At 39.1% G+C, this 72,089-nt stretch overlaps 1 protein-coding gene, 1 long non-coding RNA gene and 1 other non-coding gene across 3 annotated transcripts; 2 read left to right on the top strand and 1 right to left on the bottom strand.

The window, feature by feature from the left end:
* Positions 1-433: 433 nt before the first annotated feature.
* Positions 434-7,765, top strand: LOC138891079 (uncharacterized). The gene is made up of 3 exons (XR_011407390.1): positions 434-638; positions 6,991-7,058; positions 7,630-7,765. It is a non-coding gene; the product is annotated as an uncharacterized lncRNA (long non-coding RNA).
* A 31,739-nt stretch (positions 7,766-39,504) lies between these two features.
* Positions 39,505-39,609, bottom strand: LOC138869841 (small nucleolar RNA R71). The gene has a single exon (XR_011400092.1). It is a non-coding gene; the product is annotated as a small nucleolar RNA R71 (small nucleolar RNA).
* Positions 39,610-40,177: 568 nt separating this feature from the next.
* LOC104214669 (uncharacterized) lies at positions 40,178-41,185 on the top strand. The gene has a single exon (XM_070145776.1). The coding sequence runs from the start codon at positions 40,178-40,180 to the stop codon at positions 41,183-41,185; it is 1,008 nt and encodes a 335-aa protein (XP_070001877.1).
* The last annotated feature ends 30,904 nt before the right edge of the window (positions 41,186-72,089 follow it).

Here is a 72,089-nt window from a genome sequence, read left to right as displayed (position 1 = left end):
AAATTGCCACGGCCTTACCACGAGAATCACGAGCCTAAGATTTGGTCTAAGGCAAACCCTTTTTTCCGCGTAATATTTTTTGTATATAAATATCTGCTTTCGAGTTTTTGCCCTCCACTCTTTTTCTTCTTCTTGTTTTTCTTTTTTTCCTTAAATAAAATACTATATTACAAAATATCAGAACATAATATCCACAAGGACCACACCTTCCTTAGTAAAACTTCTCCCCATCCGTCAATGAAATCTTCGGCTTTAGTTTTATTTGGTGAATAATTTGTGTGGTTGGTAAATTTCGCCACACGTGTCTCATTAAAATTTTAATGGTCGGGATAGAATCCAGATTACCCCCCCCCCCTAATTTTGGTCGTTCTCCCGATCTATAATATATTGAACCAATAAACGGAGCAAGAAACGTGAAGGCAAGGAACCAGAATCGAGGCAAGGAGCCCCTCAACCCGGGGTCCGGGTAAAATACCTGCCCTCGGGAGTATCGGGGTCATGGTCCCCAGGTCCGGTTCAAACCCCAAATGCCTCGGGGAGCATTATTAGACGATCGAGCACGACCAACAAAAGGTCGTGATATCCGCGACCAGCCGGATACCACGACGTGAATCTCGGCACGTATCGGCAGAAAACAGGTGATTAGTTAAACAGAATATTTTTACCTTTTATGAAATTATATTTAGGGTAAAATTCCTCTACTATATAAAAGGGAGTCTGATTATTCATTAGACATATTGTAACACGCATATCAAGGCAATATACTCTTATTTTCTCTCTTATTAAAAGCACTCACTTTTGTTCATCAGTGCTTTGTTATTGTGAGTCCGGGATCGAAGACAGGCATCTCATTAAGGTTGTTATTGAGTCCGGAATCACCCCTCTTAAGCGGTTTGGCAATTCATTACGTCCTTTATCTGTTTAATCTAATGCAGTCTATCATTTGTATTGAATTAATCCGCATATTCTTAAAACCACATATAAATTCAACTGTTATCCGTTTTTTAGGATAAACAGTTTGGCGCCCACCGTGGGGCTAAGGATAATAGTTGCAATTTGATACACGTTTTCATAACATACTCTATTTTACACTTGTTCTTTGAGCTTTTAATTTTAGGACAAGAAAAATATCAAACTCCCAATCTGCCCCTTTGAACATTGATGCCGAGTCTGGCCACCACGGAGAGAACAACAATATAGCGCCCAGCAACGAGGTTCACCCTGCTGACCCTAACGGGCCCCCAGTCACAGACTCAATCGATGCCAGCTCCCACGTGGCCATCGACACTAACTTGACCACCAATCTGGAGATCAATGTTCGCGGGGAAGCCAGGTCGATAACCAGGGATACACACGACAGTAAGCGCGATGGGATCAACTTGCGGGTGATCTTCGAAATGTTACATGCTCAACAGGCAGTGATAGCCCAGCTACATGCTCTGAGGAACTAACAAAAAAGTAAAAACCTACAACTCCAGGGTTGATCAAATCCCAGGAGCGCTACCGATTCTGAAGGTCCTGGATTCCAAGAAATTTGTTTAGAAGCCTTTCCCTCCGACCGCAGCCTCAAAAGTAATCCCAAAGAAGTTCCACATGCCCAAAATTCTGAAGTACAACGGAACAACCGATCCAAATAATCATGTAACCTCTTACACGTGCGCCATCAAGGAAAACGACTTGGAAGATGATGAAATCGAATTCGTTCTGCTGAAAAAGTTCTGAGAGACCCTATCGAAAGTAGCCATGATATGCTATCATAACTTACCCCTTAATTTTATTGGCTTATTTGCTATGCAATGCCTCTGTAAAAGCGCACGCCAGGGCCATCAAAGTCGAGACTAGGAAATTGGACATTTTCAAGGTAAAGCAAAGAGATAACGAGATGCTTAGGGAATTCGTATCGAGGTTTCAAATGGAATGGATGGATCTGCCGCCAGTCGCAGACGACTGGGCTGTTCAAGCCTTCACCCAAGGACTCAATACTTGAAGCTCATTGGCTTCACAGTAGCTGAAGCAAAAGCTGATAGAATACCAGACGATAACTTGGGTCAACATCCATAACTGATACCAATCAAAAATTAGGTTCGAAGATGATCAGCTCGGGGCCCCTTCCGAGCCCGTTTATCCTATCAGGGCTAGTGATAAATCCAAAAGAGACATTGATCATGAACCAAGATCGAATAAAGACCGATATCAACCATACAATGGAGATTGAAGGGGTAATGGGTTTGGACGAAACTTGTGAGAAGTGAAAGAAGAAGCGACCGGGGTCATAATAACTGGGGACTCATGAGAAAAAGCGGTTTTGATAGACCCATCAAGCCTAAGGAAGCGCCAAGGTTATCGGAGTACAAATTCAACGTCGATGTTGCTGCCATTGTATCAGCTATTGGACGCATCAAAGACACCAAGTGGCCTCAACCTTTACAATCCGACCCCGTTAAAAGCGACCCCAACCTAATGTGTAAGTACCATAGCACTCACGGCCACATAACTGAAGACTGCCGACAACTGAGAGAGGAAGTAGCCCGATTATTCAACAACATACACCTCCGAGAGTTTTTGAGTGGTCGGGCCAAAAATCATTTCAGGAATAGGGACTCCAACAAGCAGATACACGTTATTAACATGATCATTGGTGGGGTTAACGTCCCCAGAGGTGGATTTTAAAGCGAACCAAAGTGTCCATCACAAGGGAAAAACAGACTCGAGATTATGTGCTAGAAGGAACCGTATCTTTCAACGACGATGGTGCTGAAGGCATCGTGCAGCCACATAATGATGCACTGGTAATATCTATACTCATAAATAAATCTCGATTTAAGCATGTGTTAATTGATCCAGGTAGCTCGGTCAATATTATCAGCTTGAGGGTCGTAGAACAACTTGGTCTACAAGACAAAATTGCGCTTGCAGTCCGAGTTCTAAATGGATTTAACATGGCATGTGAGACTACTAAAGGGGAGATAACCCTACCGATGAACACCGTCGGAACCGTTTAGAAAACAAAGTTCTATTTGATCGAAGGAGATATGAGATACAATGCTCTATTAGGGAGGCCATTTATTCAAAACATGAGGGCAGTACCCTCGACACTAACCAGACGTTGAAATTCCCCACACTAGGAGGAATTAAAACAGTCTACGGAGAGCAACCGGCCGTAAAAGAGATATTCGTGGTCGACGAGGTGGTCCCAATATCCACACCCTAGACATCAAATAATCTGAATTCGATCACCAAGGAAGAAACCAAATAGCAATCACCGACCCCGACCCCGACCAAACCAGAAAAGTAGGGGACGCGCGAGGATGATGACTAAGGAGTTCCCGGGTCTTTCATAGCCCCTGACGATTCCAATGCCACCAAGTCAATGGTCGAGGAGCTGGAGCAAGTCATATTGATTAAGCATCTGCCCGTTTACAAGGTATACCTGAGCACGGGGTTAAGTCCCGAGCTCAGGAAAAAACTCATTGAATTCCTTATAGATAACGTAGATTGTTTCACTTGGTCCATCTTGACATGACAGGGATCCTGCCGGAATTAACTACTCACAAGCTAAGCTTGGATCCGAAGTTTTACCCAGTTAAACAAAAGAGGAGGCCTCGATCCGAAGCCAAGCATGCATTCATCAAAGATGAGGTATCCAAACTTCTTAAAATAGGTTCCATTCGGGAAGTTAAGTACCCGGATTGGTTAACAAACGTAGTAGTATTCCCTAAAAAGGGAAATAAACTAAGAATGTGTGTAGACAGTAAAGACCTGAACAAAGCTCAAGGACTCTTTTCCTCTGCCCTACATCGATAGCATGATCGATGCGACAACCGACCACGAGATCCTCAGCTTTCTCGATGCCTATTCGGGGTACAACTAAATCTGAATGGACCCGGGCTGTCAGGAAAAAACTTCCTTCATCACTAAATACGGCACCTATTGTTATAATGTAATGCCGTTCGGATTAAAGAACGCATGTGCCACTTACCAACGCCTAGTAAAATCGGATGTTCGAAGAACAAATAGGAAAATCAATGGAGGTTTACATTGACGGCATGTTAGTAAAGACCCTACGAGCATAACTTCAAGGTCCTCTTATAAGAACCATAGGGTCTTCTCATTATTAAAAAAGAAGAATAACTTCTTGTGGATCTCCGAGTGCCAATAAGCTTTGGAAGAACTCAAGCGGTACCTTTCGAGCCCGCCTTTGCTCCATACTCCGATGGCAGAAGAGCAACTGTACCTGTACTTAGCGGTATCAGAGATAGTGGTAAGTGGAGTCCTAGTCCCAGAAGAGGAAAGTACGTAATTTACTATCTATTATGTTAGTAGGACTCTAGGCGAGGCCGAAACTAAGTATCCTCACCTGGAAAAATTGGCGCTCGCTTTGCTAAGCGCCTCCCGGAAGTTAAAACCATATTTCAATGCCATCCTATATGTGTCATAACTACTTACCCATTAATAAACATAATTCATAAACCCGAGCTCTCCAGACAATTGGCCAAATAGGCCGTGGAAATTAACGAGTACGATATCGAATATTGACCCCGAACCGCCATCAAATCCCAAATTTTGGTAGACTTCATGCGGGCCCTGATGCCCGAAGTCAAAAGGAAATTGTTGTTGAACTCGGGGACTTCCTCGAGGATATAGACCCTCTTTACGGATAGTGCCTCGAATGCAAAAGGGTCTGGACTTAGAATCGTGTTAAAGCCACCCACGGGTAATGTAGTTAGACTGTGATAACCCAAAAGGTCATCACTTGTGTTGCAATGAAATTCTATGTTCTGAGACCTTAAAAACCTCCCTTAACACCACCTCAATTTGCGTGCGCAGTCCGAGCGCGAAGCCGGAAAGCTTAAATGTGCAAATTTATGAAAAATGATAAGTTTTGACTGTAAAATGAATAAATTTAACTTCGGTCAACGTTTTGGGTAAACGGATTCAGACCCGTGATTTGACGGTCCCGGAGGGTCCGTAGGAAAATATGGGACTTGGGCGTATGCCCGGAATCGGATTCTGAAGTCCCAAGCCCGAGAAATAAATTTTTTTAAAGAAAATTATTTTCTAAAATTGTTTAAAGAAATTTGAAATGAAATTTGCTTAGAACATGATGGTATGTGGCCCGTATTTTAGTTCCGGCGCCTGGTACAGGTCTTATATATGATTTAAGATATTTCTGTGGAATTTGGTGAAAAACGGATGTCATTTGACGTGTTTAGGTCTTAAATTGCAAAATTGATGTTTAAATAAATTTTAAGAAATTTCATTGATCTCGAGGTTTAATTTGATGTTCATGATGTTATTTTGGTGATTTAATTACACGAATAAGTCCGTAGGATGTTTTTGAGGTTTTGTGTGTACTTGGTTTGGAGTTCCGAGGGCTCGGGTGAGTTTTGGGTAGGTTCCGGAATGTTTTAGGCTTTAAACCAGAAGTTGTAGGCCTCTGAACCCGCCAATGCAGTCCGCGGTCGGCCTTGTGCGGTGCGCGGTGTAGGGCTGTGTGACCACAATCGACTTTGTGTGGTCCGTACAGGGGCGCTGCTGTGCGACCGCAGTCGACTTTGTGCGGTCCGCACAGGGCACTGGACCGCAATACCCTCAGCAAGGCCTGTGCGACCGCAGTCCATTTTGTGCGGACCGCACAGAGGGTCTGAGAGGGGTATAAATAGATGGGATTTTCAGTCATTGTGCATTTTTCAAATCCCAAAAAACATAAGAGACGATTTTTCAAACAACTTTTCTTCTCAAAATCAATTGTAAGTCGTTTTTAACTAGTTTTCTTCAATCATTAACATCTTTTAACATGATTTAAACTTCAAATCAATGATTTTCATGGGGGAAATTGAGTGTTTTGGGTAGAACCTAGGTTTTTCAAAAATTAGGGATTTGGACCTCGATTTGAGGTCCGATTTCAAAACAAATTACATATTTGAGCTCGTAGGGGAATGGGTAATTGGGTTTTGGTTTGAACCTCGGGTTTTGACCATGTGGGCCCGAGGGCGATTTTGACTTTTTGGGTAAAACTTTGGAAAACTCATTTTCATGCATTCAAATTGATTCATTTAGCGTTTATTGATGTAATTAAGTAACTTATGGCTAGATACGAGCGAATTGGTGGAAGAATCAAGGAATAAAGCTATAATTGAAACTTGAGTTGTGTTCGAGGCATCGAGGTAAGTGTTCGGTCTAACCTTAGCTTGAGGGATTAGGACTTGTGTCTTATTTGCTACATGTTAATTGTGGAGTACGACGTATAGGCAGTATTCCACAATTGTGGAATACTGCCACAATTGTGGAGGTAATTGTGGAGTACATGTTTTGATAGTATTGTTTTCTTACCGGGATGTTGTTGAAATATCATTGTTCCCTTGCCGGAAAGTTGTTATATTGCTTTTGTTCCCTTGCCGGGATTCCTTGTGATTATCATTGGCTTTTAATTAGGAGCAGGTGGTAAGCCTACTACAAGATATGATGAAATGGGAGCGGGTGGTACGCCTACCACAAGATATGATGAAATGGGAGCGGGTGGTACGCCTACCATAAGATATGATGAAATGGGAGCGGGAGGTACGCCTACCACAAGATATAATGAAATGGGAGCGGGTGGTACGCCTACCATGAGATACAATGAAATGGGAGCGTGTGGCATGCCTGCCACGAGAAACAGGAATCGGGATCGGGTTGCACGCTTGGAACAAGATGTGAAAAGAAAGTGAAATCTGTCTTTGTTTTTCCTCATTCTTGTTAGTGGTTGATTTTGATTCCTTTATAATTCTCTTGATATTCTGTTTTACCTGTTATTCCCCGAAGCATGTTTCCCCCTCCTATCTTTATTTGTTTATTTTTGTATTTATTTTCCGCTGTATATATATATAATTACACAGGTTTATATGGAGTCTGGTCCTAGCCTTGTCACTACCTCGCCGGGGTTAGGCCCAGCACTTACCAGCACATGGGGCCGGTTGTGCTGATGCTATACTCTGTACTTATATGCAGATACCGGAGCAGCACTGGGTCAGCAACAGTATCTTGGGAGCCAGCCTTCAGTCCACCGAGATTCCGAGGTAGTCCTGCAGGCGTTCGCAGGCCCGGCGTCTCTTCTATTAGTTATTTTGTTCTGTTATCATTGTATCTGAGACAGACAATGTTCCTTCTTTCAAACGTTTGTATGTAGTAATCATAGATAGTCCGTGAAAGGTTTGACACCAGTTTCTAGGTAGTGGCATATGTTGATTTCCGAATTATTTTGGTTTATTTTGTTTAAGTCTTCCGCTTAATCTCATATTCCGCTATTGTTTAAATGTTTATCACCTGTTAAAGCAAGTTGTTAAAAGGATTAAAACAAAAAAGTAAAGAATTTCCTAAATTTCGTGGCTTGCCTAGCTTCTACGAGTAGGCTCCATCACGACTCCCGAGGGTGGGAAATCCGGGTCGTGACAAGTTGGTATCAGAGCTCTAGGTTACATAGGTCTCACAATTCACGGACAAGCTCAGTAGAGTTGGAGGGATCGGTATAGAGACGTCTGTATTTATCCCTCAGAGGCGATAGGGTTAGGAAAAACTTTACATTCATTCCTTCTTCTCGTGCGGTTTGTTTCTCAATGCTAATTGAATTTCTACTCTGATCTTTCGTAGATGGCGAGAACACGCGCTTCCTTATCCACCGCTCAGCAGCCCGAGCCCCCAGTAGCAGCTTCCATGAGGGGTAGAGGGCAAGGCCGAGGCCGTGCTAGAGGTCGAGGTAGGGGCAGAGCTCAGCCCGGGCAGCAGCACCAGTGACGGAGTATCAGGTTGATTTTGATGAGGAGGTTCCAGCCCCAGCAGTTCTGGTAGGCCAGCTCAGGTCCTAGAGGGGTTTATTACTACCCCAGTTCTTCAGGATGCTCTGGTCCGATTAGTGGGCCTCATGGAGAGTGTCACATGGGCAGTCTTGCTTCCTGTAGCACCAGCCGTCTCTCAGGCTGGAGGAGGGGCCCAAACTCCTGCTACTCGCACTCCAGAGCAGGTAGCTCCCCAGATTCAGACTCCAGCGGTTCAGCCAGTTGGAGCAGTTCAGCCGGGGTGTGGTTGCTCAGACCAGCGATGGAGCGGCTATGTCTGCCGATGCTTTGTGGAGGCTAGATAGGTTCACCAAGCTCTTCACTTCTAATTTTAGCGGTGCATCTGCTGAGGATCCCCAGGATTTCCTAGACGGTTGCCATGAGGTTCTCAGGAACATGGGTATTGTTGAGACCAATGTGGTCGATTTTGCTACGTTTCGCTTGTCTAGATCCGCCAAGACTTGGTGGAGGGATTATTGCTTAGCTAGACCAGACGGATCGCCAGCCTTGACTTGGGAGCAGTTCACACAGCTATTTTTGGAGAAGTTTATCCCCATTACTCAGAGAGAGGCCTATCAGAGGCAGTTTGAGCGCCTATAACAGGGTTCCATGATTGTTACCCAGTATGAGACCAGGTTCATCAACTTAGCTCGCCATGCTCTTTTCATACTTCCTACCGAGAGAGAGAGAGAGGGGGTGAGGAGGTTTATTGATGGTCTTATTCAGCCGATTCATCTTCAGATGGCTATGGATGCTGGGAGTGAGATATCTTTCCAGGAGGCTGCCAATGTGGCTAGGAGAGTGGAGATGGTTTTGTCACAGGGAGGTAGTCATGGGTCGGATAAGATGCCCCGTCATTCAGGTAGATTCAGTGGTACCTCGTCTGGAGGTAGAGATTCATATGGTAGATGCCATCCCCCTAGGCCTTTCCAGTCAGCACTTCAGGTTTCTCACGGTGCTTCAGGTAGCCGTGGTCCTCAGATGCAGTATTCTGATCAGCAGTCCTACGGTGCACCACCAGCACCAATCAGTGCACCACCACTTCAGAGTTTCCAGGGTAGTCAGCCCCAGTAGCCGAGGGCTTATTTTACTTGTGGCAACACGAGGCACATTGTTAGGTATTGCCCTCGAGCTTTGAGCAGTTCTCCGCATCAGGGTTCCCGTGTTATGGTTCCGGCACCAGGTGTCCCCCAGGCCGCCCATCCAGCTAGAGGTCGGGGTAGAGGTGTTAGAGGTGGAGGTAGAGGTGCTAAAGGTGGAGGCCAGCCAGTTGCAGGCCATCCTAGATATGTAGTTCATGGTGGCGGGGCCTAGCCCCGATGTTATGCTCTCCCAGCCAGGTTTGAGGCTGAGGCTTCAGATGTAGTTATTACAGGTATGGTTCTGGTTTGTGATAGAGATGCTTCAGTGTTGTTTGATCTAGGGTCTACATACTCGTATGTGTCATCTTATTTTGCACCGTATTTGATCACGCCTAGAGATTTATTGAGTGTTCCTGTTTATGTGTCTACACCGGTAGGTGATTCTATTGTGGTCGATCGAGTCCATCGTTCTTGTGTTGTGGTGATTAGGGGTCTTGAGACTCGGGTAGATTTGTTGCTTTTAGATATGGTCGATTTCGATATTATATTGGGAATGGACTGGTTAGCACCTTACCACGCTATCTTGGACTGTCATGCCAAGACTGTGACCTTACTTTACCAGGTATGCCTCGTTTAGAGTGGAGAGGGACTCCTGGTCATTCTACCCGCAGTGTTATCTCGTATGTGAAGGCTCGACGTATGGTCGAGAAGGGGTGTTTGGCCTATTTGGCATATGTTCGCGATTCCAGTGCTGAGGTTTCATCTATTGATTCTATGCCTGTCGTTCATGAGTTCCCTGAGGTATTCCTTTCAGACCTGCTGGGTATGCCACCCGACAGGGATATTGATTTCTATATTGATTTGGCTCTGGGCACTCAGCCTATTTCTATCCCGCCGTATCGTATGGCCCCGCCTGAGTTGAAAGAGTTGAAGGAACATTTGCAAGACTTGTTTGAGAAGGGTTTCATTAGACCTAGTGTTTCGCCTTGGGGAGCTCCGGTGTTGTTTGTTAAGAAGAAGGATGGGTCGATGAGAATGTGTATTGATTACCAACAGTTGAACAAGGTTACGATCAAGAATAAGTATGCATTGCCGATGATTGATGATTTGTTTGATCAGCTTCAGGGTGCCAAGGTATTTTCAAAGATTTACTTGAGATCTGGCTACAATCAGTTGAGGATTAGGGCATCCGATGTCCCTAAAATAGCTTTTCGCACTCGGTACGAGCATTATAAGTTCTTGGTTATGTCAATCGGTTGACAAATGCCCCGGCAGCTTTTATAGATTTGATGAACCGAGTGTTCAAACCTTATTTGGATTCGATCGTGATAGTCTTCATTGATGATATTTTGATATATTCTCGCAGCCGGGAGGGGCACGGGCAGCATCTCAGAGTGGTTCTTCAGGCTCTGAGGGATAGTCAGCTATATGCTAAGTTCTCGAAGTGTGAGTTTTGGCTGTGTTCAGTTGCATTCCTGGGTCATGTTGTGTCAGCAGAGGGTATTCAGGTTGATCCGAAGAAGATTGAGGCAGTCAAGAACTAGCCTAGACCAGCATCAGCTACAGAGATTTGGTGTTTCTTGGGATTGGCAGGCTACTATCGTCGGTTCGTGGAGGGGTTTTCATCCGTTGCAGCCTTGATGACCAGGTTGACCCAGAAGGGTGCCAGTTCAGATGGTCGGACGAGTTTGAGGTGAGCTTTCAGAAGCTCAAGACAGCTCTGACTATGACACCGGTGTTGGTTTTGCCCGCAGGTTCAAGACCTTATACAGTTTATTGTGATGCATCACGTATTGGAATTGGGGCAGTGTTGATGCAGGAGAGCAGGGTCATTGCCTATGCTTCGCGGCAGTTAAAGATTCATGAGAAGAACTATCTGGTTTATGATTTGGAGTTGGCACCCATTGTTCATGCATTGAAGATTTGGAGGCATTATCTGTATGGCGTGGCATGTGAGGTGTTCACGGATCATAAGAGTTTTCAGTATTTGTTCAAGCAAAAGGAGTTGGATTTGAGGTAGAGGAGCTAGTTGGAGTTGTTGAAGGATTATGATATCACCATCTTATATCACCCGGGAAAGGCCAATGTGGTGGCCGATGCCTTGAGTAGGAAATCAGCCAATATGGGTAGTCTTGCTTATATTCCGGTCGGTGAGAGGCTGCTTGCTTTGGATGTTCAGGCCTTGGCCAATCGGTTCGTGAGGTTGGATGTTTCTGAGCCTAGTCGGGTATTAGCTTGCATGGTCGCTCGTTCCTCTTTATTGGAGTGTATCCGTGATCGATAGTATGATGATCCCCATTTGTGTGTCCTTAGAGACACGGTGCAGTGCAGAGGTGCCAAGCAGGTTACCTTAGATGAGGATTGAGTTTTGAGATTGCAGGGTCGAGTGTGTGTGCCAAATGTGGATGAGCTTCAGGAGGTTATTTTAGAGGAGGCCCACAGCTCCCGGTACTCTATTCATCCGGGCGCCGCGAAGATGTATCAGGATTTACGGCAGCATTATTGGTGGTATAGAATGAAGAAGGATATTGTTGCCTATGTGGCTCGGTGTTTGAATGGTCAGCAAGTTAAGTACGAGCATCAGAAGCCTGGTGGTTTATTTCAGAGGATTGAGCTTCCCGAGTGGAAGTGAGAGCAGATCACTATGGACTTTGTTGTTGGACTCCCACAGCCTCGGAGGAAGTTTGACGCAGTATGGGTCATTTTTGATTGGCTGACCAAGTCAGCGCATTTCATTCCTATGGCAGTCTCCTATTCATCTGAGAGGTTAGCTGAGATCTATATCTGGGAGATTGTTCGTCTTCATGGTGTACCTGTGTCTATCATTTCAGACCGAGGTACGCAGTTTACCTTGCGTTTCTAGAGAGTAGTTCAGCGAGAGTTGGCACACAGGTTGAGTTGAGTACAATATTTCAGTCTCAGACGGACGGACAGTCCGAGCGGACTATTCAGATTTTGGAGGATATGCTTCGAGCCTGTTGTCGCACCTCCTTTTCACCGCGCCCGCGGGGCGCGTGGGGAGTTTTCTCCAATTGAAGGACAATCGAAACGAGATTTATTTAATTATTTCAGAGTCGCCACCTGGGAATTTTAAGGCGTCCCAAGTCACCAGTTTTAATCCCTGAATCGAGGAGAATATGACTCTGTTTATTATTCTGCGAACCAGAAATCCTGAGTAAGGAATTCTGTTAATCCGGAAGAAGGTGTTAGGCATTTCCGAATTCCGTGGTTCTAGCACGGTCGCTCAACTGTTTTTATTATTGGCTTAATTATCTTGATTTTTACTAAATACGTTTTTATTGCATGATTTTACTACCACTTTTACTTATTGTTTACAATTATATAAACGAATTACGCGTACGTATATTCGTATTATATACCTTTCATAATTACGGGGATCATGTCACGCATACGTGTACACAATATAATTGATCATATTATATCCTTTATTACAAATTCATATGTTCGTGATTTAAAATAGAATTAAGAACGTCACCACCCTTATATTTAAACAGTGAACTGCACATCCCGGGTTATATGAAATTATTTTTACATCCTCGAAGAAATCCCTTTTATTAAATATTCGCTCGAAATTGCGCGTACTCATAATTCGAATTGCTTTTATCAATATAATCAGGGTACGCGAACGCATCCCTAATTGTGCAAAATCTTTGTAATAATATTATGGATTTTTCACCAAATTGTTTATTATATCTACACATTTTATATGAAATTCCTGAGAAATTCACATTTAAGGGATGCCTTTAAATTCTTTTAAAAGAATTCACAATTTATTAAATGTTGCCCGTCGATTATAATTTCCGAGTATAAATTATATTCATCCCAACTATTCAAATTCAAAGAAAAGAATAAGAATTTGATTTTTTAAGCAAATATAACATATATATATGCCAAAGAATGAATTGTATATGAAACTAACAAAAATGATTTATGAAGGGAAGAAGTATTTTTGAACAATTTTTCATTATTTATTTAGTGCAAATTCTATTTCTAATTACCATTGATATAAAGTGTTGCAATTTGTGCTTGTACATCTCATCTTATTCTCATATACTTGCTTTTAATCTAATAGGCGAAATTAAATTAATTAATTATGCTTATGATTGAGTTGGGATAGATATATATATAATCAAACCAATTTGATTCTCAATCTATATGAATTATTGCTAAACATTAACTTTCACATTGTATAAGTTCCTAAGCCCTTTATTATTAAGAAAGAGAACAAGTCTAGTTGACTTAATAAAATGATATTGCATACAATATTACTCACCATATTTGACATTGTGAACATAGCGGAGGATACTAATGCAACTTCCGACTATTGATGTTAACCATGATCACTATTATGCCATATATGAATAAAATGCAACCAATCATCATCTAGCCTTAATCCACAACCAAACAATCGAAATACACTAACCACGCATTTTCTTGATATTCCCAGAATACTTTATACCTGCCTAACTATGTCGTAAGACTTAATTAATAGCCAACTTCATGCCATATTCCCTATCTTAACAATTCAACCATAACTATACTTTAATGAAATTCTGGAATAGGTAATGTTATTACAACACTTATATGAATTTCAAAGAGAATGATCAACTGATAATTAACATGTCAAGCATACTTCTATATTAAACAACATGAAACAAAAAAACTGAAATTTATAATAACAAAAAAAAATGGAAAAATAGAATTGCAATTCAAGCTTCATTGATTTGTCATGCTGAATCTCTTTCCAACATAGAATTTAAAAGATAAGTACCTGGAAATGAAGGTAGAAGAAGTAAGTTTCAGCAGTTGCAGCAGTAACAAAATACTGGCAGAAATATCGGTATTTCCACAGATTTGAGCAATAATAAGACCCGAGAAACCCAGATGCACAGTAACAGTATTTTTAAAGAAACTTCAGATTTTAACAGAACAATGGAATCAGATAAATCCGAACAGATTCAACGAAAAGACAATATTTCAGATTTTCAGTTTCTTTTCTGTTTCAAATTCCTATTTCTGATTTTCTGCTTAATTCTCTTTCTTTCTATATCACTCTAGGTGTATTCTTTCTCTTCAAAATCTGTATTCAAAATCTGACCTTTCTCCTAATCTCTCCTTATTTTTTCTTCTGATTTTTCCTCTCTTCAGTTTTAAAATCTGTCCTCCAGATCAGATTTTTTTCTTTCTCTCTTTCCTTTCTGTCTGAAAAGCTCCTCTCAAGTCAGTCCCAATCCCCCTCTGTTATACAGGCCTGCCCCATCTTTTTTAAGTGTTGCCTGGACCCTTTTCTCTTTTTAAAAATCAGAAAGTTCCATTAAAAACTGCTTTTGAATACTTTAAATGATCTTATCCTGATTTTAAGCAGCCCCATTACCCTTTGTTCCCCATTATTATCTTAAACTATAGCCACTAACATTCCACTTTCAGCTCACTATTATTATCAGATTACCTTCACTGTTTTACCCCAGATATGCCCCAGATTTCTTACTGTAATTACTGCCTTAAATTCAGCATCTAACACTACAGAGTTTAAAATCTGTTTAAGCAGCTATAACCAATCCTAGGATTAACCTCCTAATATAATTGTATTTAACAAACTTTTTGTAAACTTGAATTCAAAACTAACATCACAATACTATTATACTGAATTCAGCCTAATAATTCAACTGCATTTCAACATTGGACTAAAATCAAACAAACACAGGAGCATTGTCAATATACTGACAATGCCCTGTTCAGAAAACAATATACACACAACATTCATTTGAATTTACTGATTTGCAAACAAACATGATTTAATTGACGAGTATTAATCAGTTGACTATTTACAACATTTGTCAATAATCAGTCTAAAAAAAATAGAAACAGACTGTTTCAATCAGCATTTTCAGAAACAGGATTTATAACACAACTAATCGACGAACTTAATCGAGTCGATTACACATATTATAAACAATCATAAACAAACATAAACAATTATAATTCTGATCAAATAGACGAGTATGAGACAGTATAACAGAATTGACTAGAAAATTATGAAAAATTAAACAGACTAATGAAACAAACATAGAATACATGTAGAATACACATAAGAAATAGACAAGTACCTCTAAACCTTCAAATTTATTCAGACTAGAACTCCTCTTGGATTCGGATTTTTTGTTTGAAATCAAACAGACCTTAGTCGAAGTATTTTCAACTGAAAATACTTTGACTAAGGTCGATTAAACCTCAATCTTCTATTTAATTTGGGCAGAATCCAAAAATTGGTGTTTCTAGGGTTCTTGAAGGTTTGATTTCGGACTTAACCATTTCTGGTCAGATTCGAGGGGAACCAACAATGACACAAGGGTGAGGGAAACCTAGGGGTGATTTGGTGTTAGTTTAGAACAAATCTGGGTAAGTTCTTGTTTGGTTCGAACCTTCAAAAGAAGATTCGAAGAGTTCTGAGGGGATTCGAACCAAACAAACACCGGATCCATAACGAGGCATGCTAGGGGGTACTATGGTGTTAACTAGGGGTTGTTTGGTTTAGATCTGAGTTTGGCTCGAATCTTCAAATGAAGATTCGAGAACTTTCAGAGAGATTCGAGCCAAGCGGATAACATATTCGGATAGAGGGTGTTCAGGGGGTTCTGGGGTGTTAAGGTGGTGACCGGTGGCGTTGTTGCCGCCGGGTTTCAGGCGGTGGGATGTTAGGGCGGCTAGGGTTAGGGGTGGGTTTGAGGAAGATGATGATGAACAGAGGAGGGGGGGTGTTCAGTTAGGGGCCGGGGTAGGGGTTTGGGCCTTATATAGGGGTGGGGTGGATTGATCTCATCCGTTGGATCAATTAAGATGCACGGTTGAGATCAATCCACTTAACCAAACGTTGTCGTTTGGTTGAAGTTCGGGGTCATGGGTTGAACCGGGTATCGGATCGGGTAATGATTACGGGTTAGGTTCGTGGGATCTCAGCCGTTGGTTGGCTTTGATCCAATGGTCACTGATAAACTACGACCAAACGCTGTCGTTTTGACTCGTTTGAATAAGACCGGATCTGGGCTGTTTGGATTGGGCTGTGGGGGGGGGGGTAACTTGATTTGGGCCTGGATTTTAATCCAGGTCTGAGTTTCATTTTACAACTTGTATTTTTATTTTCTAATTTTATTATTAATCATTAAAATCTTAATTAAAATTATAAAAACAAAAATTACCCTTCTAAAAATATTAATTACCTTTTAACAATTGTTTAACACACAGACCAAACATTAATCACACAGTGAAATATTAAAACTAGAACATACACATATTTTTGTGATTTTATTTTTTGAATCAATTATTAAATGCATAATTAAATCCTAGATATGCATGCAACATATATTTTTATTTTTATTTTCATTTTGTTATGACAAAGTAAACATTTACGGATATAAGACAAATATTTAACAAACACCACGCAAATTCAAAAATTGCACAGTAAAAGAAATTTATTTTATTTTTGATTTATTTTGGAATAGTTTTCGTAAGGCAAAAATCACGTGCTCACAGCTGCCCCTCTTTGTGCGAAAACTCGAAGAGTTTTCGTGCAAAGATAAAGTGAGCGGATACGAGCGATTTTTGCCCGTTCAAATACTCCGTGGGAAGCATTTTTTGAAAGATTTGACCGAACCTCTGCTTCAAAGGTTTCCTACATATCCTTGGCTATAAAGGAATCAGGTCAATGTAGTTCGGGAAGTTTTGGGTAGCTGGGACTACCGTGGGACTGTGATGTTACTGCTGCTTCGTGCTGTTTTTACTGCTTGCTGACCTCCTTATTACACCTTACTTCAAAGGTAATACAAAAAGCTAAACTAGACTATGGTACATGAATTATAAAATCTTATCTAGATCATGCCCTTGCGTTTCTTGTTGTCTTGAATATCTTGGTGACTCTTGGGCATTTGGCTTATTCCGTATTCCTTTTCATTGTGTCCCGTATTTTCTTTATCTGTTTGAGGTTCTTTTTGTTTCCTGCTGGGGACTTTGTTGGACTCCTCTGCTTTATTGACTCTAAATGTGCTCCTTTCTCATATGAGCGGGCTTTTGATTTCAACACTTCAATTGTATTCCCTTGTTCTCCAGGTGGGTGCCTGACTTCTGTCTGCTTTAATTGTATTCCCTTGTTCTCCAGGTGGGCGCCTGACTGCTTCTTTTCTTTGTCCTCATTCTCCAGGTGGATGCCTGACTTCTTCAATTCTTTGTCCTCATTCTCCAGGTGGACGCCTGATTTCTTCAATTCTTTGTCCTCATTTCTCCAGGTGGACGCCTGACTTCTTTAATTCTCATCCTCATTCTCCAGGTGGACGCCTGACTTCTTTAATTCTCATCCTCATTCTCCAGGTGGACGCCTGATTTCTTTAATTCTCATCCTCATTCTCCAGGTGGACGCCTGACTTCTTCAATTCTCATCCTCATTCTCCAGGTGGACGCCTGACTTCTTCTTTTCTCATCCTCATTCTCCAGGTGGACGCCTGACTTCTTTAATTCTTCATCCTCGTTCTCCAGGTGGACGCCTGATTTCTTCAATTCTCATCCTCATTCTCCAGGTGGACGCCTGATTTCTTCAATTCTCATTCCTCATTCTCCAGGTGGACGCCTGACTTCTTTAGTTCTTCATCCTCATTCTCCAGGTGGACGCCTGATTTTTTCAATTCTCATCCTCATTTTCCAGGTGGACACCTGACTTCTTCAATTCTCATCCTCATTCTCCAGGTGGACGCCTGACTTCTTCTTTTCTCATCCTCATTCTCCAGGTGGATGCCTGACTTCTTTAATTCTTCATCCTCGTTCTCCAGGTGGACGCCTGATTTCTTCAATTCTCATCCTCGTTTTCCAGGTGGACGCCTGATTTCTTTAGTTCTTCATCCTCATTCTCCAGGTGGACGCCTGATTTCTTCAATTCTCATCCTCATTTTCCAGGTGGACGCCTGACTTCTTCAATTCTTCATACTCATTCTCCAGGTGGACGCCTGACTTCTTTAGTTCTTCATCCTCATTCTCCAGGTGGATGCCTGATTTCTTCAATTCTCATCCTCATTTTCCAGGTGGACGCCTGACTTCTTCAATTCTCATCCTCATTCTCCAGGTGGACGCCTGACTTCTTCTTTTCTCATCCTCATTCTCCAGGTGGATGCCTGACTTCTTTAATTCTTCATCCTCGTTCTCCAGGTGGACGCCTGATTTCTTCAATTCTCATCCTCATTCTCCAGGTGGACGCCTGATTTCTTTAGTTCTTCATCCTCATTCTCCAGGTGGACGTCTGATTTCTTCAATTCTTATCCTCATTTTCCAGGTGGACGCCTGACTTCTTCTTTTCTCATCCTCATTCTCCAGGTGGACGCCTGACTTCTTCAATTCTTATCCTCATTCTCCAGGTGGACGCCTGACTTCTTCAATTCTTATCCTCATTCTCCAGGTGGACGCCTGATTTCTTTAATTCTCATCCTCATTCTCCAGGTGGACGCCTAATTTTCTTTAATTCTCATCCTCATTCTCCAGGTGGACGCCTGATTTCTTCTTTTCTTTGTAAGTGTCTCCTGACACAAATGTTGTTTATGCCCCTGTTTTAAATCAAAAAAAACTTCATTAGTTTAAAGCGGGGTGGTTAACTGGGGTATTCTTGCCGATGGTGGGGCTTCTCTTCGTCTCCTTTTATTGTCTTGGAATGGTTGAAAAAGACTGTTTTGTCTTTGTAATTGATCCTTAACTATAGGATTCCCCTCTGTTTGTTTTACTTCAAACCCTTTTAACTGTAATCATATGTCCCTCCTGACATTGCTGATCCACTTTTGATTTCACCTTTCTTACACCCATATCTTATTATTTTTATCTCCCACCTTTCATGGCCGTTTTTTTTTTGCATCATGTAATCCTGAATCTTGGTAGTATACCTTGACATTCCTTCTTATTTGTTTGGAATAAAACTTATCTCAAAGCTTTAGAAAAGTAAGATTATTAGTGACGAAATGCGCTGATTTCGACAATTATAGAATGAAAAGAAAAATCCAAGTTTGGATGACTGTTGGAGAAAGAATAAAACTTATCTGATTGGAGTTACTGGCGCCAATGATCAGGGTATGCATTTCGGATTAATCAACCCAGTCTTTTAATCAATCTCCTTTCAATTGTCTCATTTTTGTTTTCCCCAAAATTTCCGTAATCCAACTTCATTTTTCATTTTACAGACCTGTTGGACTTGCAATATCTCAAAGAGTTTTCACCGATAAACCTTCCTCATTTGTTCATTTCTTACTTCGTTTTCGCCTTACGATGCCTACGAAGGTTTTCACCAATAAGACTCTCTCATTTTACTTTCTCTCAACTTTCATCGCCTTATGGTGCCCGTGTGGGTTTTCACCTATAAGACTCTCTCATTTTTACGTTCTTTTCTTGTTTGTACCAGAGTGTTATGAACCATCTTCATTTGTTTGTCTCAGCATTTTTCTAAGATTGATCGAAAGGTCTTTTTGGTATGTGGTTAGAAATGGAAAAGGTATTAAAAGCTAAATAGCTTTGGTATGGGTTTAAAATTACAACTCTTGGAATCTTTTTCTTATTTTCAATACAATTCTTTGCCCCAGTTTCTTGATTTGGGGTCTCTTGATGTTTCTTTTTGTGCACATTATGCATATTGTGCACCCTATGACCGAGCCGTGAGGCGCCTACGTATCCTTCTTTGAGGAATCAGGTCAAACGTAGTTCACTAAATAATAGTGATTTTTTTTTCATATTTGATTTTCATTGATTCCAAGAGAGGGTAGGAAAGAAACAAGTATGGCTCAAAGGGGAAACAAAGGGTATAGTGTTTGGATAGCAGAATAAATTGCCTTTGTCATTCCAATCTTCGAAATAATGCTAAATACAAACATTCAAAAAGTTATGCATAATATCTCTTTACCGCGTCAGAATTGATCGCCATGTCTATGCATTTGCCTTCAATATCTGTTAAGCATAGTGCACCATTCGATAATACTCTGGTCACAATGAATGGTCCTTGCCAATTCGGGGCAAATTTGCCTTTTGCCTCAACCTGATGTGGAAGAATACGTTTCAGCACATGTTGACCCACTTCGAACTTCCGTGGACGCACTTTTTTGTTGTATGCTCTTGCTATTCTTCTTTGATATAATTGACCGTGACATACTGCGGCCAATCGTTTTTCATCAATCAAGTTTAACTGTTCTAGACGGGTTTTGACCCATTCATCATCATCAATCTTTGCTTCGGCGATGATCCGAAGGGAAGGAATCTCAACTTCTGCAGGAATTACTGCTTCAGTGCCATACACCAACAAATAAGGAGTTGCTCCTACTGAAGTGCGAACAGTAGTGCGATATCCCAATAACGCAAATGGTAGTTTTTCGTGCCATTGTCTTGAACCTTCTACCATTTTCCGAAGTATCTTCTTTATGTTTTTGTTGGCTGCCTCGACTGCTCCATTTGCCTTGGGCCGATATGGGGTAGAGTTGCGATGTGTAATCTTAAACTGTTGACATACTTCCTTCATTAAGTTGTTGTTAAGATTAGCACCGTTATCTGTGATGATCACCTTTGGGATTCCGAATCGACATATGATATTTGAGTGGACAAAATCGACCACAACTTTCTTGGTCACCGATTTGAATGTCTTGGCCTCAACCCATTTGGTAAAATAATCAATGGCTACCAGAATGAACCTGTGCCCATTGGATGCTGCCGGCTCAATTGGTCCAATCACATCCATGCCCCAGGCAACGAAGGGCCATGGTGCCGACATTGTGTGCAACTCGGATGGTGGAGAATGAATCAAATCTCCGTGTATCTGGCATTGATGACACTTGCGCACAAAACTGATACAATCTCGCTCCATGGTAAGCCAATAGTAACCAGCTCGGAGGATTTTCTTTGCCAACACATATCCACTCATGTGGGGTCCGCAAACTCCAGAATGTACTTCAGACATGACAGCTGTAGCTTGTCTGGCATCTATGCATCTTAATAATCCAAGATCTGGTGTTCTTTTATACAAAACTCCTCCGCTTAAGAAGAATCCATTTGCCAATCGCCTAATGGTCCTCTTTTGATCTCCTGTGGCTTGTGCGGGATATATCCCCATCCTGATATACTCCTTGATGTCGTGGAACCATGGTTCACCATCAAATTCTTCTTCAACCATATTGCAATAAGCGTGCTGATCGTGGACTCGAATATGTAGTGGATCCACATAAGCTTTGTCTGGATGGTGCAACATTGATGCCAAAGTAGCCAATGCATCGGCAACCTCATTATGGATTCTTGGAATATGTTGGAATTCCACTGATTGAAACCGCTGACAAAGATCATGTAGACATTGTCGGTATGGTATGAGCTTCAAGTCTCGGGTTTCCCATTCTCCTTGAATTTGATGTACCAAAAGATCCGAATCTCCCATGACTAAGATTTCTCGGATACCCATGTCTGCGGCTAGCCTTAACCCCAAAATACAAGCTTCATATTCAGCCATATTATTGGTGCAATAAAATCGCAGTTGAGCCATAACAGGATAGTGATGCCCTGTTTCAGAAATGATTACAGCTCCTATCCCGACTCCTTTCATGTTAGCGGCTCCATCAAAGAAAAGTTTCCAGCCAGGTTTTTCAATTCGCTCCACCTCGTCGATATGCATTATTTCTTCATCAGGAAAATAGGTTTTCAACGGCTCGTATTCCTCATCGATCGGGTTTTCGGCTAAATGATCGGCCAGTGCTTGGGCTTTCATTGCAGTCCGAGTCACATAGATAATGTCAAACTCTGTGAGCAAAATTTGCCACTTTGCAAGTCTTCCCGTTGGCATAGGCTTTTGAAAAATATATTTCAATGGATCCAAATGCGAAATGAGGTAAGTAGTGTAGGACGACAAATAGTGTTTCAACTTCTGAGCCACCCATGTTAGGGCGCAACATGTCTTTTCCAGATGAGTATACTTAACCTCATAAGCTGTGAAATTTTTGCTAAGGTAGTAGATGGCCTGTTATTTTCTGCCGGTGAGGTCATGTTGCCCCAATACACAACCAAATGAGTTTTCCAAGACCGTCAAGTAAAGAATCAAAGGTCTTCCTGGCTCTAGCGGGACCAACACGGGTGGGTTTGACAAGTACCCTTTTATCTTATCGAATGCTTCTTGACACTCATCAGTCCATTTGACCGCAGCATCCTTTTTCAACAATTTGAAAATTGGCTCACAGGTCGTTGTGAGCTGAGCAATAAACCTGCTGATGTAATTTAACCTTCCCAACAAACTCATTACTTCAGTTTTGTTCCTTGGAGGTGGCAATTCTTGGATGGCTTTGATTTTTGATGGGTCTAGCTCGATGCCTCGCCGACTGACTATGAATCCCAGCAACTTTCCAGATGGAACTCCAAATGCGCATTTGGCAGGGTTAAGCTTGAGGTTGTACCTGCGAAGTCTTAAGAAGAATTTCCTCAAATCCCCAACGTGGTCGGCCTGATGCTTTGATTTTATGATCACATCGTCCACGTATACCTCAATCTCCTTGTGTATCATATCATGAAACACTGTGGTCATCGCTCTCATGTAGGTTGCTCCGGCGTTCTTCAAACCGAATGGCATTACCCGGTAGCAATAAGTTCCCCATGGTGTGATGAATGCCGTCTTTTCTGCATCTTCTTCATCCATTAGAATTTGATGATACCCGGCATAACAATCCACGAAAGATCCTATATCATGCTTGGCACAATTGTCGATCAAAATATGGATATTGGGTAATGGGAAATTATCCTTTGGACTTGCTTTGTTGAGATTGCGGTAGTCGACGCATACTCTAATTTTGCCGTCTTTCTTTGGTACAGGAACGATATTAGCTAACCAAACAGGATATCGAGTGACTCGAATGACCTTTGCTTCCAACTGTTTGGTGATTTCTTCCTTAATTCTCACACTCATATCAGGCTTGAATTTTCTCAGCCTCTGCTTGACAGGAGGCACCGTTGGATCGGTGGGCAATTTGTGAACCACTAAATCAGTGCTCAGGCCCAGCATGTCGTCATATGACCATGCAAAAACATCTTTGAATTCTATGAGTGCTTTAATTAACTCTTCTCGGATCTTTGGTTCGAGATGGACACTTATTTTAGTTTCCCGGATATTACTCGTGTCCCCTATATTGATGTCCTCGGTATCACTCAAGTTAGGTTTGATTTTTTCCTCAAAGTGAATTAACTCTTTACTAATCTCTTCAAAAACCTCATATTCATCATATTCTGATTCATAATCACAATATATTTCTTGAATTATTACTTCGGAATCAGATTGATTTTTAAGACTGGGCTGAGGATTCCTCATGCATGCCATATCACTAGACCAACGTAAAAAGAACTGTACAGAAAAAAGAAGAAAAAGAAAAGAAAACTATCAGAAATGATAATAAAAAGGAGACTGCTTTTTATTGGATGATGAAAGATAACAAGGTTTGCACATTTCAAACAAACTATAAGATAAGCTTTGGGATTACAACCCTGAAGTAACCCAAACAAACTTGAAAGAAAATCAAAATAAACTACCAAGACTCTTTTCGAATGGGGAGAGGAGTGGCTTTCCAATTATTAAGCTTTGTTTCTGGCCCAATGAATTGAACTTCTGCGTTGCTACACCCTTCTCCGCTTTCCAACATATTCACATTATCAAACAATTTCTCGAATCTTTCAATCAATTCTTCCTCAGGATTGACCCGGGATTTAGGAATTGTTGTTATCGGGCGGTTTTTAGCACCGGTCTTGACAAAAGACTTTGACAGACGTGGGACCGGTTTTGGAAGAACCCATGCCTTGTGTTTCAACTTTCTGGCCTTTATCACGTCATTGACAGTGGGTATGAACCCCAAACCGAATGTTCCCCAGTTCTCGGGGAGAGATACTGGTTGTATAATTCCTTGCAAAGATGAGCCCAGACCTTTGCCGGGTATAAAACCATTCTTTAACATTTCATAAGCTACCATGACTGAAGCAGAGGTTATCTTCTGGTATACCCATGGTCCCTGGTCATTTTCTATTCCCTCGACCGGTACAATGGCACTGCTGCGAGCATTTAAACTTTCTTCCCCATGCACAACTATTTCTTGATGATCCCATTCAAACTTGACAGCCTGATGTAGTGTTGACGGGACTGCTTTAGCAGCATGGATCCATGGTCGACCCAACAACAAGTTGTAAGAAACAGTTATGTCCAACACTTGAAATTCCATTGTGAATTCAACTGGCCCTATTGTTAGTTCCAACACTATGTCGCCAAATGAATCTCTGCTTCCACCGTCAAACCCCCGTACGCAGATACTATTTTTCTGGATCCTCTCCTCTTTAATTTTTAATTTGCTTAAAGTGGAGAGAGGGCAGATGTTTGCACTTGACCCATTGTCAACCAATACCCGGGTTACTACGGAATTTTCACATTTCACGGTGAGGTAAAGAGCTCTATTGTGCTCGGTACCTTCCATAGGCAATTCATCGTCAGAAAATGTAATTCTGTTTGTCTCAAAGATTCTGTTGGCTATTCTTCCGAAATGATTTACAGAGATTTTTTCAGGAACATGAGCCTCATTCAGGATTTTCATCAAAGCCAGACGGTGCTCCTCTGAATGGATCAGTAATGACAACAATGAAATTTGAGCGAGCGTCTTCTTCAATTGATCCACAACAGAATAGTCATGGAGTTTCATTTTTCTTAAAAACTCTTCCGCCTCTTCTTCCGTCACAGCTCTCTTTATTGGTGTTGGATTATTTTTAGTTTTTCTTAACTCTTCGGGCGTAAAACATCTTCCCGAACGAGTCAAGCCTTGCACCTCACACACTTCTTCCTTGACTTCTTTTCCCTTGTACATTACAGTCACCCGTTCATAGTTCCATGGGATGGCTTTGTTGTTGATGACTGGCAGCTGGGTTACAGGTGTGATAATAACCCGATCTGTACGGGCTCCTTCCACGAATACAATGGGTTTGTTAGCAACCCCTGGTACTATCACTTTCGGCCTTTCTTGTTTTGTGGCAACTTTGCTCGATGATCCCTCCTCGACTATCATAGATGGTTCATCACCATTTCTGTTCTGCTTAGGTACCGGCTTCTCCTCTGTTAACTGCTTATCTGGCTTGGCTTCATGAGACTTGATCATCATGACAGTTTGTGACGGCTTCTTTGTCTCCCCATCAGCTTGTATGATTTCTATCATATTGGCCTCTTGATGGGCTGGCATTGGATTTCTATTGATATTGGGAGCTTCGGGGGTTTGAACCTCGATTTTATTAGTATCAATCAGCTCTTGTATTGCATTTTTCAAATGCCAGCATTTCTCCGTATCATGGCCTGGTGCACCGGAGCAATACTCACAGCTAATGGTGTAATCCAGAATTCTTTGGAGGAGGATTGGGTAGCTTGGATTGTATTGGTCTTAGCATGTCCAGCTGTCTCAGCCTGTGGAACAGACTAGTGTAAGACTCTCCCAATGGAGTGTAAGTTTTCTTTTTCTGTTCCCTTTCTCCCCTGAATGATGGCCTAGGCCTGAAACCTGGTCCGGGATAGGCTCGTGGGTAAGTACTTGGTATGGCAGGAGCACGCCAATTGGCGTGAACAGGTGGCTGATTGTATGTTTGAGCATGGTTAATGGAAAAATGAGGTTCCGAAGGGTGATAGTAGTGTTGAGATGAATTGTGGTGGTGAGTTGATTGGTGAGGTCGATGTTGATTATAGTAAGGCGGTGAACCTCTTGGTCCTGACCAAATTCCTGAATCAACTACTGCTGCCTCTTCCCTCTTCTTTCTTCCGATTCCTCCTACCCCGCCTTGAATAGCTTGAGTAGTCGCCTTAATCACTGAATAGCTCATGATTTTATTTGTATTGAGGCCTTCTTCCACCATACCTCCCATGTTTACTACTTCGTTGAATGATTTCCCAACCGCTGAAACCAAATGGGCATAGTAAGTTGGTTCCAAGGCTTGGAGGAAGTAGTCTACCATTTCACTCTCCTTCATAGGAGGATCCACTCTTGCTGCCTGTTCTCTCCACCGGAAGCCATACTCTCTGAAACTTTCATTGTGTTTCTTCTCAAATTTTGTCAAAGATAGTCGATCTGGGATGATTTCCAGATTGTATTGGAAATGGTATGCGAATGCCTGTGCCAGGTCATCCCAGGTGTACCATCTCCCATGGTCCTGGCGTGTATACCACTCCAAAGCTGATCCGCTTAAACTTTGACTGAAGTAAGCCATCAATAATTCATCCTTTCCCCCAGCTCCTCGCATCTTGCTACAGAAACCCCTTAAGTGGGCTACTGGGTCGTCGTGCCCGTTGTATAGGTCAAATTTGGGCATCTTGAAGCCAACTGGTAATTGTACATTGGGGAATAAGCACAAATCTTTGTATGCTACACTGACTTGCCCACCTAATCCTCGCATGTCTCTGAACGATTGTTCTAGACTCTTGACCTTCCTGAACATCTCTTCTTGTTCAGCATTTTTGGCTGGCTTGTCAATTTCGGTTGGGAGATCAAAACGAGGAGCAGTTGAATGGATTTCGGAGGCTTTGAGGGTGGGCTCCGGGGGGTAATATTGGTTGTCCTGGGCCTGGAATGTAGGCTCACTAGGAGATTTGTGGAATGTAGCAGGGGAGGTGCTATGAAAACAGGAGTCACAGGTGGAGGAAAGTATGGAACTGGTTTTGGAGGTGGAGATTGCGGTGTCTGAGAGGTGGTGCCTCGGTAGTGCTGGTAAATGGGGAAGTTTGGGGATAATTCAGTGGTAATATTATCCTGAGTTTGGGTCATTGATGGAGCAGGGTTATTTGGGTAAGATGGGGGTAACTGTCCTGTAGACCAGGCTTGGTACATCTCAGCCATTTGCTGCTTGAGTTTAAACATCTCTTCTTTCATTTTCCCGACATCCATCTCCTCTAGCTCCATACCTGTGTCAACATCTGGGATAGACATACTTTCGGGTATTGGTCCTTTTGATCTCGTGTGATAATGATAATATGTCAGTATACTCTTTAGAGAAACTAACTGTTTGAATTCTGGAAATGAACAAACTTGTTAGTTTTGAGAGTTTAACACATATATAATTACACGTTGAGATGCAATGCTCCTAGACAAATATCCCCTTTCTATTATGCATTTGCTTGGCCGCTTGTGTCGTCCCAGCTTTCTTGAAATTTTTATTGTTACTCACTTTTATTTTATTTATTATATATATCTTTTATTGTGGTGGTCGAATCTTATAGAGATTGCCTACGTATCATGCCCCCGCATGAATCAGACCTTGCGTAGTTCGGACATGAGGCAAACACTTTTATTCATTATACAAAGATGAACAGACATTACATTTGAAAACTTTGTAAGAAAATGGCTTGAAACACACACACTTAAATCAAAATAAAAGATACAATTCTTAACATCTCACAACGTGCCCCACTTTCCACTTGTGTTGTAAATTAATAGATTATTTGCTCAATGTGGGGCTTGACCTGGATGACCTCCCAGCGTACGATACATCCTTTCCAACTCCATTGCTAGATGACGGGCAAAAATGGGTGCATGCTCTGTAAACCTTTCATAATCCATTCCTTGGCAGTTTACGTAACTTTGAGAGGTGTAGACCGCCAGGTCGTGGATTTGTGCCCTTGAAATTTTGGAGACGTTGGTCTTGGTCCTGTAATTGCTGCTGGCGAGTGGTGGCTATATCTCTGACACGGTTTTCACGATCTAGAGCTGACTCTAATAGAGCTCGGAGTCTGGCCTGCTCTAATCTTGCATGCGCTCTTTCCCTGTCGATGTCTGCTTGTTGATGTTCTCTGTTGCATCTTCTTGCCTCTTCTAGTTGTGCACGAAGCTGATCTTCTGATCGTATCCAATGGTCTTTTTCCTTCTTGAATTGTGACCTGTCTTCTTCGGATTGCCTTACTTGGCGTTCCTTATTAGATCTGGCCTCTTCGTTTAATTGTTGGATCCTTTCTTTTGCTTTGCTCAACGCCCTTTCGTTTTCCGCAAGAATGGAATCATAATCTTGCATTCTTTCAAAAAGATTGGCGATGGTTTTTTGATCCTTCCAGCTCCTCTTTGGTGTCTCAGAAACTCTTTTCATTTTTTGGAATCGAGCATGAAGATTTTCATTCTCACAAGCTAGACTCTTCTTCTCGCCTTCGGCTTCTTGTGCTTGCAAATCTTTCTCCAAACTGAGGCTTCTCAGATTTTCTTTTAGGGCATGGATAGTTGCTTTGTACCCTTTTTCCTTTTCTCCCCAGATCAACCGCTCTTGGATTTTATCATTGAAGTTTTGAACATGGGGTCTTTTTGTTGGCCTTCTTAGCTCAGGCTCTGGTACATCATCCACGCGAGACCGTTTTTCAAACCACCTTGCATATCCAGGATTTATCTCACCCTTTGTAGTGTCTGGGACTTGAGTATCACTTTTCAAGTATCGACATCCATTCCACATCTGCTGAAGTAGAGCCTCGGGAATAGTGGCTTCTGGGTGTAATTCGATTACTTGCATACTCAAATCTTCATCATCAGGAACTACTTGATATCTCCCTAGTTGTCTTAGGACTCTTAGTGGCGCATACGGCTGGATGCTTCTCAATCCCAATAGTAGCAGATAACTATTTGAGGTTGACATGTGTATCACTTCCCTCATCGGGAGCCATCCCAAAGTCCATTCAATCTGATTTGCCGTTAAAGCCTTTAGATGAGATACCCATGCTTCTATCCCTTCTGGAGCCTGATAATTTTTTATTCTTTCCTCATAACTCTCGATGCAATTATCATTGTTTGACCCATACTGTATGATCTTGGGCTGTTGTTGGAGATGTTCAATCACCCACATTTGCAACAAAATTTTGCATCCTTCGAAGACTTTTGCTCCTGATTTACATAAAGTCAAAGCCCGATAAATGTCTGAGAGAATGATGGGGACAAGGGTGTGATTTTCTTTGGTGGTGAGGATTTGCACAACTTTCGCGGTGCGAATATCAATTGTTCGCTCTTTGTTTGGGAAGATCATGATTCCTAGAAAAGCCACCATGAAGGCAAAGCGACGGTGAATCTGCCAAGTGTCTTTGTTTTGCTTGTTAGTAAGGCCTTTCTCATGAATTTCGAACCCATCTGACTTTCCGAACCTTGAATACAAAAAGTTGAAGGAACAACATCCATTGATGACATTGCTTTTCCTGATTTGACTGCTGATGTTCAGAAGACCGAAGAATCGATGTACCGAAGGAGCCTTTGTGAATATCAGGCTTTGATTTCTTAGACTTCCGTCAAAACCAGCATATCCAGCTATCTCCTCTAATGTAGGAGTAAGCTCGAAGTCAGAGAAACGAAAGACATTGTGAACAGGGTCCCAAAAAGTTACTAACGCCGCAATCAGATCATCACGGGGTTTAACTTTCATAATATCCGTGAGATTTCCCAAATGCTTGACGACCCATTTTTGACCATCTTCGCCTAAATCATACCACCACATTTGAAGCTGAAATAGAAACTCTTCTGTATTCTTGGATGGGGGGTTTTGCGTGATGCTCATTTTGTATCTGAAATTTAATTTAATAAAGTCAAGACTCATTTTGAAAATATACATTAAAAATCATTTTCAATTTTTTTTATTTATTAAAACCTTTATTTCAAGATTTAAAAACTATTATTTTTTTGAAAATTTTTAAAACAACCCATTTTATTCCTTGGTTCTCACCATGATTTCATTTAAGCTGGTCAACAAGCATGTTCGAGACAAATGAATGCACAAGTAGCAAGTAGGATGCATCAGGATGGTCTTTTTGTTTCGGGTTCACCTGTCCTAGACAGACCCAACCCCTGTGTTGAGTCTCCAAGGCCAAATGTACATGATGCAAATAGACGTTCCTACTAGGGATCCGGTACATGGCTGAGTTATTCTAGGTGAAAAACCTGAGGTTGATTGTTCTAAACCTGGCTTACCCAAACGGACAGTTTGAGCCGAAGCGGGGGCAACGTACCGGGAGCACGAAAGTCTACCCGGCCTAGTTACTTGTCCCAACTTCGTCTTATTTGGTATGACTTTAACAGAAAGGTGGGCCACGCGCACGTGTGCACCATAAATTTAGAAGACTCAGAAAGAAGGGGGTTTCGTAGCAGTTGTATATATTCATAATTCAAATAATATTAAAGCGGTAAAAGTGTCATTTAGCACATTGGGCATATATCATGTAAAAAAATCAGATAATAAATAAAGCCAATTATCGCAGTTATTTTAAGCTCGAATTCTTTAAACCCTGAACCAGTGGTTCTGGATTACAGTACACTTTGCTCCCCAGCAGAGTCGTCAGAGCTGTCGCACCTCCTTTTCACCGCGCCCGCGGGGCGCGTGGGGAGTTTTCTCCAATTGAAGGACAGTCGAAACGAGATTTATTTAATTATTTCAGAGTCGCCACCTGGGAATTTTAAGGCGTCCCAAGTCACCAGTTTTAATCCCTGAATCGAGGAGAATATGACTCTGTTTATTATTCTGCGAACCAGAAATCCTGAGTAAGGAATTCTGTTAATCCGGAAGAAGGTGTTAGGCATTTCCGAATTCCGTGGTTCTAGCACGGTCGCTCAACTGTTTTTATTATTGGCTTAATTATCTTGATTTTTACTAAATACGTTTTTATTGCATGATTTTACTACCACTTTTACTTATTGTTTACAATTATATAAACGAATTACGCGTACGTATATTCGTATTATATACCTTTCATAATTACGGGGATCATGTCACGCATACGTGTACACAATATAATTGATCATATTATATCCTTTATTACCAATTCATATGTTCGTGATTTAAAAAATAAAATTAAGAACGTCACCCCTCTTATATTTAAACAGTGAACTGCACATCCCGGGTTATATGAAATTATTTTTACATCTTCGAAGAAATCCCTTTTATTAAATATTCGCTCGAAATTGCGCGTACGCATAATTCGAATTGCTTTTATCAATATAATCAGGGTACGCGAACGCATCCCTAATTGTGCAAAATCTTTGTAATAATATTATGGATTTTTCACAAAATTATTTATTATATCTACACATTTTATATGAAATTCCTGAGAAATTCACATTTAAGGGATGCCTTTAAATTCTTTTAAAAGAATTCACAATTTATTAAATGTTGCCCGTCGATTATAATTTCCGAGTATAAATTATATTCATCCCAACTATTCAAATTCAAAGAAAAGAATAAGAATTTGATTTTTTAAGCAAATATAACATATATATATGCCAAAGAATGAATTGTATATGAAACTAACAAAAATGATTTATGAAGGGAAGAAGTATTTTTGAACAATTTTTCATTATTTATTTAGTGCAAATTCTATTTCTAATTACCATTGATATAAAGTGTTGCAATTTGTGCTTGTACATCTCATCTTATTCTCATATACTTGCTTTTAATCTAATAGGCGAAATTAAATTAATTAATTATGCTTATGATTGAGTTGGGATAGATATATATATAATCAAACCAATTTGATTCTCAATCTATATGAATTATTGCTAAACATTAACTTTCACATTGTATAAGTTCCTAAGCCCTTTATTATTAAGAAAGAGAACAAGTCTAGTTGACTTAATAAAATGATATTGCATACAATATTACTCACCATATTTGACATTGTGAACATAGCGGAGGATACTAATGCAACTTCCGACTATTGATGTTAACCATGATCACTATTACGCCATATATGAATAAAATGCAACCAATCATCATCTAGCCTTAATCCACAACCAAACAATCGAAATACACTAACCACGCATTTTCTTGATATTCCCAGAATACTTTATACCTGCCTAACTATGTCGTAAGACTTAATTAATAGCCAACTTCATGCCATATTCCCTATCTTAACAATTCAACCATAACTATACTTTAATGAAATTCTGGAATAGGTAATGTTATTACAACACTTATATGAATTTCAAAGAGAATGATCAACTGATAATTAACATGTCAAGCATACTTCTATATTAAACAACATGAAACAAAAAAACTGAAATTTATAATAACAAAAAAAAATGGAAAAATAGAATTGCAATTCAAGCTTCATTGATTTGTCATGCTGAATCTCTTTCCAACATAGAATTTAAAAGATAAGTACCTGGAAATGAAGGTAGAAGAAGTAAGTTTCAGCAGTTGCAGCAGTAACAAAATACTGGCAGAAATATCGGTATTTCCACAGATTTGAGCAATAATAAGACCCGAGGAACCCAGATGCACAGTAACAGTATTTTTAAAGAAACTTCAGATTTTAACTGAACAATGGAATCAGATAAATCCGAACAGATTCAACGAAAAGACAATATTTCAGATTTTCAGTTTCTTTTCTGTTTCAAATTCCTATTTCTGATTTTCATTTCTGATTTTCTGCTTAATTCTCTTTCTTTCTATATCACTCTAGGTGTATTCTTTCTCTTCAAAATCTGTATTCAAAATCTGACCTTTCTCCTAATCTCTCCTTATTTTTTCTTCTGATTTTTCCTCTCTTCAGTTTTAAAATCTGTCCTCCAGATCAGATTTTTTTCTTTCTCTCTTTCCTTTCTGTCTGAAAAGCTCCTCTCAAGTTAGTCCCAATCCCCCTCTTTTATACAGGCCTGCCCCATCTTTTTTAAGTGTTGCCTGGACCCTTTTCTCTTTTTAAAAATCAGAAAGTTCCATTAAAAACTGCTTTTGAATACTTTAAATGATCTTATCCTGATTTTAAGCAGCCCCATTACCCTTTGTTCCCCATTATTATCTTAAACTATAGCCACTAACATTCCACTTTCAGCTCACTATTTTTATCAGATTACCTTCACTGTTTTACCCCAGATATGCCCCATATTTCTTACTGTAATTACTGCCTTAAATTCAGCATCTAACACTACAGAGTTTAAAATCTGTTTAAGCAGCTATAACCAATCCTAGGATTAACCTCCTAATATAATTGTATTTAACCAACTTTTTGTAAACTTGAATTCAAAACTAACATCACAATACTATTATACTGAATTCAGCCTAATAATTCAACTGCATTTCAACATTGGACTAAAATCAAACAAACACAGGAGCATTGTCAATATACTGACAATGCCCTGTTCAGAAAACAATATACACACAACATTCATTTGAATTTACTGATTTGCAAACAAACATGATTTAATTGACGAGTATTAATCAGTTGACTATTTACAACATTTGTCAATAATCAGTCTAAAAAAATAGAAACAGACTGTTTCAATCAGCATTTTCAGAAACAGGATTTATAACACAACTAATCGACGAACTTAATCGAGTCGATTACACATATTATAAACAATCATAAACAAACAGAAACAATTATAATTCTGATCAAATAGACGAGTATGAGACAGTATAACAGAATTGACTAGAAAATTATGAAAAATTAAACAGACTAATGAAACAAACATAGAATACATGTAGAATACACATAAGAAATAGACAAGTACCTCTAAACCTTCAAATTTATTCAGACTAGAACTCCTCTTGGATTCGGATTTTTTGTTTGAAATCAAACAGACCTTAGTCGAAGTATTTTCAACTGAAAATACTTTGACTAAGGTCGATTAAACCTCAATCTTCTATTTAATTTGGGCAGAATCCAAAAATTGGTGTTTCTAGGGTTCTTGAAGGTTTGATTTCGGACTTAACCATTTCTGGTCAGATTCGAGGGGAACCAACAATGACACAAGGGTGAGGGAAACCTAGGGGTGATTTGGTGTTAGTTTAGAACAAATCTGGGTAAGTTCTTGTTTGGTTCGAACCTTCAAAAGAAGATTCGAAGAGTTCTGAGGGGATTCGAACCAAACAAACACCGGATCCATAACGAGGCATGCTAGGGGGTACTATGGTGTTAACTAGGGGTTGTTTGGTTTAGATCTGAGTTTGGCTCGAATCTTCAAATGAAGATTCGAGAACTTTCAGAGAGATTCGAGCCAAGCGGATAACATATTCGGATAGAGGGTGTTCAGGGGGTTCTGGGGTGTTAAGGTGGTGACCGGCGGCGTTGTTGCCGCCGGGTTTCAGGCGGTGGGATGTTAGGGCGGCTAGGGTTAGGGGTGGGTTTGAGGAAGATGATGATGAACAGTGGAGAGGGGGGTGTTAAGTTAGGGGCCGGGGTAGGGCTTTGGGCCTTATATAGGGGTGAGGTGGATTGATCTCATCTGTTGGATCAATTAAGATGCACGGTTGAGATCAATCCACTTAACCAAACGTTGTCGTTTGGTTGAAGTTCGGGGTCATGGGTTGAACCGGGTATCGGATCGGGTAATGATTACGGGTTAGGTTCGTGGGATCTCAGCCGTTGGTTGGCTTTGATCCAACGGTCACTGATAAACTACGACCAAACGCTGTCGTTTTGACTCGTTTGAATAAGACCGGATCTGGGCTGTTTGGATTGGGCTGTGGGGGGGGGTAACTTGATTTGGGCCTGGATTTTAATCCATGTCCGAGTTTCATTTTACAACTTGTATTTTTATTTTCTAATTTTATTATTAATCATTAAAATCTTAATTAAAATTATAAAAACAAAAATCACCCTTCTAAATATATTAATTACCTTTTAACAATTGTTTAACATACAGACCAAACATTAATCACACAGTGAAATATTAAAACTAGAACAGACACATATTTTTGTGATTTTATTTTTTGAATCAATTATTAAATGCATAATTAAATCCTAGATATGCATGCAACATATATTTTTATTTTTATTTTCATTTTGTTATGACAAAGTAAACATTTACGGATATAAGACAAATATTTAACAAACACCACGCAAATTCAAAAATTGCACAGTAAAAGAAATTTATTTTATTTTTGATTTATTTTGGAATAGTTTTCGTAAGGCAAAAATCACGTGCTCACACCTGTGTCATCGACTTTGGAGGCTCGTGGGATCAGTTTTTTCCTTTAGCAGAGTTTGCCTACAATAATAGCTACCAGTCGAGTATTCAGATGGCTCCTTATGAGGCTTTATATGGTAGGCGGTGTCGGTTTATGGTTGAATGGTTTGAGCCGGAGAGGCTCGGTTGTTGGGTACGGATCTGGTTCAGGAGGGCTTGGACAAGGTCGGGATTATTCAGGATAGGCTTCATACAGCTTAGTCCAGGCAAAAGAGTTATGCAGACCGCAAAGTTCGAGATGTGGCTTTTATGGTTGGTGAGGGGGTATTGCTCCGAGTGTCGCCTATGAAGGGCGTGATGAGATTTGGGAAGAAGGGCAAGCTTAGCCCTAGGTTCATTGGCCCGTTTGAGATTCTTGATCGAGTTGGAGAGGTGGCTTATAGACTTGCATTGCCGCAGAGCTTATTAGTCGTGCATCCAGTGTTTCATGTGTCCATGCTTCGGAAGTATCACGACGATCCATCCCACGTGTTAGATTTCAATACTGTCAAGTTGGACAAGGACTTATCTTATGAGGAGGAGCCGGTGGCTATCCTAGACCGGTAGGTTCATCAGCTGAGATCGAAGAGTTTTCCTTCTGTTCGTGTTCAGTGGAGAGGTCAGCCTCCTGAGACATCGACCTGGGAGTCCGAGTCCAATATGCGGAGCCGTTATCCCCATTTTTTCCCCGACTCAGGTACTTCCTTCTTCTATCCGTTCGAGGACAAACAGTTGTTTAACAGGTGGAGAATATGATGACCCAAAAGGTCATCACTTGTGTTTCAATGAAATTCTATGTTCCGAGGCCTTAAAAACCTCCCTTAGCACCAACTCGATTTGCGTGTGCAATCCAGGTGCGTAGCCAGAAAGTTTAAATGTGAAAATCTGTGAAAAATGATAAGTTTTGACTATAAAATGAATAAATTTGACTTCGGTCAATGTTTTGGGTAAATGGACCCGGACCTGTTATTAGACGGTGCCGGAGGGTCCGTAGGAAAATATGGGACTTGGGCGTATGCACGGAATCGGATTCTGAGGTCCCAAGCCCGAGAAATGAATTTTTTAAAGAAAATTATTTTCTAAAATTGTTTAAAGAAATTTGAAATGAAATTTGCTTAGAAGATGATGGTATCGGGCCCGTATTTTGGTTCCGGCACCTGATATAGGTCTTATATATGATTTAAGACGTTTCTATGAAATTTGGCGAAAAACGGATGTCATTTGACGTGATTCGGACTTAAATTGCAAAATTGATGTTTAAAGAAGTTTTGAGAAATTTCATTGATCTCGAGGTTTAATTTGATGTTCATGATATTATTTTGGTGATTTGATTATACGAATAAGTCCGTAGGATGTTTTTGAGGTTTTGTGTGCACTTGGTTTGGAGTTCCGAGGTCTCGGGTGAGTTTTGGGTAGGTTCCGGGATATTTTAGGATTAAAACCAAAAGTTGCAGGCCTCTGAACCCGCCAGTGCGGTCCGAGGTCGGCCTTGTGCGGTGCGCGGTGTAGGGCTATGCAGCCGCAGTCGACTTTCTGCGGTCCACACATGGGCGCTACTGTGCGGCCACAGTTGACTTTCTGCGGTCTGCACAGGGCACTGGAACGCAGTACCCTCAGGAAGGCCTGTGCCGCCGCAGTCCATTTTGTGCGGTCCGCACAGGGGGTCTGAGAGGGGTATAAATAGACGGCATTTTCAGTCATTGTACATTTTTCAAAACCTAAAAAACATAAGAGGCGATTTTTCAAACAACATTTCTTCTCCAAATCAATTGTAAGTCATTTTTAACTAGTTTTCTTCAATCATTAACATCTTTTAACATGATTTCAACTTCAAATCAATGATTTTCATGGAGGAAATTGAGTGTTTTGGGTAGAACCTAGGTTTTTTGAAAATTAGGGATTTGGACCTCGATTTGAGGTCCGATTTCAAAACAAATTACATATTTGAGCTCGTGCGGGAATGAGTAATCGGGTTTTGGTTCGAACCTCGGGTTTTGAACACGTGGGCCCGGGGCCAATTTTGACTTTTTGGGTAAAACTTTGGAAAACTCATTTTCATGCATTCAAATTGATTCATTTAGCGTTTATTGATGTAATTAAGTAACTTGTGGCTAGATACGAGCGAATTGGCGGAGGAATCAAGGGATAAAGCTATAATTGAAACTTGAGTTGTGTTCGAGGCATCGAGGTAAGTGTTTGGTTTAACCTTAGCTTGAGGGATTAGGAGTTGTGTCTTATTTGCTACATGTTAATTGTGGAGTACGACGTATAGGCATGGCGACGAGTATCTATACGTTGGTGTCAAGCATGCCTGTGAGTCTTGTATTATAGTTGTTATGACTCTGTTGTGATTTATTGCGCTTCATATATTATTATCACCATTGTTCCCTTGCTGGGATGTTTGTTTGATATTAATGATCCCTTGCCGGGATGTTTGTTTTGATAGTATTGTTCCCTTGCCGAGATGTTGTTGACATATCATTATTCCCTTGACGGGAAGTTATTATATTGCTTTTGTTCCTGATGATAGGCAATAATTACGTATTTTAGTCGGTTATTACACTCTAATTTACTGCACTTTAGTTGAGTTTGCGCTTTAATCGCTAATATTTTGCACTAACGATGTGTTTTATGCCTTGTAGGAGTGATTCCGAGCTATATAGATGTTATGGAATGAATTCAAGTGATTTGGAGCTTTGAAGTCTGAGTAAAAGCCCAAGGAATTAAGTTGGGATCGTGTCAGGGGTCAACTTTGATAGTTAAGAATAAACGAAGACTCGATAGGGCATATTGCGCACTGCCTAGTAAACTACACATAAACTTTTGCTCAAAACTCTATTTTGGCTCCACAATATATGGTTGAAAACCTAACTCAAAGGTATATAACTTTCATGTTTTACGTTTTTCCAAATTCTAAACGGAACAGGACGAAACGCGCGAGATTTGAGCCAACACGAACGAAACCGGGAAAAAGGGTCAGTTGGGTGCCACAGGCAGTGCCTGGCGCCACCTGTGGCGCCAAAAACAGTATGCACAAATAATGAGGCGCCGTGGAGGGCGCCAGGTTGGGCGCTGGTTACGTGAAATATGTCCTATTTTGCCCGGGACAAGTTTATTTCGGCCCTAGAACTACCCAACTGATATAAAAGCAAGACTAAACCTATTTTGAGGGAGGGGACGCCACTTTGGAGTAGAGATACACACGGGATCGTGAGGAAGCGAAGAATTCTCAGTTTTCTTCATCTTTTTCTAGTATTTCCAATTGATTCAACACTTATGCAATTGTTTGATTACATCATGAGTGGCTAAACACCTATTATTCTGGGGTTGTGATTTAGCCATGAATATTGTTGTTTGATATTAGCTTGACCTTGATTATAATTCACTCATATATGGTTGTTTCTTCAATTCTGTGTTGAATTGCTTAATTGTCTGGCCAGCAGTTAGGTTCTATTTACTATCTATGCTATGCTTGGGAAAGCCGTGTTTAGATTAGAGAAGAATTGAAGAGAGCATGATCTTAACCCTTAGGGGGAGTGAATTTGTGGTTAGGATAGGAATATACCTAGTCACCATGCTTAATTAAATATCGTGATCTTAATGCGTTCTTAATAGATTGATTTCATAGGAATATAGGCATTAATCTATTGAGAATAGGTGAGTAGCACTTCGGGAGAAGGATACGAGAGCATTTATCGATTAATTAGCAACCATGAGTGAATTATATGAAAGGGAGAGTTAATTAGAACACAATACGATTGGTGAATCGATCACAACTCTGGAATACTTGTCTCTACTGAATACACAACAATCAACTCGTTACTTGATAACTTAGTTATTATTTAGAATTGTAGTGTAATATAATCATATTATTGGACTTTGATTTTAGCTGGATTGAATAACAATTTTAGTGATTTAGTGAGTAGTTTACACAAGTCTCTATGGGTTCGACACTCAACTTATCATTATATTACTTGTCGACCACGTATACTTGCGTGTGCGTTTGGGAGCAACAAGTTTTTGGCGCTGTTGCCGGGGACTTGAATATTAAGTACTTTCTAGTTTTTGCTTTAATTGTTTATTTAGTCTAGTTTAACGTTACTTGATTGTTGCTCAGATCTCAGGAACTTTGATTGAATGCTTAGGGTAAAAAGCCAGGATCGACTTTAAGGCTTTGACCCCGAACCTGAGAAAACATTTCACTGAAGGTTGAGGGAATCAAGGGATACAAACAATATTCAAGCACTCATTCAATTTCATGTGAATATGGCAGAGGAGCAACATATGGCTGTTCAGGAGGTAGAAATGCCCCGTATTGCTAATGTTACCTCCAGCATAGTGAAGCCTAGAATCATTGGGCACTTTGAGCTGAAACAGAGCATGATCTAGTTACTTCATGCAAACAGGCAATTTATGGGTCTTCCACACGAGGATCCACAACAACATATTCTGAACTTCTTGGAGATTAGTGATACTTATATCACTAACGGGGTCACTCCAGATTATGTGAGGCTCACACTTTTTCCATTCTCTCTGTTGGGCGAGGCTAAGCGATGTCTAAATGCAGAACCAGCTAATTCCATTACATCATGGAATGATTTGGCAAGAAAATTTCTGGCAAGGTTCTTTCCTTCAGGCAAAACTGCAAAGATCAGAAGTGAGATAGTGGCCTTCAAACAAAAAGCGGGAGAATCTTTATACTCGTCTTGGGAAAGGTTCAAGGGGCTACTCAAAGACTGTCCTCATCATAATCAGACGAATGAAGTGTTAGCTCACACTTTCATAGAAGGGCTACATGTTGAAACAAAGATCGTGGTAGATGATGCAGCTGGGGGTCAAGTGTTGGAGAAAAGCTTTGACAAGATATATGCATTATTGAACAAATCTCCAAGAGCAATCTGGATTGGCAACGAGATATGGGCAGACACACAGTACAAAATCACCAGGGGTTCTCGAATTGGATGTTGTCTCAGCATTGTCAGCACATGTCTCTATGCTGACCAACCAAGTCAATCAGATGACCATGATCATTAACAAGCAACAAGCCCAACCAGTGCAACAAGTTCAATTATTTTGTGAAGTATGTGGAGAGGGTCACATGAGCAATCTATGCCCAGCAAATCCAGAGTCTGTATATTTTGTGGGTAATGCAAATCGAGGCCAAACTAATCAGTATGGGGACACTTACAATCCCAATTGGAGGAACCACCCAAACTTCTCTTGGGGTGGAAACCAAGGTCCTCAGAATCTGACACCTCAACAACAATATAGACCACCTCAGGTTGAACAACAACTGAGTCCTACAAGTCACCTTTAAGACATGTTAAAGAAAGTGATGGCTGAACAGCAAGCCCTCGCCGCAAAAATGAGAAATTTGGAGCGTCAAATGGGACAACTTGCCAGTGCTCAAAACACTAGACCAGCTGGAGATCTTCCAAGTGATACTGAGCCCAATCCTAAAGCTCAAGTCAATGCGGTTACCTTGAGAAATGGAAGAGCACTAGAAGAAGTTCCAAAGAAAAAGAATAATACAGATCATCCTGAAGGAGAATTAGCTCCCAAGCCAGTTGAGGGGAATGCGAAAGATGATAAGGGACCCAATCCAGTAATTGAGACTAGGCCACCACCTCAATTTCCACAAAGATTGCAGAAGCAAAAAGATGGTGTTAAGTACAAGAAATTCCTAGATATTTTGAGCCAAGTGAGTGTGAATCTGCCTTTGGTGGAAATTTTGCAGGAAGTGCCTAAGTATGCAAGGTATCTCAGAGATATTGTGGCAAACAAACGAAGACATGCAGAGTTCGAAATAGTTGCACTTACTGAAGAGTGCAGTGCCAGAGTTCAGAGTAAACTTCCTCCTAAGTTGAAGGATCCTGGGAGTTTCACAATTCCCTTGTCTCTTGGAAAACAAGAAGTTGGTAGAGCCCTGTGCGATTTTGGGGCTAGTATAAATTTGATGCCATCCTCTTTGTTCAAGCAACTCGGATTGGGGGTGCTTAGACCTACTACAATCACTTTACAGCTAGCAGATAGATCACTAGTCATGCCCGAAGGAATTATTGAGGATGTGTTAGTTCGAGTGGGAAAGTTTATTCTTCCTTCTGATTTTATTGTTCTTGATTACAAGGCAGATGAGGAAGTGCCCATTATTTTGGGACGACCATTCTTAGCTACTGGTGGAGCAATTATTGATGTGAGAGCAGGGAAGTTAAAAATGAGAGTTGACGATGAGGAGGTCACTTTTAATGTGTACAAGGCACTTAAGCTTCCTAAGCATTATGAGGACTTGTGCATGATTACTGTGGTAGAATCGAAGGGGATAAAGTAGAGTCCTTATGTGAATTATAGTGATCCAGATGGGACAACTGAGTTAAAGGATGTGGTATTTCCAGCTGAGCGTGTTAAGATGATTGAGAAAAGAACCAGAGATGAAAGAGGAGACCTTCCGAGAGCGTGCAAAAAGGCTAGACTTCATAGGAGAAAGAAGAAGAGAAAGCGCCCAGCCTGAGCAGAATAGCAGAGTTGTGCCACGACTATAAATAAGGCGCTTGTTGGGAGGCAACCCAACCTGTATATCTTTTATCTATTGATTAATTTTCTTTAGTGTCAAGTTTTGTGTTATTTTTATTTTGCGGAGTAGGGGAAGTCTGAGTACCCAAAGTTGAAGTTGAGGAGCATGTTTGATCTTAAGTGTGGGGTCGTCCCAGCCCTTAATATTGAGGATCATGTCCGAGCTAGGTCTGAGAGGGTCTCAGGGAGTATTTCTCCACCTTTGTTTTAATATTTCTCTATGATCATGCATCGAGGACTATGCATAATATAAGTGTGGGGTGGGAAAACTACTTTCTGGAGTATAATTATTTTTCTTTTATAACTCGTAGTAGACATAGTCTAGGTTAAAAAATAAATAAATAAAAAGTTGAAAAAGCTCGGACTTTTCCCGACGATGGATCTTTTGGATAATTTTCTTGAGGGATTAAAGTCCGATTTAAAAAACACCAAAAATATTTTTTTTGAATAGCTAGGTAGTATTCCTTGTTTTTCTTTGGGCACGGGTTCTTTTCAAGGATGTAGCTCGAACCGGGCACTTTTAATTTCTTTTTAGGAGTAGTTTAGGAAGAAACTGAGTCGTTCTGAGATACTCACTGGCATGGTTGATGCTGGAACATTAGGCTATGACATACATTGTGTTTTTCCGTATATTTGGTTTGAATTGTAAAGCCTAAGTAAAGTAAATAGTCTGTTTTGTGATGCCTTTTCTCAGTTGTCTGACTTGTATGCCACATAGTGCAATGTTGCTTAAATTTCTCATTTATTTGTGCTTGCTTGACTTGAGAGTTGAACAGAACCGTCTTGATTGAGTCATGTGCAACGTGTGTGTGAGGATTCGTGATTTTCTGTGCTATCCTGTGTAGTCTAGAACTTGCCCCGTGTGTTAACTGAAGCGAAATTGTGAGTTGTTCTAATCTAGGAGATGACGTAGGTATTTTTCTTGCTTGATCATAGATGTGCTTGTCACATAAAAATAAAATTTTCCGTTGCTAGCCCCTTTGAGCCTATAGACCTTTTTTTTGGCACCCACATACAAGCCATACCGCTATTTTGTTCTTAATTTGATATTGATTGAACCTTTGCCTCCTAAGGCACTTAGTCGCTAAAAGAAGTAAGGTGATATATTGGGGATTAGTTTTCGAGTGGAAACATGGAAGGGCTCGTTGGTGCACTAAAGTTGAAATCAAAAGTCACTAGCCGATGAACTTTAATGTATGGAGTGTGTGAAGAAAAAAAAGAGAGAGAAAGGAAAAGAAAAATTGCAAGAAAAGAGAAAAAAAAACATGATAGTTCAAATAATGTAGAAAAATACACACCTCCAATTCTTATTGATTTGTGCTAGTGACAAAATAGAGAAGTGCTTAAGTGAAAAGAGGGCTATGTTGTATATGGCAAGTGATTTGGTTGAGAAGAATATGTGCTTGAAGTGTAAATGTAGTGTATTAAAGTGCTTAGGAGGGTGAGTCACTATTTCTAAATATATCTTACCCGTCCCTTAACCTACATTATAACCTAAAAGTCCTAATTGATCCTAGATTTGACTAGCTTAAATTAGTGGAGATATACACTACGGGAAAGCTTATGGAACGACCACGGGATGCATATGAATTCTTTGTGAGAGTGAGCGAATTTTGTTCAATTGTGTGATGTCCTTAAATTATATTCAAAAGCATATTTGAATGTGTGGACCAATTTATATTCACTCTCAGTTTGTTGGTGAGGGCACATGATCTCATGAATGATTGGTAATATTGTAAACTTTCTTGTTGGGTAAGTGTATAAATTGAGGGTACTTAGTGGTTCCAAGTCGGTTTGTGAGGTTGGCTGGTGACAATTAGGTTATTGGAAATTATTGAATTGAAATATTATACTTGGGCTTGCTTAAACGGGAAGAATGTGAATTTTTGTGTGTTCATGCTTGTGTGCCGGTATTGATCATAGTCAAGGGTATAATGTGTGGTTTAAAGTTAAAGTGCTCCTCTATAATTGATACTTGTACGTAATTGGGAGGGGGGGGGGTTATTAGATAGTCCCATTGCTCGAGGACGAGCAACGTTTAAGTATGGGGTGTTGATGATAGGCTATAATTACGTATTTTAATCGATTATTACACTCTAATTTACCGCACTTTAGTTGAGTTTGCGCTTTAATCGCTAATGTCTTGCACTAACGAAGTGTTTTATGTCTTGTAGGAGTGATTCCGAGCTATATAGATGTTATCGAATGAATTCAAGTGATTTGGAGCTTTGAAGTCTGAGTAAAAGCCCAAGGAATTAAGTCGGGATCATGTCAGGGGTCAACTTTGATAGTTAAGAATAAACGAAGACTCGAGAGGGCATATTATGTATTGTCTAGTAAACTACACATAACATTTTTCTCAGACCTCCATTTTGGCTCCACAATATATGGTTGGAAACCTAACTCAAAGGGCTACAACTTTCATGTTTTACATTTTTCCAAATTCTAAACGGAACAGGGAGAAACGCGCGAGATTTGAGCCAACACAAACGAAACCGGAAAAAAAGGGCCAGTTGGGCGCCACAGGCAGTGCCTGGCGCCACCTGTGGCGCCAAAAATAGTATGCACAAATAATGGGGCGCTGTGGAGGGCGCCTGGCGCCGGGCTGGGCGCTGGTGACGTGAAATATGTCCTATTTTGCCCGGGACAAGTTTATTTCGGCCCTAGACCTACCCAACTGATATAAAAGCAAGACTAAACCTATTTTGAGGGAGGGGACGCCACTTTGGAGTAGAGATACACACGGGATCGTGAGGAAGTGAAGAATTTTCAGTTTTCTTCATATTTTTCTAGTATTTCCAATTGATTCAACACTTATGCAATTGTTTGATTACATCATGAGTGGCTAAACACCTATTGTTCTGGGGTTGTGATTTAGCCATGAATATTGTTGTTTGATATTAGCTTGACCTTGATTATAATTCACTTATATATGGTTGTTTCTTCAATTTTGTGTTGAATTGCTTAATTGTCTGGCCAGCAGTTAGGTTCTATTTACTATCTATGCTATGCTTGGGAAAGCCGTGTTTAGATTAGAGAAGAATTGAAGATAGCATGATCTTAACCCTTAGGGGGAGCGGATTTGTGGTTAGGATAGGAATATACCTAATCACCATGCTTAATTAAATATCGTGATCTTAATGCATTCTTAATAGATTGATTTCATAGGAATATAGGCGTTAATCTATTGACAATAGGTGAGTAGCACTTCGGGAGAAGGCTATGAGAGCATTTATCGATTAATTAGCAACCATGAGTGAATTATATGAAAGGGAGAGTTAATTAGAACACAATACGATTGGTGAATCGATCACAACTCTGGAATACATATCTCTACTGAATACACAACAATCAACTCGTTACTTGATATCTTAGTTATTATTTAGAATTGTAGTATAATATTATCATATTATTGGACTTTGATTTTAGCTGGATTGAATAACAATTTTAGTGATTTAGTGAGTAGTTTACACAAGTCTTTGTGGGTTCGACACTTAACTTATCATTATATTACTTGTCGACCACGTATACTTGCGTGTGAGTTTGGGAGCAACAGTTCCCTTGCCGGGATTCCTTGTGATTATCATTGGCTTGTAATTGGGAGCGGGTGGTACGCCTACTACAAGATATGATGAAATGGGAGCGGGTAGTACGCCTACCACAAGATATGATGAAATGGGAGCGGGTAGTACGCCTACCACAAGATATAATGAAATGGAGCGGGTGGTATGCCTATCACGAGATACAATGAAATGGGAGCGGGTGGCACGCCTGCCACGATATACAGGAATCGGGATCGGGTTGCACGCCTGCAATTAGATGTGAAAAGAAAGTGAAATCTGTCTTTGTTTTTCCTCATTCTTATTAGTGGTTGATTTTGATTCCTTTATAATTCTCTTGATATTCTGTTTTAACTGTTATTCCCCGAAGCATGTTTCCCCCTCCTATCTTTATTTGTTTATTTCTGTATTTCTTTTCTGCTGTATATATATAATTGCACAGGTTTATCTGGAGTCTGGTCCTAGCCTCGTCACTACCTCACCGGGGTTAGGCCAGACACTTACCAGCACATGGGGTCGGTTGTGCTGATGCTACACTCTGCACTTATGTGCAGATACCGGAGCAGCACTAGGTCAGCAGCAGTAGTTTGGGAGCCAGCCTTCAGCCCACCGAGATTTCGAGGTAGTCCTGTAGACGTTCGCAGGCCCAACGTCTCTTCTATTAGTTATTTTGTTCTGTTATCATTGTATCTGAGACCGACAGTGTTCCTTCTTTCAAACGTTTGTATGTAGTAATCATAGATAGTCCGTGAAAGTCTAGGTAGAGGCATATGTTGATTTCCAAATTATTTTGGTTTATTTTATTTAAGTCTTCCGCTTAATCTCATATTCCGCTATTATTTAAATGTTTATCACCTGTTAAAGCAAGTTGTTAAAAGGATTAAAACAAAGAAGTAAAGAATTTTCTAAATTTCGTGGCTTGCCTAGCTTCTACGAGTAGGCGCCATCACGACTCCCGAGGGTGGAAAATCCGGGTTGTGACATAGACAATCTATTAGAACTGTGAAATTGACTAACAATGAGGTCGTGTATGAGGCCATAATTGCAGGTCTCGAATTGGCTAAGAGCCTGGGGGCTGAAGTAATCGAAGCTAAATGTGATTCCCTCCTTGTGGTGAATCAAGTCAATGGGATGTTCGAAGTAAAAGAGGAATGAATACGAAGATACTTGGATAAACTACAGGTAACGCTACATCGATTCAAGGAGTGGACCCTGCAACATATACCCCGGGATCAAAATAACGAAGCTGATGCTCTAGCTAACTTGGGATCGTCCGTTGATGACAATGAGTTCAACTGGGGAACGGTCGTACAACTCATGAAATCGGTAGTGGAAGAAGGCCATGCCGAGATAAACTCGATAAGCTTAACTTGGGACTGGAGAAAAAAGTATATAGACTATATGAAGATCGGGAAGCTACCCTCAGATTAAAGAATCAAGAGCTCTGTGCATGAAGGCGGCCATGTTCAGCCTGTCCGAAGATAAAACCATGTTCAGAAGAACATTCGATGGGCCACTTGGCATATGTCTGGGACTGGGAGATATCGAATATACCATGAGGGAAGTTCTCGAAGGCACCTGCGGGAACCATTCAGGTGCCGAATTGTTGGTTCGTAAAATAATTAGAGTCGGCTACTACTGGATCGACATGGAGAAATATGCAAAAGAGTTCGTACAAAAATGTGACGGATGTCAGAGGCACGCATCGATGATCCATCAGCCCGGGGAACTACTGCATTCGGTCTTGTCACCTTGCCCATTCATGATAAAGGAAATGGACATCGTCCGTCCCCTGCCGTGGGCACCCGGATGGGCTCAATTTATATTATTTATGACTGACTATTTTTCTAAATGGGTTAAAGCTCAAGCATTTGAGAAAGTCAGGGAGAAAGAAGTTATTGATTTTATTTGGGACCACATAATATGTTGGTTCAGAATGCTAGTCAAGATTGTATGTGACAACAGGAAGCAGTTCATCAGCAGTAAGGTGAGCAAATTTTTCGAGGACCAAAAGATCAAAAGGATCCTATCGACACCCTATCACCCTAGTGGAAACGGGAAAGCAGAGTATGCAAATAAGACCATACCCCAAAACCTTAAGAAGAGATTGACCGACGCCAAAGGAATAATGGAAGGAAATTTTGCCCGAAGTCCTGTGGGCGTACCATACGAACTCAAAATCTAGTACCGGGGCCACCCCATTCTCGTTGGTATACGTGCTGAAATGCTAATACTGGTCGATGTAGGAGAATCGAGTTTCAGATTCCGATATGCGACCGAGGAGTCAAATGGTGAGGCTGTGAGCACGAGCCTGGAACTATTGGACGAGAGGCGCGAGGTCGCCCTCGTCCGGTTGGCCGCCTAAAATATGGATCGAAAGGTATTACAACCGGAGAGCCAACCTCCGGCACTTCAATATAGGGGACTTGGTGTTAAGAAAGGTGACAGTGAACACTCGGAACCTGAAAGAAGGGAAGCTGGGACCGAATTGGAAAGGTTCGTATCGAATTATCGGGATTACCGGTAAAGGTTCATACAAACTCAAAGCAGGAGACGGTGAGAAACTTCCAAACAACTAGAACATAACCTACTTAAAACGATACTACTACTAAGGTACGACCCCGTTTTCTTTTTTTCTTTTTGTGTATTGTGAATTGGACTAACACTTGCAGGCAGCAGCCAAAGAATGATGCGACTGTTCTAGTTGATGCGGCTGTCCCAAATGGGTTTTCCGACAAGATTTTTAACAAGGCAACATTAGGATCGTGCTAACTTAGAATCAAAGACCGGGTATGAACTGGAATCGATGGTCACATCAATAGTATCCAAGCCCTCTCGATGATCGACCTTGAATATTGGGGGCCATCACCCTCGGGTAATAATTTTAGCAAGGATGGAAACTTTGTGCTTGAACAGTCTGGGCTCAGTGGATATGATTTATAGTAAGTGTCAAACGGTCAAATGAACTGTGCCCGCTTAGACTACCTAAGCTATAGCATGAAGCTTGTACACACTTACAATATTGTATGCACAGGAATGAAAGAAAGTTTCTACCTTGCATATACATATTTTTCCCCTTAAGATTAGTACATTTTGTTCCTTAAGGATATTGAGCCCAAGGGCCGCCTCTATCCGGATCCAAGAGATCACCCCCACTCGAGGACTATCATCTAAGGCAAACTCGGATGGCTCGAGCTATCGAAGCCCCGAGGCACAGAAGCCTATTAGGTAGTGCCTAAACTTAAAAGGCTACGACCACCCCTACTCAGGGACTGTCGTCCAAGGCAAGTTCGGATGGCTCGGGTATCGAAACTCCTTCTAAGCCGCATCCAACTCGGCCTGAAGGCTCTTGGAAACTTCTTCGTGTTGCTAGATGAGAAGCTTATACGAGTCCCTCTTCTCGGTGAGCTCCCTGACCTCGGCCTCGAGCTGGTTAACCTCAGTTCGGCACCTAAGAAAACTTTCATGGTGAAGAACCGAGGCCTACAAAAAGATAAAAGAAATAAGACACGAGGGATATTAAGAACTTATCCAGAACACGAAAGAGCGTAATGACACCTTACCCGATTCAGCGCCTGCTACGCTTCGTTGAACAAGCACGATACATCCACCTCGTTCATTTTCTCCTAGTCTTATTTGGTTACCAGGCACCGGAGGTAACTCGCTACTCCAACAAGGGCAGAAAAATCGGGCATCCTCCGAGACAGTGATAGTTATTGACCTCCTACGTCCGGGATCCACACTCGGGCCGGGGAACTTGTTTATCAATTTGGGCTCGAGGTTAGACCGTTAGCTTCTGAAGGAGGGTCCTTCCTCATCACCTCCAAGTCGCCCAACCTGGAGGAGTCTTCTAGAGCTGTCGAGTCCACACCCTCGAGAAAAGAATGAAGGGGATCGTCCGCTCTATGGGCTCCTTTATTGCACCGCTCTCTTACCACTCGGGCCTCATCAAACATGGACTCGGTGAATGAAGGCAACCGGTAATATTTATTACATTGGGTGCCTCCTTCAGTGCATTACCGGTATCCCGGGAAGTCTTGGCCCCGTTTCCTCATCAACCTACCTAATATGGGGGAGATCAGCCTCGTGGATCTCCTATTTAATAGCCACCTACTCCTCGGGGGGAGTTGGCCATGAGCCACGAAAAAATCTTCTTCATCGGTCTCAACCCTGAGCCGGAAGAGCGAGTCCGAGTCGCGTGCACGAGAGCTGGAGTTCTCCTTTGGCTTATGGGCCAACCTTCTCTTTGTTTTCTTCTTCTCCGAGCTCGGGAAGCTCGGAGCCTTCCTTTTCTTCTTCTCTCCTTCTACAGCGGGGGACCAACGGGTAGGTCCTCATCCCCTACTGTAGGTCTGAGCTCAATGGTCTTAGGCAAACCTGTAGAGGGAAAAAGAAAGAAAAGAGGGTAAGTACGATGCTAAGGGGAAAAGCCAGAGGTTACCTATTCGAGGAAGGGTCCTACCATGAGAACGATATTCCTAGCGACCCTACGAGAGTTTGCGCCATGAGAGCTCGGAATAAGGCATCTGTGAGCAAATGCCCTTGATCCACTCCTTGAGCCGAGGGATGGAGTTTGGGACTCGAGCAAGGGCTGCACCATAGCAAATACAGATGAGAAAAAGGAAGATAAAACATAAAATCGACATTTAAAAGAAAGTTATACTTACGTGATACGTTCCACTTCTCGGAGAATGGCCTGAACTCGGCAGGGATCAAGTCTGCGGTCCTCACCTGGACAAAGCATCCCTGCTAGCCCTGATCCTAGTCCTCGTCGATGCTTGAAAATGGGGTTTTGCTAGCCCAGCGTACGAGCTTTATTAGTCCCACATAGAAGATTTGGGGACTATACAAGCAGTGTAGATGATCGATGGTGAACGAGCAGGAGTCGATTTTGTTCATAAAGAATTGGAGGAGGATTACGATCCTCCACAGCGATGGGTGGATCTGACCGACGCATACTTCATTCCTCCTACAGAAGTCCAAAATGACCAGGTCCACCGGGCCTAGTGTAAAGGGATAAGTGTAAACACTCAGATATCTCTCGATATGTATAGTAATGGCTTCCTTATGGTCGGGGATCACTATGTCCTTTCCTACCCAGTTGCAGTCCTTTCGGACTTCAGGGAGGACATTTTCGGTGATCGAGCATATATATCTTGATGCCTCTTCATACCGACCCTGCACCGGCAAGGGCCTCTCAACCTTAAAGTCATCAGCAACCGAACAACCTCTGGGAACGAACATTTTCAAGGGAGGTTCGGCGGTCGATTCATCGGTAGCTGCTTTAGCAGTGGACTTCTCCAAGACAACCACATCGGGAGCGGTCTCCTCGATTTCGGTGGTTAGCTGTGAAGAAGAGGAAGCAACTTTTTGGGGAATATTTTTGGAGGTTTTCACCATTGCTATATGGGGAAACGTTTGGAAAATATAAAGAAAGGTTGGGAGATGAAGAGTAAAAGCTTAGCTGAAGGAATCAAGTGCACTGGTATAAAGTGAATAAAAGTTTGTAATTTGTTGTGAAATCTTGAAGAACAAAGGTAAAAATAATGGAGTATGAAGAAAGGTAGTGATATCCTGAAGATTCGAAGGTAGAAGATTGGTCAAAAGTGAAAAATGAACGAATGAGGGAGTATTTATAGAAGCTTTGCGCCGTTTCCCGTCCAGGACGACCTGCCAATGGTTGACACACATTTGAAGCCATTGTGACGCAACTGACGAGACGTTTCAGATTCTTTGTCATTTTTGTTACGGCGTATTCAAGAAGGAATCGAAGAGCTCATGTCGTTTCTCATCACCTCCATAAACTTGCTCATGTCGTTTCTCGTCACCTCCATAAACTTACTCTCTGAGAAACGAGGGGACTATCTGTGTATGGGTAAAACCAAACCCATAGGACACCTCGATTTCCGATGAAGTAAACGGAGCAAGAAACGTGAAAGCAAGGAACCAGAATTGAGGTAAGGAGTCCCTCGATCCGGGGTTCAGGTAAAACACCTGCCCTCGGGAGTATCAGGGCCATGGTCCCCAGGTCTGGTTCGAACCCCAAAGGCCTCGAGGAGCATTACCAGATGACCGAACACGACCAACAAAAGGTCGTAATATCCGCGACCGGCCAAATACTACGACGTGAATCTCGACACGTATCGGCAGAGAATTGGTGATTAGTTAAACAGAAGATTTTTACCTTTTATAGAATTATATTTAGGGTGAAACTCCCCTATTATATAAAGAGGATCTGATTATTCATTAGACATATTGTAACACATATATCAATGCAATATACTCTTATTTTCTTTGTTATTAAAATTACTCACTTTTATTCATTAGTGTTTTGTTATTGTGAGCCCGGATCGAAGGCAGGCATCTCATTAAGTCTGTTATTGAGTCTGGAATCACCCCTCTTAAGTGGTTTGACAATTCATTACGTCCTTTATCTGTTTAAGCTAACGCAGTCTATTATTTGTATTGAATTAATCCGCATATCCTTAAAACCATATATAAATTCAATTATTATCCGTTTTTGTAGGTAAACAAAGTCATGAGTAATTAAAAATATCCTGTTAGAAAGCGCTTCTCTCTTTAATGGGTTTTACGTTGTGCATACCGAATTAATTAGGATCCCAATATGAATATCAATATTTAGTGGGAAACCAAAAAAGTAGTGGAGGATTTACTGCTGGACGTGACCTTGATCCATCTGGAAGAAAGACGTGCTGGAGTTCAAGAAATCAGGATCTTGTCTGTTTACACTAATCTTATAAGTATTTCACAACACTACTTGACCAAAGCTGTATTATGATAAGTGATATTAGATTAATACTGCTTCACATGGCCATTTTTTATTCATTATTTACTGACGAAGTCTTTGCAATAGCCAATAGGTCTTCCAAAAGTGACAGTAAGAATTTGGTTAAAATAATTTCCTCAAATAATGCATATCACAAACATGATATTGTTTATCCATAAAATAGTACAGTTAGATTTGTTGTGTAGTTTATAGACAAGCAAACTGATTTGATCCCAAAATGATAAATAAATTAAATAAAAAACAAGATTTAGCGTTAAAATCGAAGGAAATGACAAGCTTGGTTTTGGGAGCGAGTGTTCCGAGGACAGCAATAAGAACAGTACTAGACAGAAAATAAAATTATATTATTTAGCTTGAGAATAAAATGTAGCATAAAATTTTGCCAGAGATTTTCGTGTCTTACTGTGGTCATTGAAACCACTATTTATAGCTATACTTAGGGAACAAGATCTTACGATCAAGCCACTTTAAATGACAATAAAAGGGGTCATTGCCATAAATGTTAAAATTCTCTGCAACGGTTACATATTTAATATTAAGGAATATTCTTCATTAAATGACATCTGACGGCAAACATTCGTTTGCTTCCGTTGACCGCATTCCCTTCAGGATCTACCCGGTACCAACCGAAGCTGTTATCGTCGGTCTTGGTTTTCACTCGATTTATTTTCCATCCGCCTCCGATTCTACGTGTCACGCAATCATTCGAGCAATTAATATAAGTCAATTTTACCCTATACAAATATGTTTAGTATTTTTTAATATTGACTACAAAATAAAATGTAAGTACTAAAATCAAGAGGTTAGATTGTTTCAGATAAAAAAAAAAAAAAAAACATATTATCTAGAAGATTTAAATTTTAAGATAATTTATATATAATCCAAATAACTCAAATTATAATTTGATATTTGTGTCCGTGCATCGCCAGAGTATTAATACTAGTTAATTTATAAAAACAAAAGATTGACGAAATGTACAAAAGATATCGGCGACGTGCTCCTGGATTTCGTTAGTAAATTAATAATTAAAACTGATTAAATTAATTATTAATCTACAACATGACATGTCCAACTGTCCAAGCATGAACAACACTGTCCCCCATGTGTACAAGCATTCTCCTCCTCTATCTTAGGATCTAATTTTGACTGCTTTTTTCTAAAGTCTTGTTTCTCTTGACAAATTTATAATATTACAATCATTCCTTAGGTTCTATTTCTTTTATTATGGTATACCTTTAAAATCAATCTTAAGAAGCTGAATTTTCATTATCGTGCACTTTTAAATCTTCTCGAAGTTTGTATGAACCAATAATTGATATCAGAGGCCTAAAATTCGGCGGCTGCGGTGTACCATGACATTCAATATAAATTTATCACTGCTCATAAAGGTTGCTACGGAAGCCTAAATTAATATCTAAGTATATCTTGAAGACATTTTCAAGTATACATAGAGTTTTTACTTAAGTTCCAGAGTGCCGGTGACTCCTCTACCGATAATGTGCGTTCGGCTTTGATTGATCCCAACTAGGGTTATGGTGCAGTGATAAGCGCCCCTTCATTCTTAAGCAGAGATTTCGGGTTCGAGTCCTGAATATGGAGTCGTCTTTTTAGAAAACACTTTACCTCCAATGCAGGACTTTTCTGTACGAAATCAAATTTAATCGAGCCCAAATACAAATACCGAATATCAGCTGGAAAACCAAGAAACACTAATAATTGGTTCTTAAGATCACATTAAATTTGAATTCACACCATTAGATAAGACGTACAGTCTGGAATAGTAGATATGTGTCGTGCAATGCGTAAATGGCTGCAAATATTCCTCGATCGATCTCTTTGCTGTTCCCACATATTTCATCCATTTTAAAATCTCAATTTTGGACCATATATTTAGTATCATTATTGATTGGAAGATGACACTGTATAGCTATTAGGGGTGTACATAGGTCGGGTTGGTTCGAATTTTACAATTACCAAATCAAATCAATTGTGTCGGGTTATTAAATTTAAAGACCAAACCAACCCAATAAAACTCGGGTTTTTCACTCTCGGGTTTTCTCGGATTTTTTCGGGTTTTCGGATTTTTTCGGAGTTTTTTTTCCAGTAAAATCTTCATAGAACAAAACATATAAATTGTGCTCAAAATATTTCTTTAATCCAAGTAAGATACAACTATATAATATATTTTCCAAGAAAATAATACAAAATATGAGATGTGTCATGGCATTATCCTAAAATATTCAACAATAAAGACAATAAAATTATGTAATATAAATATTGCTAATTAAAAAGCCATAATAAAAATAAACATAATCTAAAAGTACTAAGTCATGCTAAAATAAGTAGACTAATAAGGGAGTATTAATTACATGACTAAACGCTAAAGAAAAAATAAAAATAGGTTATGCATTTTTATCTAAATTATTGCAAAACAAAAAATAGATATTCAATACATTCCCGTTCGTGGTATTGAATTGAATGTCTTTTGTTAGCATTAGTATTGATTTGATTTTGGTTTGGACTTTTGTTAGAATTATTTAATTTACTAATGTTAATGGCTATAAAACTTATTGGAGCATTCAAAAGTTCTTAGTCCAACCTTAAAATAATACAGTAAAAGATAAAATTATGATTTTTTTTTTAAGAAATATTTATAAATTATATCACAATAAGTATATTTATATATTAAATATATCTAAAATTTCTATATATGTAATGTCGGGTTGGTTTGGTTTCGGTTTGACTTTTTTTAGTTAAAACCAAACCAAACCAAACCATGATCGGGTTTTTTTTCCAACATCAAACCAAATCATAGTCGGGTTTTTTTTCTCAGTTTGACTCGGATTATCGGGTTGGTGTGGTTTTCCGATTTTCTTTGTACACTTAGCTGCTCTGAAAATAATAATCCAAAAATATATATATTTTTATATTTTTTATGTATATATACATACATTTCTGTATATTATATATAAAATATATGTTAATTTTGTACACTTTTACGGCTACCGAATGTGAATGATTTCAGCTGTGGACTAAAAATAATCTTTGCCCATTATTGATTCATCCAATCAATCTCTACATTGTTTGGTTTTCCAGTTTGGCTTTTGCTTGTGATTCTGTATTAATGTATTTTTATAATAGGTAAATAATTAGTATTCCTTTTATTCCAAAATAACATTGACGACCTTACAAACATGCAGTGGTCGAAATAGATTCAATAATTTGGAAACTGATAATGCAGGAGTTATGAGCCACAGCCACTACCTGTTGCCCTCATCATTTAACAGCCAAGAGTTATATTTTATATCCTGGCGTAAAAAAATATTTACACAATTATATTATAGAAGATAATTAAAAGTAAATTTTTATAATTAATATTGCTCCATTTATTCCAGTTTATATGGTACTATAATTTTTATTTTAGTTAGTACCAAAAAAGAATAATACTTTTCTAAATATATTTGAAACTCTTTAATTTTTAGCTTTTTCATTTTATCTTTATTGACATGTTCTATATTTATAGAAATATCATGACATGTTCGAGACTATAAGTTTTAAACGTTCATTTGACATGTATCAAAAATCTTTCCTTCTTTCTTACTTAAACACTATGCACAGAGAAATACTGTCGTATAAAACGAAAAGAATGCAGTAATTGGCAACCTTAAGGGCATCTCCAACCTTTACTCCATTTTTGGTCCACATAACGGAGATTTCCTCATTTTGGAGATAACTTACTCCAACCATTCCCCCATTTTTCCCCCCAAAAGAGAATATTCTTTTTATATTCTTCTCTTTCTTCTATATTATATTATTATCTTTCATTTCAATTTTATGTTTTAATTTCCATTAAACAAATTCATTAATTTGTAATTTTCATTAAAATAATTCCATAAGATTTTAAATAATATAATTTAAAAGCAATTATTATAGATTAACTAATAGTTCAAATAAAAGTGAAATCATTGCGATACAAGATTAATTAAATACATATTATATAACGCTAAAATTCATTCAAAATACTACATCAATATTCAACTTCAATATTAGAAAGTGCAAAATGAGCATCTTTGTCCTTAATTCTTTTATGTCGAGCTAAATATTCTTGAAATCGTTGATTTTCATCTACTGCAATTTCTACTGTTGGAGGTGGACCTTCCAAATCATCTTGTATTTTCGATTTTAATGTATTTTCAATTTTCACTTTTCAATTTTAGCAATATCTAATATTTTATATTTGCGCATTTCAATTTTAGCAGCATCTAATATTTTATATTTGTACCATTCATTTTTTGAGATGATTATATATTTTTTGTACAATTATAACTTATAATAAAATTAACTTATAATTTTACATAAAAATAATAAATGCACGAAAATTAATTTATCATAATTTTATGCCAAAGTTAAGATGTAAAATTAATATTATAAAAATATTACATAAACATATTTAGGTATATATAAAGAGATAAATCAAAAGAGTTAAATAATAAAATATGCATGAATAGTAATTGGGGAGATGAATAGTATACCCCATATTTGAGGGAACACATCCCCATTTTTGGCGGCAAAAATGAGAAAGGGTTGGAGCTTCATTACCCTAAATATTGCCCCCCACCATTACGAGGAAATGGGGTAAGGTTGTAGATGACCTAACTAAATATGCAATCAATATATATATATATATATATATATATATATATATATATATATATATATATGAGATAGCAGACATGGACACAAAAAATCAACCATACACGTACAAAGAGATATGAACCACAAACCAAAGGAGGAAACAATTTTTTTCCTAGGCAACCCCTTGTGTTCTTTCTTTGTTGTCTAGTCTCTCTCCTCATGAAAAAGACTTGAATGGTAAGAAATAAGATACTATTTATTTTTCTCTTTTCCTTGACATATGCCTTCTCCACACACGTACGCCGGAGATAATTAAGAAAAAAAAAAAAAAAAAGGAAAATCGTAGGAATTTTTGGAGGCTGTAATTATGTGCAGTAGGTGAGAATGTCTTTTGTAAGACTATTCCGCTAAATATATGTTATCTCCCGTCAGTACAGTTAAAGATTATTTTTCAATTGTATACCATTTACAATGTGGAGTGCGGTTTTCTTTTTGTAAGTTTGTACTTCCTTCGATCCATATTAGTTGTCGTGATTACTGAATATAAAAGAAAAAAGGACAGTTCGATGCACTAAGCTCCCTCTATCTCCAGTGAAGGGCCAGACCACAAGGGTCTACTGTACGCAGTCTTACCCTGTATTTTTGCAAGAGGTTGTTTCCATGGCTCGAATCCGTGATCTCTAGTCACATAGCAACAACTTTATCAGTTTTGCCAAGATTTCCCTTTCTCGTGATTACTAAATATATCTGGTCTAAATGTTGCCATATTTTAAAAATCAAGGTATAATTTATTATTTTTCTCCACTTTTTTCTTAGCATTCATAGTCCTTGAAGTAAAAAATATTGAGTAATAGAGAGAATATTTATTGAAGAAAGATTAATATATTGAAATATTAAAGCTATAAATAAGGGTATTGTAGTAAAAAATGTCGTTATCGATTGCTTTTTAAGGGATGTGTAAAATTAAAACACGACAATTAAAATGGAGCGGAGAGAATATTAAGTTGGAGACAAAAGAACATACCTATTTTGTGTCATTGTATTTTTGAGAGAGCATCTTTCACCTTCTGAATTTGAAGGAAAGCCATATTGTTTCAAACACTTTGACATCCTGCCAAAAAAAGAAACGAAAGATCACTACTTTGGATAGGAGCTGAGTCAGAGATAAAATTACGGGTTCGATCGAATACAGTAATTTAGTCCATACTTTATATTTATTTTAAAAATTTATTTAATATATATATATATTATTAATTTAGAAAACTTAAAAGACTAAAACATTGAACTCAAAAACTTCAAATCTTGGAGCATTAAACGTTCCTGCATTATAAGTAAAAGTAACAAGTGAAAACGCTGTTGAAAATAGAGAAACAACAAAAATTTACCAACTTTTAAGAAATTATGTGTGTGTGTGTGTTTTTTTTAATTATGTGTTGGTTAACGTCCCCGATTTATGGTTTTTATTTTCATTTTGTTTCTATATGATAGCAGCTAAAAAAAAAGAGAAAAGAAATAAGAAATTCTAAAGAGCAAGGATGCAGAATTGCTCTTGAACAGACTTCTGCGATACTCAAATTGAGTCTATGTTTTAGAGAGAGAATAAGAACTAATATTATTGATGAAAATCAAAAATCACTAAACTATTACAATGCCCGATACTGCCTTATAGCTACTGAGGGACATAACAGAAAAAGGGAGGGAAAGTTAGTTATAACTAACTCGGTGAAGCTCACATGTGACAACTAACTACTAACTGACTTTGACAGCTGGAATTTACAATTAATATTGGAATTAACAGCTAAAAGAATTACTCAATTATTGTGCAATTATTCTGGATCATATCAATACTCCCCCCTTCAAACAATCCTTGTCCTCAAGGATTGAAAGCTGGGAACTTGAGCTGGAATTCCTGCCAAATCTTCCCAAGTACTATCTTCAGGTGCTGTATTCAGCCATTTCACCAGAATTTGGGTTGTTGCCTTATCATTCTTGGGAGCCAATCTTCTATCCAATATAGCTTCTGGTTCGAGTAACACATGACCCTGCTCAGCATGAACAACAGGAAGGGTTGGTGAAACTGTATGAGAACCAAGCTTCTTCTTAAGCTGGGATATATGGAAGGTGGGATGGATTTTTGAGTGAGCAGGTAGAGCCAGTGTATAAGCTACTGGTCCTTCTTTGTGGGTGATTTGAAAAGGTCCATAGAACTTGGCTGAAAGTTTTTGAAAGGAATGGCTTTTTAGGGAAGCTGTCTATAGGGTTGCAATTTAACATAAACCCAATCTCCAATTTCATAGTTCCTATCAGTTCTTCCTTTATCCGCTTGGGACTTCATTCTATTTTGGGCTCTCAGCAAGTGGAACTTGACCGTCCTTAATGTGGATTCTCTTGCCTGTAGGATTCTGTCTACCACTTCTAGTTGAGAGTCAAGTGGCATATAGGGTAATAGAGGAGGTGGTTTCTGACCATAAACGACCTCATAAGGTGTCATTCTGAAACCTGAATGATAGGCAGTGTTGTACCACCACTTTGGTAATGGTAACCACTGAGGCCACTCTTGAGGTCTATCACTTATCATGCACCTAAGATAACACTCCAGGCATCGATTTACCATCTCAGTTTGGCCGTCTGTCTGAGGGTGATACGCAGTAGAAGTAAGCAAGGACACCTTCTGCAATTTAAACAACTCCTTCCAAAATTTGCTGGTGAAAACCACATCTCTGTCAGATACCACAGACTTGGGCATGCCATGGAGTTTAAAGACATTATCCATGAATACCTGGGCCACCTCTAATACAGTATAAGGATGTTTTAAAGCCATGAAATGAGCAGCTTTACTCAACCTGTCCACTACCACAAAAATGACCTCCTTGCCTTTAGGTTTTGGTAATCCCTCAATGAAATCCATGGAAAGATCTTGCCATACCTTGTCAGGAATAGGTAATGGTTGTAGCAACCCTAGGTATGCTACATTCTCATTTTTACATCTCTGGCAAGTGTCACACTCTCTTACAAAAGTATAGATTGTTTGCTTCATTTTCTTCCAATAAAAATCCTGCTTCAACCTGTTTAGAGTAGCAGAAATGCCAGAATGTCCTCCTATAGAGCTGTTGTGATAATAAGCTACCAACTTTCTTCTCAACTCTTCATTATAGCCTACCATAATCCTTTCTTTTCTACTCAAAATGCCAGTCTGGTATATGTAGTATGGTTTGGTTGGTGCAGAGTTCTGCAATTTCTGGAGAAGCACCTGTAAAATAGGATCCTGTAACCAGGATTGTTTGACTTCTTCTAATAGTTCTACCTGAACTCCAGAGATACTGCAAAGTTGAGCTGGTTTCTCCTTTCTTGATAAATCATCTGCAGCAATGTTGTCTTTCCCTTTCTTATAGGAAATAGTATAGTCATATCCTAGTAATTTGACCAGCCACTTTTGTTGGCTAGGTGTTGTTATCCTCTGCTCCAGCAAATACTTTAAGCTGTGATGATCAATCTTGATGATGAAGTGCCTACCCAACAGATAAGGCCTCCACTTTTGTACTGCACTCATCAATGCCAACAGCTCTCTCTCATATACTGATAAGGCTTTGTTCTTTCCGGATAATCCCTTGCTAAAGAAGGCTATATGTATGCTTTCTTGAGTAAGTATTGCACCAATACCATCTCCTGAAGCATCATCCTCTACAATGAATTCCTTAGAAAAATCTGGCAGTGCCAATACAGGAGCTAAAGTCATCAGCTTCTTAAATCTTCAAATGCTTGAGTTGCAGCTTCATTCCACACAAAGTTCCCCTTTTTTAACAGATCAGTTAAGGGTCTAGCAATGGCCCCATATCCCTTAATGAAACGCCTGTAATACCCTGTAAGACCGAGAAATCCCCTGAGTGATTTAATAGAAGAAGGTTGAGGCCAGCTAAGTATTGCTACTATTTTTTGATCATCCATTGAAACTCCTTGTTCAGAGATTACATGCCCCAGATAATCTACCTGAGTTTCTCCAAAAGCACATTTGCTTTGTTTAACAAAAAGTGTATTAGTTCTCAAAACCTCAAAGGTTTTCTCCAAGTGTACCAAGTGATCATCCCAAGAAGAGCTGTACACCAGTATATCGTCAAAGAAAACCAAAATAAACTTCCTCAAATAAGGGAGGAAAATTTGGTTTATCAAGCTCTAAAAGGTGGATGGGGCATTGGTTAAGCCAAAAGACATTACCAAGAATTCAAAATGACCATGGTGTGTTCTAAAAGCAGTTTTTGGAATGTCAGGTTCCCACATCCTGATTTGATGGTAGCCCGACCTCAGATCCAGCTTAGAGAAAAATTTGGCACCATAGAGTTCATCTAATAGCTCTTCAATCACTGGTATAGGGAATTTGTCTTTGACTGTGTGGCTGTTAAGCTCCCTATAATCAACACACATTCTCCAGATCCCATCCTTTTTCTTCACGATAACAATAGGTGAGGAATAAAGGCTTGTACTGTTCCTTATCACCCCAGCAGTCTTCAACTCCTCAATCATCTTCTCAATCTCTTCCTTCTGCATAGTAGGTGTTGATAAGGGAGGTGCCTTCCTTCAATACAATCTTGTGGTCATGTTGCCTAGGTGGTGGAAGGCCTTTAGGAACATCAAACAAGTCACTATACTTCTGCAATACCTCTTGCAATCCTGACTTATCCTTCACTATCTCTATCTGAGCTTGCAATTTCCAAAAGCTAGCCCCAGGTTCAGGGTTGGTAGCAAACAATCCTACTGTCATCATGGACAATTCAGCAGGGTTAGCTAAGAGTTTATCCATCTTTCCCTGTTCTACCAGCTTCATAGCAGGAGGTTGTATTCCCCTCAATGAAACATTGTGCCCCCTATATGTAAACTCCATTTTTAGCTTCCTGAAATTCCATAGAATATCTCCCAGTGTGATTAACCATTGCACCCCTAAAACCATATTGCAGCCACCCAATGGTAAGGTCAGCATGTCAGACATAAACTGAGCTCCTTGCATTTTCCAGAGGAATCCTTTGCAGATAAAGTTGTTATACATTCTGTTGCCATCAGCTACTGACACAGCAAAAAAATGGATCCTAGTTAAATGGCATCCCAACCTCTTTGCAGTGTTGAGGTCCATAAAGTTGTGAGTACTACCTGTGTCAATCAGGATCTTGATAGCCTTCCCCTTCACTGAACCTGTAACCCTTATGGTTCTGAACATTGATCTAAAATCTTGAGCACCAGTCATAGCATGAACTGAGACATGAGGTAAGATGGCTCCTTCATTGTCAACCTCAAATTCTACCCCTTACATACATAGGAATTCAGAGGGATCGAGCATTACATCTCCCTCTTCACCCCCATCTCCTACCCCTTTTGGTTCCTCCACTTCAATAGAAAATAACTGCCTCCTTTTTGAACACACATGCCCCGGAACATATTTTTCATCACAACAGAAACATAACCCCCTAGACCTCTTATCCACCATTTCACCAGGACTTAGAATCTTTGGATTTTTATAGATTGGTTTAGCAGCTCCAGCAAAAGAACTCTGAGCTTTTTGGATAGATAGGTTTGGTTTAGAAAAAGGTTGGTTGTTGTAATAATTGGTGTTAGTAGGGAGATATCTCTGGGTTGGTCTGGGATTAGAAAGAATTGGGGTACTTTTTGAAGCTAGTTTCTGGATTATTAGTGTTTGTTCTTGTATTTTGGCTAAACTAATCGCTTTCTGTAAGGATCGAGGGGCAAACATCTTTACATGCAACCCTATCTCAGGTTTCAGACCTCTCAAAAAACAACTAACAACATATTCTTCATTCAATTCTACTCTAGTTAACAATTCATCAAATAGATTCACATAATCTTGTACAGAGTTTACTTGCCTGAGGTCTTTCAAATCCCCCATTGGATCATCGAATAACTCTGAAACAAACCGTGCGTACAAACACCTCACATATTCTCCCCAGCTAGGTCACTCCCTTGTCAATCTGGTTTTCATAAACACTTGGTGCCATTGAAGAGCTTTGCCTCCCAGTCTGAATGAAACCAATTTCACCATAGATGCTTATGGGGTTTCATCTACCTCGAAGAACTGCTCACACTGATACAACCAATTGCGTAAACCAGTGCCATCGAACTTTGGAAATTCCAGTTGATTCCTCCTAGTAGGTAACTGATACTCTTCTTCGTGTTGACCTCTAGCAGCTGCAGTTGTATTTTCCTCCTCCATTCTGGGATTCACTTGTGGTCGCTGATTCTCCATATTGGTCAAGAGGATTCTCTTAAACTCCTCCATCGACTGCGCCAGTTTCTCATCCATGTTCCTCCGTAATTCCTCCATGGTTCCAGTAATACCTTCAAAAGATCCTCGAAGACCATCAAGATCTCTTCGAAGCTCTTGTATTCTAGTGTTGTGTTCCCCCATTTTTGCTTCCCACAGATCCAAGGATCGTGAGCTCTGATACCAATGATAGCAGCTAAAAAAGTGAGAAAAGAAATAAGAAATCCTAAAGAGCAAGGTTGCAGAATTGCTCTTGAACAGACTTCTGCGATACTCAAATTGAGTCTATGTTTAGAGAGAGAATAAGAACTAATATTATTGATGAAAATCAAAAATCACTAAACTATTACAATGCCCGATACTGCCTTATAGCTACTGAGGGACATAACAGAAAAAGGGAGGGAAAGTTAGTTATAACTAACTCGGTGAAGCTCACATGTGACAACTAACTACTAACTGACTTTGACAGCTGGAATTTACAATTAATATTGGAATTAACAGCTAAAAGAATTACTCAATTATTGTGCAATTATTCTGGATCATATCACTATAATAATATTAACTGAGTTAATTTGTATACACATCGACTATTTTACAGAATACTTGTTACTTTTCACTAACTTAAGTGTTTTTTTTATTTCTTTTGGTGTTTTGAGAATTTTCCTTTCCTGTTTATCTTTTTAACCTAACCCAACCTAGGCAAGTAACGTTGTCCATATGTAGGCAAAGTGTAGGGAATATTTTAAATACTGGTCCAAGCTACTAATGCTAATAATTAATACAAATTGTACAAATAAATATATATTTTATGATCTCTCCGTACATATTATACTTTACGATAAGAATTCAAATTTTCAACGATTGGAGACACCTAACAAACGAACTGTCTGCTCAGATATATACGATTTCTTCTCGTCACAATCATATATATTAGATAATAGATATTACATACTCAAGTACATTAAAAAAATTAATGCACTGTTATGCATGGAATTATATAAATAAAAGGCCAAAGGAAGCTTGCAAGCCATATCTTTCGCTATATATCATTTTTTTCTTTTGATTTCTCACTCGGTATTCGGTATCCGTATTAAAGCCCGACTATATCTGGATTCGCGCCGCGTAGGACCCCATTCGGGGGGGGGAGCGCTCCCTATCAAGGATTTTTTCATATCCATGGCTCAAACCCGAGACCTCTAGTTAAGGGAAGAGCAGCCTCATCCGCTTCACCACATCATTTGGTGGTGCTATATATCATATATGATTGCCTGAACCTCAAGAAAATTAAAGTTGTTGGCAGATTAAGCAAGGAAATTAAATTGAAACTATTAATCTCTGTTTTAATTAGATTTATGTGATGATATTGACTGGGCTCGGAGTTTAATAATAACAACAACGAGAAGTCTAGTATAATCCTACAAGTGCTGTTTGTGGAGGGTAGTGTGTACGTAGACCTTACCCTTACCTTAAGAAAATAAAGAGGTTGTTTCCGATAGACCCTCCACTCAAGAAAAATGAAAAACATAACAATAACAACAAGCAGTAACAACGCAAGATAGTAACAAATCAAAGCGAAAGAAACATCCAGTCATAATAGAAATCTATGAGTAAGAAAATACAAAACTACCATAATACTACTCGAAGTTTAACAAAGAAAGTTTTTTTTAATTTATGTTCTAAAATATGCATATAATAATAATAATAATAATAATAATAATAATAATAATAATAATAATAATAATAATAATAATAATAATGTGGTTATAGATACATGTTATTAAAGGGAAAAAATAAGAAGTAATGTGAAGTGAAATTATTTTTAAATATATAAAAGTATCATTTTTTATGAAACTGACCAATAAGAAAAAAGTATTATATGTATGGTGTAAAATTGATGACTTATAGGTGGATGCTCGTCGAGTTGACATATAGCAGTGAAGAAATAATAAGATATGAGTCAGCAAAAAGCTCAAATCGGTTACGAACATGTGACCGATACTGAGTGAGTTCCGAAGACGATGGAACCGGGGACGGAAGTTTGAAAGGAAGATATCCGTTGAAAAAGGCCGCATTCAATGAACATCCGTTATAAAGAATTTGTACTCATTATAGACAAGAAACATCTGTATGCAAAAAAGGCTAAACTCTTATACTATTAACAACATTCTTTCTTTCTGCTCTATACGATGTTCCAATTCTTGCTTCCAGAGAAGTTCATTTCACAGTCAGACTTATATTTTCTTCAAATTTTTTTTAATTAATTTATTTTTGGTCTTAGTTATTTTATATTTTTAGATCAAATTAATTTGCGTGGCTATAAATCACATTATAAATTTAATTGTACCGTTTTACAGGTAAATACTATATATAAAATAGAATGGAAGAAATAATAATTAAACTCAGCCAATCCAGTAGACTTTGCCACGACAAGGCGGATTTAACCCAACTAAGGCCAATCTTCTTTATTCTATAAAAAAGAAAAGGAGAAAAAAATATTGAAGCGTCAGCCACGTCTGCTTGATTAATCCTTGTATATAATTATCATAAAACTCTCTACTACAGACAAATTAAATACAAATGTATGCAAAAAGGGAAGCAAAAGCATCTTAATTTTTGTACTTAATGACCAAAAAGATATTGTACTTGAACTAGTTTGTTTTATATATACATCTTTATCCTTTTTGTATTTGTGAACATTTTTAATTATATGACCGCTTTTATTTTAAACGGCCTCTCAATCCAACCAAAAGGTGGGAGTTGTTTATTTCTGATTTATTACTAGAAATACGTTAGGTAACATATGTCAGGATTCGGCAATCAACATAAACGGATTTAGAAATTAAATTTTATGATATTAACTTTTAAATTTTTTAATATTAAATTTATTATATTTTTAAAATTACAGTTTCTGACCTGTTATTTAATATAATTTTAAATAAATTTTTGTACTTAAATTTATAAATTATATAAAATATACTGAATTCGGATGAATTCGATAAAATAAAGGTATATCAGTCTTTGGCGATCAGCAGTTACCCCATGCATACGACAAGACACAACATGTTACATCAACATACGCATTCTTCTTATCCAATAATGAATAAAGTTCAAGAAGTAAAGAGTAAACTATTAATTAAATAGTAAAGTGCAAAAAGTGAAGAGAAAACTAGTAATTAAAGTTTAAAAATGAAGACAAACTAGTATATTCATTAGATAGTGCTTTTTTGTTTTTGTTTGCTTCTCATCGATGTTCATATCCGTATTGGAGTTCGATTATATCAGTATTTGTAAGAAAAATAAGTAGATAATATTGACCAAGAATCAGAAGGAAATAAAAAACAACTTATCAAAAATACTATGTCGTTGGCAAGCTACTGCCTTGAAAACGATTTCGGTCCGATTGGCTACAAATTGTTAAGACCGGTCACTCCCCAAAGTTCCACAATACCTCCAAACACATGCACTCCTGGTTGGAAGTTTAGAATTTGTACAAAACAATTGCCCAGAAATCGGTTGAAGAAGAAAAGAGATGAAAGTGTTTTCTATGTCAGATTATTCACAAAGAAGACCGCCTTTTGTAGGCAAAGTTGTTGGACAGTTACATATGAAGAAATTAATCTGTAACTGTTACAGAAATTAAAATGGAGCCGTTACAAAAATTAACTACAATTGTTGCAAGAATCAGATTTGGATTAGGGCTCACGTATTTCTCGCGCGTAGGGGGGACAAATCGCCTCGTTTTACCTTCAGGACCAATTTCTCATGTGCGCGAGACCACTCCCTTTTACTAACTCTTTACAAGCCCAATAAAGAGTAATTCATTATAAAGTGAAGAAAAACACTTTTCACAACTAATGAGGGATACTTTGTCTTTCACAAAAGACAAAGAAGTAAAGAAGGAAAAGGAACTACAAAGAAATCTTTGACTCTGCATTACCAATGTATAAATAATACCAACAATCCCCTACTAATGCAAAGACACAATTAGAATAAGAACAATTCTGGCAAAAGAAGGAATATGTACTTAAGTGTCAATATCTTTCTATTTGATTTGACACGTAGTGAAATGAGGCACAACTAACATCCACAAAGTGAAGTACTCTTGAACTGAATGGACATTAGTTGAGACCCCTATAACACATACTATATCCTTAATTTTTTATGCAAACTCCGCGATACTAACAAAGTGCTTTTGTGGTAATGCACATATCTTGGGTCTTATAAATGCTCTAAAAAGACATCTCATGTCTTTCATAAAAAGCGACCGAACTTTTACACTCACGTAGGTGATTCCATCAAGTCTATCTACACATAGACCACTTTAAGGCTATGGAATCATTAAGAGCAAAATAAGCTCAACCTTATACAGCACTACCACATGCCTTAGGGATAAGAAATGTAGTGTATATTGAGGTCTCATATGGCTTCGTTTGACCACAAACAGATATCCACCATACTTTCTCAATCCATGGCCTTCAGCCCCATTCCCCTCGACGTTTCAAGGATAACTCTCCTCGCCAAACCCTTGGTTAAAGGATCCACCAAATTTATTTAGAATCTTACATATTCCAAGGAAATAACACCATGTTTCAACAACTGTTTTACCGTACCATACCTTATACGAATATGTCTTCTTTTTTCATTGTACACAGTATTTTTGGCAATTCCAATTGCCGCATGTGAGTCACAATGTAGAGAAACTGGTGAAGCTTGTCTTTCCCATAAAGGCACGTCTGTCAATAAGTTTCTCAACCACTCGACTTCTTGCCCTGCCAACTCAAGAGCAATGAATTCAGACTGCATAGTTGATCGTGCTATACAAGTCTGTTTTGAAGACTTCCATGAAACAACACCTGCACCCAAAGTAAACACATAGCCGCTAGTGGAGCTATCTTCATCATTGTCAGTAACCCAGTTTGCATCACAAAATCCTTCTAAAGCAGCAGAAAATTTATTAAAATGCAAACATCAATCCATAGTACCTCTCAAATACCTTAGCAAACGATGAAGAGCATTCCAGTGTTCACTACTTGGGCTGTGAGTATATCTACTCACTCCACTAACAACATAAGCAATATCAGGTTGTGTATAATTCATGAGAAATATTACACTACCATCTATCTAAGCATATTCAGTTTGAGAAATACTGGATTCCTTATTCTTTCTCAAGTGTATGTTAGGATCATAATGAGTTCTCACGGGAGCTATATCAAAACAACTAGAAGTTCTTGTGATTTTAATCTCTAAAATCATATATGCTTCTCCAAGATCTTTCATTTCAACTTTAGAAGACAAATTTTTTTTACTCACATTAACAACATTCACATTAGGGCCAAAGATTAACATGTGATCATCCACATACAGATATATAATCACACAATCTGATCCTATCATCTTGGAATAAACACAAGTATCATGCATTAACAACAAAACCATTACACTCTAATGTGCTATTAAACTTTTCATACTATTGCTTAGGTGCCTGTTTTAGACTTTACAAAGACTTTCTCAATTTGCATATTTTATTCTTCTGTCCTTGGATCACAAATCCCTCAGGTTGAGACATATAGATCTCTTCCTCTAAATCACCATTTAGGAAAGCTATTTTAACATCCATTTGATATATTACTAAATTATGAATAGTGGCTAAAGCAACAAGAGTTCTAATAGTCACTATCTTAGTCATGGGAGAATAAGTGTCAAAGTAATCAATGCCTTTTTTTTTTATTAAAACCTCTAATAACAAGTCTAACCTTATATTTCTTAATTGTACCATCATGTCTTAATTTCTTCTTAAATATCCACTTGCGACTTATGGGTTTAAACCTTTAGACAAATCAGACAAGTCCCAAGTGTGATTAGAAACTATAGAGTCTAATTCACTCTTAATGGCCTCTTTCCAAAAACTAGCATCTATTGACCTCACTGCTTCATTATATGTCTCAGGGTCTTCTTCTATTAGATAGATTGACATAAATTCATCCCTCAAAATATCAAGATCAATATTTCAGTCAAGAAGTAGTGATAAGGTCGGGACCAAAGCCAGCTTCAATTCTACGTCTCTTACTCCTTCTAAGTTCATTTTCATGCTCATTAGCAGTAACACTAGAAGAAGGCACAATATGACAATTAACAAACATAGATGTAGAAGCATTATAAGGCACATCACTAGGCAAATTATTTTTTAATAGAAAAGCATGCTTAAAAATTCGGCATCTTTAGATTCACAAATAGAACTATCATTCAAAGACATAAATCTATATGCATCACTATTTTGAGCATAACCAATAAAAATAGTATCAAAAGTCTTGGGTCCAACAGTTATTTGTTTAAAGTCAGGTAGACCAACCTTAGCCAAACACCCCACACTTTCAGAATTTTCAAGTTAGGGGCAAGCTCTTTTCATAACTCATACGAGGTTTTATCTAACTTCTTATGAGGGATTTTATTAAGAACATATCATGCAGATAAAACAACTTCTCCCTCCCTCCCCCACATATTATTAGATAAACCCGAACTCAAAAGCAAAGAATTCATCATTTCCTTAAGGGTTCTATTTTTTCATTCGACTACACCATTTTGTTGCAGAGTATAGGGAGCAATAACCTCATGTATAATATCATTTTTCTCACAAAATACTTCTAGAGTATTAATACTATATTCATCACCCCTGTTAGACCTAAGTCTCTTTATTTTTCTATTTAATTGATTTTCTATTTCTGCCTTGTATTTCAAAAATACACTTTCAGCCTCATCTTTTGACTTAAGAAGATATACCTTAGTGCATCTAAAAAAGTCATCTACAAAAGTGATGTAGTATTTCTTTCCACCCTTACTAACAGTGTTCTTGAAATCTGCTAAATCTGAATGCATTAGTTCAAGCACTTCTGTCTTTCTACTAGTTACATTCTTAAAAGGTTTTTTGGTATGTTTTGCTTCAACACAAACAGGACACTTAGAAAATTTATCAACATTGACTGCAAGAATTAATTCCATTTTTCTAAATCTTTTAATAGAAGTAATATTAACATAATTAATAGATTCAACAATATAAGCATAATTGAAATTACTAACATTATTGTAATCTCTTGAGCGATGTTCAGTACAAATAAACCTTCATTGGGGTAACCTTTCCCAACAAAGTCTCCCCCACGAGAAATAACCATTTTATCAGATTCAAAAATAAGTTTAAGACCTGCTTTGTTGAGAAGCGCATCCGAAACTAAGTTTCTACGAAGGGAGGATACATACAAAACATTGTCTAAGGCTAAAGTTTTTTCAGAAGTTAACTTAAGGAGATTTTTTCCTTTACCCATAACTCCAGCTATAGTGGAGTTACCCATGTAGACGCAATCACCATCAGCAGATTCCTCAAAGTCGTGAAACATCTCATTGTTGGTGCAAAGGTGCCTTAAAGCACATGTCTCCAGTATCCAGTCAGTCTTGTTAGCCACTATGTTTGCCTCAACGACCACAGGAACAATGACATCACCACCCTCAGTAAGGTTAACTTGGACTGGAGTTTTCCCTCTATGCTTTGAGCTTTGTCCTTGTCTCTCGTTGCACTGGAAAGTCTTGTGACCAATTTTGCCGCACACATAGCAAGGTCCTTTCAACTTTTGAATATGGACCTCCGACTTATTGAAGTAATTCTGTTTCTTCACATGTCCTTTCTTCTGTTTCCTTTAAGCCTGTCTTTCACAAAAGTACTAGAAGATTCTACAAGGTTAGCTTTAGAATGATTAAGAGAGAGAGAGAGAGAGAGAGAGAGAGAGAGAGAGAGAGAGAGATTTCATCTTATCCTTAAGCCATTCAGCCTCCTCATCTTTAAGACGTTTGCTTCCTCATTTCTCAATTGACTGATTAGTTCTTGAAGAGTTAAGTTTTTCTTCTTGTGTTTCAGTTGATTCCTCATCTTTGAGATGGTTTATAAACAAATCAAAGAGAGGGTTAATCATATGGTTAAGTAGATGGCCTCGAACAGTTTTATTATCCTTTTCAAATTTCTTCTTAGCAGCAGCATCAACAACAACAATAGTTGTAGTATTAGAATTATCAGCAACAACATTGCAGGAGGTTCGTTAAACAAAACATAATCAACTTCTAATTGTCCAAAGAAAATTAAAAGTTTTCGGGACCAACACTTATAATTGTTTCCATCTAAAGACTTGAGTTTTGACAAATCAAGAAGTGTTTTATTCAAAGTGGTAGCCATTAGTCAATATGCAGAGATCACTTTCAAATTGTAAGAAAAATGATTAGATAATATTGACCAAGAATAAGAAGGAAACAAAAAATAACTTATCAAGAATACTGTGTTGTGGCAAGCCACTGCCTTAAAAATGATTTCGGCCCGACTGGGTGCAAATCATTAAGATCGGTCGCTCCCCAAGGTTCCACAATACCTTCAAACGCATGCACTCATGGCTGGAAATTTGGAATTTTCACAAAACAATTGCCCAGAAATCGGTTAAAAAGGAAAAGAGATGAAGGTGTTTTCTATGTCAGATTATTCACAAAGAAGATTGCGTTTTGTAGGCAAAACTGTTGGACAGTTACAGATGAAGAAATTAATTTGTAGCTGTTATAGAAATTAAAATGGAGTCGTTACAAAAGTTAACTACAGCTGTTACAAGAATTAAATCATGGTTGTTACAAAATAATAAATTGGAACTGGTAAGCTCAAAAAATGAAGAAATAGTTTTAGCAAAATCAAATTTGGATTAGGCCTCACGTATATCTCGCGCGCAGGAGGGGAAGGGGCAAATCGACCCGCTTTGTCTTCAGAACCAATTTCTCATGTGCGCGAGACCACTCCCTTTTACTAGCTCTTTACAAGCCCAACAAAGAGTAATTAATTATAAAGTGAAGAAAAAGACGTTTCACAAACCAATAAGGGACACTTTGTCTTTCACAAAAGACAAAGAAATAAAGAAGAAAAAGGGACTACAAAGAAATTTTTGACTTTGCATTACCATGTATATATAATACCATCAGTGTTCGCGACGAGAAGTCTTATATTGGGGGTAAAATACTCTTTAATAAAAATGACTTCATATCCTTAGCTCAAATCCAAAATATGTGATTAAGGATGAATGAGTACTTACCAACTTCGTCGTCATTGAGTACATATTGGGCCACAGCCAAGTGCGAAGGTAAGTTAGAAACAGAAAAGGCTAATTTTTAAGTTTTGAGTCCTTTATTTGGTAAGTATAAGGTATATAAATTATTGTGTAGTTATACATTTCAACGACAGAGTCTATTGGTTCCTGCAGATCTCAACCACTTGGCAGCTACGAGTTCAATTAAATTCACGTAGAAGCTATGAGTTCAATTAAATTCAAAGCTTTTGTTCATACCCTGTATTTTTGCTCAAAAAATCATCAAATATATA

Source organism: Nicotiana sylvestris, chromosome 5 (assembly GCF_000393655.2).
Source record: "Nicotiana sylvestris chromosome 5, ASM39365v2, whole genome shotgun sequence".
NCBI classification, from domain to species: Eukaryota; Viridiplantae; Streptophyta; class Magnoliopsida; order Solanales; family Solanaceae; genus Nicotiana; species Nicotiana sylvestris.
Note: the sequence above shows the minus strand (reverse complement) of the source record. Positions and strands in the feature narration are given on the sequence as shown.

Bases quoted from the DNA above. Each gene is read 5' to 3' on its own strand.
- LOC104214669 (XM_070145776.1), top strand. From the start codon at position 40,178: ATGTTAAAGAAAGTGATGGCTGAACAGCAAGCCCTCGCCGCAAAAATG.